The sequence below is a fragment of the Leptodactylus fuscus genome, chromosome 9 (genome assembly GCF_031893055.1).
Source record: "Leptodactylus fuscus isolate aLepFus1 chromosome 9, aLepFus1.hap2, whole genome shotgun sequence".
NCBI lineage: Eukaryota > Metazoa > Chordata > Amphibia > Anura > Leptodactylidae > Leptodactylus > Leptodactylus fuscus.
The window spans coordinates 43,179,109-43,251,197 of record NC_134273.1 but is presented as its reverse complement, the minus strand read 5'-3'; the positions used below and the strand labels follow the sequence as shown (position 1 = coordinate 43,251,197).

General features: G+C 41.5%; 1 protein-coding gene across 1 annotated transcript; it reads right to left on the bottom strand.

Moving 5' to 3' along the window:
* Window positions 1–15,399: 15,399 nt before the first annotated feature.
* On the bottom strand, window positions 15,400–27,551 carry PDGFB (platelet derived growth factor subunit B). The gene is made up of 7 exons (XM_075286456.1): window positions 27,184–27,551; window positions 24,113–24,209; window positions 19,409–19,498; window positions 18,956–19,149; window positions 17,462–17,609; window positions 17,185–17,359; window positions 15,400–16,308 (listed from the first exon to the last, which is right to left on the bottom strand). Exons 1-6 carry the CDS (start codon window positions 27,238–27,240, stop codon window positions 17,223–17,225), a joined length of 723 nt encoding a protein of 240 aa, XP_075142557.1. The 5' UTR covers window positions 27,241–27,551; the 3' UTR covers window positions 15,400–16,308; window positions 17,185–17,222.
* Window positions 27,552–72,089: the final 44,538 nt, after the last annotated feature.

Genomic DNA, 72,089 nt, shown 5'->3' with positions numbered 1-72,089 from the left:
CCAGGACAAGCGGGAAGTGAGCAGTGGATTGGGGCGACCGCCCCTCACGCTTAGTCCTCTCCCTGCCTGCTCTCTGCCTGCTAACAACGCTCGCTCCGTCCCACTCCGCCCCGCCCCGCCCCCTCCTTTGGGGGGAGGGGGCGGCTTTCTGACGTCCGCCTCAGGCAGCACAAATCCTAGGTTCACCCCTGTGGTGTGGTAGCAAGATGGATGGTAGAGGTCAGGACAGGCAGAAGATAAAGGCTGAATAAGGTCAAATACACTAGCTGGGTCAGTAACAGATATTATAGTAACAAACATGACATGTGGCCATCGGTTGGACTTGGCCTACATTCACACGACAGTGAAAATCAACTGAGTGAAAGCCATTACACAACTGCCTTAAATTCAATGTATGTGACTGTGGCTATTCACATGTCTGGTTTTCTGGCAGTCTGTTTTAATAGACCGTTAAAAATAGGTTATGTTCTGTCTTAACCCATTTTCAAACATCGCTCAATAGAGTCAAATCTATGAGGGATCCATGAAAACAAGTGTCCCTCAGGTGCGAAATGTCCATAAAAACTGTCCCTTTCTCAAGGCCATTTTGTATCATAGTCATGTGAATGTAGGCTAAGAGAGCATGTCTGAAAACTCATTAATGTAGTAGAAAACCTTGGCATCTTTCTTGTATCATAGATCATAGAGGATCACACAGTTATATGACCATAAGACAATCCATCCATAGCAGAATAACAAAGAAAACACAATCCTTAGCTCAGATCTGTATGTAAATGAGGTTTTGGTCAGTGGCAACCTTTATCAAATCCGATCTGTAACTGCAAATTGTAGGCCAGACTGCAGGATCTTCCCTTTAAAACAAATGACAACCTATACATGGCACTTCAGCTAAAACAGCTATACACAAGGCGTACACAAGAGCCTCTGCTTTCTGGTTAGGAGTGGGGCTGGAGCCTTTGCAACTGCTTGCCTTTAGACCTCTGCTCCTTGAATCTGCTATTGTACTGCTCTGCTCTCCTGTTACTGACCCGGCCTGTTGACCTTCTCTCTGGATTACCCTATGTACTGCGCTGACCTCACATTGACAACCCAGATTGAACGACGACTCTTTGGTTCTCTGCTGCCATCTACTGACTACCGCCAACTGCTGCCTTCTGGTTCTTCAGAGCTTCATCTCTACTCTGAAAACCTGCTGGTAAGAGATTCCAGTTTCTGGTTCTGCTGTGACTAGTGCTTTCCCTGACCCGTGCCTCTCTTCCTGACTGTCCATCCCCACCATCAGGGGCTCTGGTGAACTCCATATGGGCTCTGCAGGGTGGGAAATGGTGTGGGCCGGAGAGTGCGGTGTGTGCCATTGTGATCAGTGTGTATGGTACTAGTACTCACTATTTGCTCAGTGCTGCATCTGCATTCCTAACAATACTTAGCCTATGCTGCATTATATAGGCAAAAATAAATTGTTTTTTTTCGCTAAAGTGTAACTTTTTTCTTACAAAATAAGTTTGTGGATAAAAAAAAAACATGGAAAGATGTTCCTAATTAACACCTTCTTCTACAACTAATGGAAGGTGGTGAAGGCTTAGCAGCGAATGTGAGCACAGAAACTAAAGGGAATGGGGTATGTGTCAGGTTAATTCATTTGCATGTTTTCACCATACATCAATTTATTCAGCATATATTTTCAGCTGTAATAGAACAGGATAAAAATGTAGAATTGCTCTCTATACTATGCATAATTTCTGCAACAGAACTTACCATACATGTATTAAATATGCATGTGATATTTGCTGCATGAAAAAACTCATACCTAAATATTGGGAAAAAAATTCAACTTTCATAACTACATGAGACCATTATGTAGTAATGTCTATTTTTGTCAGCCCCTTTTTTTTGTAAAAAAGGGTTCCCCAAAATAGGCTTGAATAGCCTAACCAGTGAACAGCTGTAACGTATCAGTGTTCAGTTTCCTTGCAGTGCCACTAGAGGGGAAATATACACAATTCCCATTGAAATCAATAGGTCGTGTATAATCCAGGAACATGTTGTGTCATCCACTGAAGGATATATTCTTTGTAGCCATCCTCTGTTTCAGTGAATATCAGTAGAATACCCTAATATGGTATTAGAAAAATGTACATTAAAGGGGTTGTTCAGGTTCAGATCAATATTAAGAGACAAATGTTATTCTTTGTATAATAAGAAGTTACACAGTTTTCCAAAATACTTTCTTTACGAATTCCTCATGGTTTTTTATATCTCTGTTTGCTGTCATTCATTCTGCTTACTTTCAGTAGATAAAAATCAGTCCATGGTCATTTGATATACAGTCCATGGTAATGTAATATACAGTCCATTGGACAGTGGCATAACTGAAGTCTTGTGGGCCCCATTTCAGACTTGGATCCTACCCTCTCTCTACAACATATTTTTGATAGTGATGGTTATGGGTACTGCAACAGTAGCTCAGATTCTTGAAAGGGATACAGCTTTAGTACCCACAACTGATCTTATCAAGACTATGATGAAAGAGCAGCACAGCACCCACCATGTAAACAATGCTTGGAGCTGTGTGCTCAGGGAAACAGCTGATCTCCGGGGTCTCAACAGTCTAAGACAGGGGTCCTCAAACTACAGCCCACGGGCCACATGCGGCCCGCCGAGGACATTTATCCGGCCCACCGCATGTGTCCCACGCGTAATCGCCTGGATCGCTCATTAACGGGGAATCCGATTCCCCGATAGTGAGCGGATCACTGCACATGCAATTGAAAGCTTGTCAGTGTAAGCCGCGGTTGCGCGGCCTACACTGACTGCAGAGAGTGACCTCTGCCCCAACGCAAGCGCGATGACGTCATCGCGCTTGCAGTCTGAAGGAGAAGGACGCTCTTCATGGGTAAGTATAATAGAGTGATTGTGTGATTGCATGTCTGTGTTAGTTGTACTGAGGAGCATATAATACAGTGGGGTGGGGGGGCGTAATGAGGAGCATATAATACAGTGGGGTGGGAGGGTAATGGGGAGCATATAATACAGTGGGGTGGGAGGGTAATGCGGAGCATATAATGCAGTGGGGTGGGGGGGGGGGGTTGTACTGAGGAGCATATAATACAGTGGGGGGTAATGAGGAACAAATAATACAGTGGGGTTGGGGGGGCGTAATGAGGAGCATATAACAGTGGGGGATCGTACTGAGGAGCATATAATACAGTGGGGTGGGGGGTGTAATGAGGAGCATATAATACTAAGGGGGGGGGGCGCTACTCTGGAGTATATCATCTTAATTTTTTTTTTTTTTTTTTAACTACATTTTGGCCCTCCGCTGGTTTGAGGGACAGTGAACTGGCCCCCTGTTTGAAAAGTTTGACGACCCCTGGTCTAAGAGATCTGTGGGGGTCCAACACTCAGGACCCCTACAAATCAGCTGCTTGACAAGTCTATGGTGCTTTTGCAAGCACTGTAACTCTATTTATGTTGCACAGGATCTGATTTATAGTGACAATACAATGTAATTACAGCCTGTAATAATATCATGGCTGCTATAAAACAGAAAGGATGTGATGTAAATAATGAAGGACCCCCACAAAGTATAATATGCTCCCGAGAACTCCCCCACAGTATAATGCTTCACTGTGGCTTCACACAATATAATATTCTACCCACACTGGCCCCACATAGTATAATATGCTCCCCAGAACCCTCTTCAGTATAATACTGCACGGTGGCCCCACAAAGTATAATATGCTCCCCAGAACCCCCCTCCCATAGTGTAATGCTCCACAGTGGTCCCACATCATATAATGTTCTACCCACAGTGGCTCCACACAGTATAATATGCTCCCCAGAACCCATCACAGTATAATGCTCCACAGTGGCCGCACAAAGTATAATATGGCACTCAGAGTGGCCCCACACAGTATAATATGATACCCAAAGCCCCCCCTCCCCGGAATAATGTTCGACAGCAGCCCTAAATAGTATAATATGCTCCTCAGAGCCCCTACAGTATAATGCTCTAAAGTTGTTTCACACAGTATAAAGTGGCCCCCTCCTCCCTGTACAATATGCTCTGGAAGCCTCAACCAGCTTCAGGTGAACCCCATGAAATTCATTTCAACAAATATTGTGGTTTCAACAAGGTTGAGGTTTGGCCTTCTGGTTCGTTTCAGTGACGTCATTCACCTCATGGGTCACCGCCTCAGTTGTGACACTCGTGACACATGACATTAGTTGCAGGCCAGAAGAGCCCCATAGAGGACACCGGGGAGTTTTGGAAGCCAAGGAGAGGTGAGAATAAGTGTTTATTATATTTATTTACTTCTCTTGGGCAGGCTTCAATTGAAAAGAGGCCAGTGGCATGTAGATACATTACATAACACCAGGCCCCATTCGATTAATGGCTCAGTCCACAGGCTACAGAAAAGAGTGCTGAATTATGCTGCCTGAGATGTGTAGCAGAGATATTGGTTCATTCCTTGACCACTGCCATGGTGTTGTAGGGCCCTGGCCGTCTCCAGCTGACCACAGGACCTCTAGCACTCTGGGCCTGGCCATGGTCACACTTCCCGCGACTGCAGTCTTTACACCACTGCATGGTGATGCACACACAATTACACAGCTCATTACCAGGCAGATGTCTGAGTACTCTGCTGTGAGTGTAACAAGCTGTGTGTCCATCACCTGACCAGGAACTGTACATCACATGACCATGGACAGATTTTTATCCACAAGAAGTAAGCAGAATGAATAAAGGCAAGCAAGAATCTACAAAACTGTAAGGAATTGATACAGAAAGTTTATTGGAAAATTTTAGAACTTTTCATTATACAACAAATAACAGTTGTCTATCAATTTTGGTCTGAAATTGAACAACCCCTTTAAAGTGGAATTCTGTTGCTCCATTCGTCAGATATGCACAGTGCTATCCGCTGCTCTATTTATAGGAGGCCACAGGATCCCTGTTCTTGTGATTTGTAGGGATCTCAGGAGGCTAACCTTCCATATTTCGGACACTTTTGCCGTATTGTGTGAATAGAAAAACATTTTTTGCAATGTGACAGAGATAACCCTAAAAGAGTTGTCCAGTATTTTAATATTGACGACTCTCCACATCAGAGTACACTGATACTGGTGGCTAAAATTAATGGTACTAATTAGAGATGAGCGAACAGTGTTCTATTGAACACATGTTCGATCGGATATCAGGCTGTTCGATGTGTTCGATTCGAATCGAACATCACGTGGCAAACTCCAAAAAAATTCGATTCCCCTCCCACCTTCCCTGGCGCCTTTTTTGCACCAATAACAGCGCAGGGGAGGTGGGACAGGAACTACGACACCGGAGGCATCGAAAAAAATCGGAAAAAGTCATTGGCTGCCGAAATCAGGTGACCTCCATTTTAGACGAATAGTGGATTTCAAATCCGGGTCATATGAGAATGTGAACTTTGTGACTAAGAGACAGGGATAGCTGTACAGGCAGGGATAGCTAGGGATAACCTTTATTTAGGGGGGAATGTTATTAAAAATAACTTTTTGGGGCTCTATCGGGTGTGTAATTGTGATTTTTGTGACATAAACTTTTTCCAATAGGAATGCATTGGTCAGTGCTGATTGGCCAGAGTACGGAACTCGACCAATCAGTGCTGGCTCTGCTGGAGGAGGCGGAGTCTAAGATCGCTCCACACCAGTCTCCATTCAGGTCCGACCTTAGACTCCGCCTCCTCCGGCACAGCCAGCGCTGATTGGCCGAAGGCTGGCCAATGCATTCCTATGCGAATGCAGAGACTTAGCAGTGCTGAGCCAGTTCTGCTCAACTACACATCTGATGCACACTCAGCTCTGCTACATCAGATGATGTACATCTGATGTAGCAGAGCCGAGGGTGCACTAGAACCCCTGTGCAAACTCAGCTCACGCTAATAGAATGCATTGGCCAGCGCTGATTGGCCAATGCATTCTATTAGCCCGATGAAGTAGAGCTGAATGTGTGTGCTAAGCACACACATTCAGCTCTACTTCATCGGGCTAATAGAATGCATTGGCCAGCGCTGATTGGCCAGAGTACGGAATTCGACCAATCAGCGCTGGCTCTGCTGGAGGAGGCGGAGTCTAAGATCGCTCCACACCAGTCTCCATTCAGGTCCGACCTTAGACTCCGCCTCCTCCGGCAGAGCCAGCGCTGATTGGTCGAATTCCGTACTCTGGCCAATCAGCGCTGGCCAATGCATTTCTATGGGGAAAAGTTAGCTTGCGAAAATCGCAAACTGACAGGGATTTCCATGAAATAAAGTGACTTTTATGCCCCCAGACATGCTTCCCCTGCTGTCCCAGTGTCATTCCAGGGTGTTGGTATCATTTCCTGGGGTGTCATAGTGGACTTGGTGACCCTCCAGACACGGATTTGGGTTTCCCCCTTAACGAGTATATGTTCCCCATAGACTATAATGGGGTTCGAAACCCATTCGAACACTCGAACAGTGAGCGGCTGTTCGAATCGAATTTCGAACCTCGAACATTTTAGTGTTCGCTCATCTCTAGTACTAATATGTGTGCAATAGGGGTAGTTACTAGAGATGAGCGAACCCCTGGTTCTTTTAGTGGTGTCATCCAAAGATTTGTTTTAGGCCAAACTTGTTCCTCGCGATCTGAAGTGCTTTTATATTCATTGTGCCTTAATGGTCGCATGGGCGCCCTGATGTCATGACAATTTAATGCAAGCATCATTATATTAGTGCACTAACCGGGTACATGACTGTACCCAGGAGGCTAGAAGAGGGCTGTGAGGGGAAGCTGGACACAGAAGAAATAACAGAAGGAAAATATAGCTATTCATTATGTTTCTGAACCTACACTTATTATTGTCTGGTGTCCAAAGAGACCCTAGAGCAAGGGTCAGCAACTTTCAGCACTCCAATTGCTGTGAAACTACAACTCCAAACATGCTCCATTCACTTCCATGGGAGTTCCAAGAACAGCAGTGCAAGTATGCATGCTGGGAGTTGTAGTTTGACAGAAGCTGGAGTGCCGGAGGTTGCCTACCCCTGCCCCAGAGCATAATAGTGATTTATGAGTGATGAACCCCCAAAGATTTGGGTTTGGGTCGAGCACAAAACTTTTGAGAAAATTCAGCTTGAATCTGGTATGAGCCAAACCAGTTCTTTCATTTCTAGTAGATACTAAGTAAAATAAATAGTTGAGCAAATTAACATGTAATAGTTGGTTTCAACTGTAGTCTGGCATGGCACAAGATTCATTTGACCTCTATAGCAGACTTTCTCTGCATAAGGTTTTTGCTGTTTAGCAGAAAGCTTGAACAAACAGGTCAGTGGACTTTGGCCTCTCATGTATGCTGCCAAGTTTAGCACTTGATTAGTTTATAGTTATATACTGTTTATGTGCCTTTTTAACCATGAATATTGATCTTTGTCTTTACTTTTACCAAAGCTATGGGATCAATGGGAGCTGAGCTGCATTAATTGTGCCTAGCCACTGTACAATGTACATAGCTATCTGCTTCAAGCTCTGTACACTGTATAGCATGGGTATTCAATGCAGCCGAAATAAATTTAAAAAAACAAAACAAGGTGTGATGAAGAGACAATCAGTTTTGTATTTCCAATCCAGTATATTTCTTTTGTGTATTATATCTTGTTCATATTAACCATTTTGGGCAGGAATGTGGTATTTCTGCTCTGTATGAAAGCCTCGTATCAAAGCCCTTTTGTTGTTCCATTCCTAGCTTCATTTGCATGATTAAACAGATTATCACAGCAGGGGGGGCCTCCTGGAGTTGTGTAATGAAAGACCTCTGAGTACACAAACACCAGCCTTGGTGTCTGTAACCACAACTACAAAGGGAATATGGTTTGATGATAATATTTCCCTAGGAGGATCGGCTACAGTTGCCCCAATAAATTTCTCAGGTGCGCAAAACAAAGGTGCATGCTCCAAGCCCACACATGGTATTGTGGGAAGCAGGGAAAAGGTCCAGACACTAAACTCATTATCTAAAGGCAATTGGGGTGTCATTTTTGATTTTGACCCGATGAGGACCTCGCAACGAACCCCATCATACCCCTGGCCTGACACTACAGTCATCTGGTAGGGAATTATGACTGTTCTTAGTTATTTGGTTTCCTGCACAGCATGCAAGACACACTCTCTTTGACTGACTTAAGCATGCGCCCTGAGGCCTAGGAGTCAGGCCTTAGTGAACCAGTTATGGTATTGTTTCTTTTCTATCTTTTATTCCTATTTTATTTTCTGTATTGTATTGTACTTTTATCTGTATTGCTTGTCATCCACTGATATGTATTTCGGTATATGTTAGTGGCTAGTACTCAGGTTAATTAATATAGAAAAAGTATAAAGCTCATTTCATATTATCCTATGAAGTCAGCACACTCATGGGGGTGAGTGGAAAGTAAGAAGGGTGATCGGTAGCGTGCCAAATGGCTTGGTAAGGCGATATTCTTCACACCTGGACAACTCCTATAAAGGAAATTTATCATCAGAAAGTGATTTAAAAAATGTATTACTTGTTTATGACAAGCTTTATTTTGATATTTTTGTTTTGATTGATTTATTTATTTTTAAATGACTGGGACAGTGTAAGTAGAGGGCAGGGGATTTGATGATGGCTCTATTGTACTGCTGGATGCCTTGAAAAGGTAGGATAGTAAAACTGTACACACAGATAAGACTGTATACAGTTCAACTGACACTTCTTGTTCTCAGGAAGGACCTGTACTGCACCTTCTGAAGAGTGTAATGATTTATGACATTTCTCTGTCAATGAACTTTGGTCGCAACCAGAAGATCAATGAGTCCCCTTTTGACTCTTTCACTCAAGTTAGTAAATGGAATCATTTTGTGAACCTGGGGCTACTGTGAATGGTGCAAAATAAAAAGCAAACCTTCACTTTTTTGCAAATAGACGTTGCAGTAGTAGCACACTCAGGGGTTACAACTCTAACTAACATGAGTGAAATCATCACTAGGTGACCTGGGAGTTGTGGTCAAAGTTGGCGTGTAGTCCTAGACTGAAGCTCACAGCCTTCATCACTGTCTATACAGACAACAGGTAGGACATTTTTTTTCTTTGTGCAGGAAGTGATTTCAAAAAGAACAATTTTTTTTCACCACGAATATGGAAGTAAACTAGACTGCAAACTATGAACACTAAGTACTAGAGATGAGCGAGTACTATTCGAAACTCCCGATTCTAATAGCACGCTCCCATAGGAATGAATGGACCCATTCATTACTATGGGAGCGTGCTATTTGAAATGGGAGTTTGAATAGTACTCGCTCATCTCTACTAAGTATGCTTAATGCATGTATCCTCCCTCATATACCATTTAATAATATAGTAATATTTGACTTGGGGCATTTTAACTGTTAAAAATAAACCTATAAAATTGCTTCATGAGATGACAATTACCTTCTGGAATGTGGAGCATTAACCTTCTAATACAAAGATTACAGTGTAAAAGCGGAGTGTTATGTTTATATGGTGCAGACAATGTCTTCTTACTACACCATGAGCATGGTATATATGCTTTGTGGTAAACAATGGCAAAAATGAATTTAGAGTTATTTTTCTAAATTTCAATAGACAACAAACAACAGATTTGTAGCAGGAATTTCTGTAACTCACTTATGTGTCTAAGAGGTTTGCTGAATGAAAATCCATGCACGTTCTGCAGAAACAACCATATTCAGATACATGAAACTGTTTTTCACTCACAGCAATTTCTCAAGTGGGGTTCACAATCTAAATTCCCCATTAGTACATTTTGGAAAGTGAGAGGAAGCCAAAGGAAACTCACGCAAACTCCTTGCAGATGTTTTGTGGGCTAGATTCAAGCTTAGGACTCCAGCACTTCAAGGCACTAGTGCTAACCACTAAGCCACCGTTCTGCCCAAACCTAGTGAAACATAGTATGAGAAGGTGACAGGCAGAATGCTACAATCTCGCTATATCTCCTCAAGGTTTTTAACTTATGTGTGGTCCAGTTCGGGTCTTGTGTTGGCCTCAGCTCCAGGTTTGAGTCCTTGGTTCATTACTGGGCCAGAAAAGTCAGCAGATCCTGCATTCTATTGCAGATCCATCGAGTGAGAGGAGGCGAATGGGTCTGTCCTGTTACCCTGTCTCTGGTGAGACAAAGTTGTGCTGAAGCCCCCCCACTGTCCCTTCCTTCCTATCCTATGTAATAGGCGGCAACTTGGAGACGGTCCCTTCCTATATATGTGACACACAAACGCAGACCAGACAAACAACAACAAAGGGAGGTCAGCTAGCCAGGGTTCGGTTACAGTCGAGCAATGCAGTGTCAAATCGAAGTCCAAAAGAATAGTCAATAGGAAAAGCCAAGGTCAGGATTAAGAACACAAGTAAAATAACAGCAAGAGAAAGCCAGAAAGCACGAGGCAATAACAGGCACCAGTGTGAATGTGAGCCAAGACTAAATAGGGGAGGATGAACCCGCCCTGGACCTGACAGGAAGACAGGTTGTCAATCACAGGGCAAGACCAAATTTAACTACTTCATGGTAGCTTTTTGCTTTTCAGACCATGTAACATCACATTTATTGGTCAAATGGCCAAATGTGCTGATCAGCCAGGGGCCCATAAGTTTTGTGAGAAGTCTTACAACACTTATGTAGATCAGACAATATACAGATGTTTATAGAGAACAGGCTCAGTGTTATCTGTGTGTTTACATAGAGAGATAACAGGCTTTATCAGCGAAACTACAATTAACTGAACGATTGTCCTGTCGGCAAGAGCAGTGAGTGAGTGATGTCACTTGTCCTATAGGTCCATGGTTATCGCAACACGGTGTAAACAACGGAAGGAATAAGTTCACATATCAGGCAAACAAAACTGCATTTCTAAAGCAATATATTTAGGAAAAGTCTTCAATCTACATAAGCTACCAGTATAGATAGGATCCTTGAGATGAACACCCCTTTAAGGCTGAGGACAAATAGGAAGTATCCACTATTCCTATGCAGAGAATCAGCAGTGGGTTTATATAAATTGGGGTGGCCTTTCTTCCTGCTACTGTACATGGCATTGGAATTAGGCATCTGCAAATCTGGCAAGTGTGTCTGGTGAGAACCGAGTATGGGCTGATGATCAGACAAACAAGAATCCTCATGAGCCTGTGTAAACATGGCCTCTTTTATGCAAGCCTAAAAGTCATCATTGTCTGCAGCACACATTCCCTTTCAATGGTTATATAATTGTTTAAGTGATGTATTTTACTAAATGCCTTTAATAAACACATTTATTAATATATAGTGGAACATTCTTTTTAAGTTAAACAGCAATTGACATTTCCTTTGGATGGCACAGAGATGTGACTTGGACACCCACACTAACCACCTGATCTAGGAGAACTTACTTGTTTACATACATTCACCCAGCTCGTAGAACACAATACTGATCACAATGAACTGTATACATTTGCTAATACTATGAAGGATATGCCAGTGCCCCTACATGCACATTAAGGTCATTCTGCCTTAATAATAATATCTACCACAACTATTTATCAATCTGAATGTAAGCTATATGGGGCACGTTTCCCGATACTGGCATTTCTCTAAGGGATATTCCAGCATGTCATTACAAATCCAAGGTCATTGCTGGCAGAGTTCATGGCAAGCGGGAAAACAGATACAGGTCTAGACAGGCAGCAATTAAAAATGGAGCTAGAAAACAGTTCAGGCCCATCCAAGAATAACAAATGAAATACAGGAACCAACGAACTTTGCTATCCGAGCACTGTTAGAGTGTTAAAGGGCAGGTTTAGATACTAGAAGATACTCAGCCATATGCTAAGCAGAACTTACTTGGCATGCCTAGTCTTTAAGAGGGTGGGGGTAATACATGTGCATCATGATAGTGACCAGGTCACAGCAGCAAAAAGGCACAGAGCATAGGATGTTGATAGATGTTATTTTTGATGCTATCTTTGTACTGAAGTCCTTAGCCTACTTCTTGCTTTCTTTGAACTTCTTACATTAGCAGGGATTGGGTATAGCCACAGCCCTTTTCCTTGAGGGTATTTCAAGTCACCAGCACATGAATTGGTCACATTCCTCTAACATCTAGCTTGCCACCATTACAACAAATCCATTGCCAGCCACAGAACACTGGTGGTGCTATCCGCGCATATAGTTGGAGAGGCAATTGATAAAAAGGACTATTTTTTCTTTTTCTCAGCAGTCAAGCATATCTACCCCTATCCATTGGCCTACCTATTGTACAACTGTCCTTGAAAAGAAAAAAACTTAATGAAAATATGCTATCTTGGTCCACCACATGATGAAAAGTGTTAAGCATGCCTTTTAATGTGATCTAATGGTAGAAATCAAATCCATGGCATGAGTGTTGGCCATAATCATATTTATGTACTCTGGTATAGGATATATTTGTAGTGCTTTATGCCAATTATTGAAAGGTGAAAGGCTTAGGATAGGTCATCAACATCTGATCAATGGTGGCAGATCATGTGCTTGAAGTAGCAGCAGCACTTGGGTTAGGCTCTGCATCCGCTTCACAGGCCAGTGATGTCACGTTCATTTGTCACGTAAATGGGGTTGAGCTTCAATACCAAGTACAGTCTCTATGCAATTCATGGTATTTGGTGAAGAGCAGAGATGAGCGAGTAGTGTTCGATCGAGTGGGTATCCTACAGTATTTGAAATACTCGTACTCGATCGAATACCATGCGGTAAACACAGTAAAAATTCAGTTCCCCTCCCACCTTCCCTGGCACTTTTTTACACCAATAACTATGCAGGGGAGGTGGGGCAGGAACTAGGAAAACATAGGCATTGGGAAAAAAACATTATACAGTCAATGGCTGGCTAAATCAGTAGCAGCAGCAGCAATAATAATAATAATAATAATAATAATAATAGTAATAGTAATACTGGGACTTGGGTGTGTTAGATGCCCCCAGACATGCTTTCCCTGCTGTCCCTGTTGCATTCCAGAGGTGTTGGCATCATTTCCTGGGGCGTCAATGTGGACTTGGTGACTCCAATTAGTCGAATTTTGGTTTCCCTGAAACAAACATGTTTTTCCCATACACTATAATGGGATTCGATATTTGAACGAATAGTCAAATATTGAGGTGCACTCGAATCGAATTTCGAATTTTCGAATATTTCACTACTCGCTCATCAGTGAAGAGGCCTCAGTTCTCATCCAAATGATGTGATCTATTGAAACAGCTGATCTGTGGGGTGCCAGGTGTAGGGCTCCCACTGATCACATATGGATGACCTATCCGAAGGACAGGAGATCCCATGTAAACATTAGTTAGTCAGTGGATCACATCAGATTGTTTTAGTTATGTAAAGTCAGCTTTAAGAGAGACTGTGACTACAATGCGTTCAAAATATTTTTAGCAATTAAAATTTCTTCTCATGGCATACTTTTGTTGGATTTAATACATTACTGAATTCCTGACCAAATCAATAATTTGATGGTCAACAAAGATGTTCTAGAGTGTAAATATTTAGTTGCTTAAAAATGTAGAACCATTGGCAGTCTGTGTATGGGTTAAACTTAACTTCTTGCTGTCTGCTCACCTCAATCCTGACCCCACAGTCTCAGGAGGAGGAGTAGGTGATGTTCTCCCACCCTATTTCTTGGCAAAGCTTCTGTGTTACAGGAGCAGCTGCTCTCAGCCTGCCCAGCTTCTCTGCCATCTATAAAATCCCTTCTCAATTTCCTATGGATATGGCCGCCTCCGGCAGCTACTCGATCCTTCCTCCTGGAGTGGAGTTACCTTTGCAGCTGTTGTCTTCTATCAGTGGTCACCAGAGGGTGGAACTCCTTCTTAGGATATAAAGTATTTCATTACTTACTCCAGAAAATAAATGAGCACTGTGAACAAGATTCTGGATCTTGTAATATATGTAATATGTTAGAAAACTGACATATGATCTGCAGAAGAAAAACTATTGTTTAGATACATTTTTTTTTAGATAAAATATTCCAATTCTGCCTTTTATAGTTACATGATTGACAAAGGTGGGAGCTCTTCTAAAATCACTTCCTCACTCCTTGTCATTGCTAGAAAAACACCATCCACAACTAGTTGTTCAGTAGTTATTCAACCCAACAATCCCATTCATATGTACACTTGGCTTGACCAAGCATGGATGTATTCTGAATGGGGAGAAGGTAAGAAGCCACCTAGACTCCCCTGACAGAGGCTTATATCCACGACAAGAAACAGATTGAAAATGATGAAGTCCAAGAGCTTGAGCCTTACATCCTGTAATATTTGTTGTCAGGGAGATCCACAATACACAACACAATATATGGTCATCTGGTCCTGACACAATTGGTGGGTTCAGCCATGATTCATCTACATCATGTGATCTTTAGAGATGACTAAAACAAGGCTATATTATTGTAAACAAGCCCATCTGGGGTTTTACCAGCCATTTCGGTAAGGCCTGTTGGTTGTCATCTGTTGTCACTTTTTCTGTATGTGTGCCTTGAGAATTCAGGGTGAAGAAGTAGGTTGAGAATTCCTCAAAGGTGAAGAAGTGTGTTGGTAGGACATCACTGGAAACCTTGCACAATCTATTACTCTATGTTAGGTAGAACATAAGAAATTAATGTAACACACAGTATAAATCACAAATATACCCCAGGAAAACATCATTTTATATTATTGTATAGGTTTCCAAAAAGTTCTATGCAGCTCTCACAAGGACGTCCTTTGCGAAAACCATCAAATTAGCACAGACATTTCCAGACACCGATATGTGAAATGCTCCATCCAATGATGTGGAACACAAAAGATGTGTTAAGTTCCAGAGGTTAAAGGTCACTAATGTCACACCTAGGTCACAGAATGCTTTTCTGTTCAATTGCCCTGCAGAACTAGATCCCATTAAATCTTAAGCCTTGACATGAGCACAAAATACCATAACAGCACACCTATTCAATGTCACAGCAAGGAACATTAAATGGGAATGAATTGAAAGAAAACAAAAAAAAAATGGTCACATTGTTCTCACAAAAATGTCATGGCCTTGGCTTCTGTTTTTTTTATCTCTACAGACGACATATGTCTTAGGACATTACTATAGTACCATACATATTCTGCTATTCCCTTAGGCAAGTTTCGGAAGGATTAGGTATGACCTTGGTTGCCATCAAACTCTTCCATGAGTTATCTAAATGATGGCCAGCTCCAAATTTGTATCTTCATTATATCAATAAATCAAATTTGCATTTGATGTCTTACCTGTAGAATAAAGCGATGGCTGGCTAAGTGTGAACATGGCTTGAACCTTGCCATAACGCAATTTTCATTTCAATACACAAAACAAACAACCGATTCAAAAACTTTTGTCTTTTTTAATACAAATGTTATCCCTTTTAATACAAATTGAAATTTGGTTGGGGTTTTCTTTGTACAATTTAAATATTGAATATAAATTACTTTACATAATAGATCAATATTTTTTTCATTTTTATTGACAGGCAGAGCTGTGTGCAAAGAGAAAGGAATTCAGAGTCATGGGAAGGCGATGGATAAGTCGTATCAGAGACAATACAGTAAGTAGAAGGCCAGAATGAAGGAGCCACATGTTAACAGTTTTCTGCCACTATTATGGAAAAACAGCAAGCCAACCTGCAGATTTCTATGGGATGTGACACTACAACATCCGTTACATTGTATGTTGTGATTGCTTAACAGGTTGTCTGTAGATGGTTTACTCCATTAGCTTAAAGCAGAAATCCACCTGTAATATATCCAAGATGTGGCCTCTCAGTGGTTGTAACATCGTAGAAATACATAAATACTGGACTATGGTGATGAAGGTCACTAAGAATTCAGTCCCATTCCCATTTTTCAGTCTCTGTCCTGCCTCGTGCAATCTGAGCAAAGGAAACCACTTTTTACAAAAATATGCATATATTTATATATATATTTATAAAAATACAACATAAAGTACATTAAATAAGGTGACAAAATACATCCAGTGAGTTCAAGAGTGGTTTTGTGTTCCCCATTCTTTTCCCACCACCCCTGGAAATCAGAGGTTTTAGCATAGAATTTGGCAGTAAGTTCTTCGCTGCTGTTAACGGAACACATTCCTTGATCTGTTGTTAGGAGACATTTGCAGTGGGAGCGGTGGGTACAGATGAAAAACAGTCTTTTTTGTGTCTGTAAAGCACCAGCGGCACCAAGTCCGACATTTGAAGCATCCAGTCAGAAGTCCATGGACCCCATAGGGGCCAAATTTCATCTTGTTGTGTATCCTGGAAAAAAAAAATATAAGTACTTTTAGGCTATATATTAGTTTGGGCAAAGGGTTAAAGTTTGGACTGACTGTTTTCTGTAATACACTGAGATTATGTAACAAGTATTGGAGGGATTGGTCGACTTTTGAAAGATGTTCAAACACATAACAGAAAACCATTCACCTCTGCAATGTGCACGAGAAACTCCTAACTATACCCCGACAGACGATGAAACAACGATCGGACATGAATTTATTTTATCATGCTCAATTCTTTATGTTTCAAAACAACTGCTGCCGCCAGAGGATATACAACGAAACAAGGTATATAGGCATCTTATCATACAAACCTCATATTAAAGAAGTTTCCTAGACCCAAATGATGCCGCAGCCCCATCCACTCATTAGTGGCAGTTCCAGAGGTCATCAGTATGAAAACTCAATTTGGGGTCAGAAAACCCCCTATAAATACCAGGATTCAACATTGACTCTAGAATATTTAATATCGGTGAAGTAACAGGATCATAACCTGTTGAAACCAGCAAGTTCCAGGTAATATTGGTCATTGTTATCGGTTTCTGAATTTGCATCCCATGGCAGCATTAACAGCCATTATATGAAATAATATAATAGGATTACAGATGCTTCAGGCTACGTATATTATACTTAAACAGTTATGGGATTACCTCTAAATATCTGTAACTGTGGATGAAGCTGTCAATGGTTGTTCCGCCATTCTTATAGCAAGTCCTTCAAGGACGGAAGATTTAAAGGATTTCTAAGCTATTACAGGGTATTTAATCCTACAAGTAATTGTTGTAGTCCCCTCCTTCCCCCAACACTTTTAGGATTAATTTAATGAGTTAATAATTTGGAGGGGAGTATGACATCTCACCTGCTCAATAGCAGATACAAAGAACCTTTCCCAAATCACTACGTGGACAGAAGATGTCTCTGCTCCTTCTTGCTGGGTAGATGCTTGAATTTTCTATTTTTTCGTTTCAGCGGTCGCAGTTGAGATTCCTCTTTACGGGTTATAGTGGTTGGAGGTGGAGTAGTCGCAGGTACCCCTATGATAGACAATCGGAGGAATAAATGGGCATTCAAGGAGGATTAGAGTCTGAAGATGAAGGTACCAATGAAGTAAGAGGCACAAAAGGGATAATAATTACCCGCAACTATCCTGTGTTCATTGACAGTGTGGTGACTTCTCATGGATACAGAATTGACAGGTTCACACTTGCACTCCACATGGTCTACTAATGGAATTGGGACTTTGATGATCTCTTTCTGGTTTCGATGAATCACAATCTTCTTCACCTGGATCAACATGGCAGCCATTAACACAAGTTCAGGGTTCAGAACACTAGTGACAGTCAACAACCTATAAAATGTTCAGCCGTTTACTACTTATACAGAAGGTGCCTTAAGCCATTAGTCTGTGTAAGTAATAGAAGCCTCAGTTTTACTCTACAACAGGCTGAAACAGTCCATGCTATAGAAGGCTCACATTACACTGGATGATCACACTGTGTATGTAGTAGATCTTTCCACTGCCCAGTTACATATTCCATCACACAACTATCCAGCCAGGAATGTTCCATAAAAATACTCAACTTTTCCAAAGAACAATAATTTCCTGGAAAGTACCCCCAACAGTGGTAGTCCATTAGCGGCACAATAGGAGAGATACTCTGTTACTACACAGCGTGGATATGGACAATTCACTGCTTTCCTTGTAAACATCCTTCTATAAATGTGAATACCTTTCTATTATTATTGTCTTTTTCATGGACAAGCGTAAAAATTAAAAAAAATTACATCTATAATGTCCATTAAGTTAACAGCTCGGCTTAGCACCCCACGCTGGCAGGAAGGTTGGCAGCGTGTCAAACATAACATAACTGTAATCTTATGGAAATTGGGGAGGAGAGATATTGCAATTGAAATAGGTTATTTTGTTTGTTTCATTCATTTTTAATGAATTTACAAAGTCGTTTACAGGTATTGTAATGGTTCAGTAATACAATCATACAAAGCAACTGTGTAAAATTAATAGAATTATCAACTGTTTTATAGCAATTTTATGTTGTGGCACAATTTTCTATAAAGAAGGTTGTCCCCAGTATTGATCACATTGAAATAGTATTAGAATGTTCCAGGCATAGCTGAGCAATCCATAGACGCTGATGTTTGGACAACTGGTGACTCTTAGGTCAATGCAGCCATATACATTATAGTACATATTGGCCAATAACAGTCATTCAAACTAGCCATACATTTTCAATAACAATGGCCAAAGGACAGACCATTGTCTTGGGAGAATTTTTTCAATAAAAGATGAAAGAACGTTTGTAATTTCAAAAATTTTAGTTTTTTTTCCAGATGATGATTGTTGTTCATCATTCAAGTAAATTAGATAAATTTGACCTGACAAGTGGTAGGTATGATTGAAATCGACCATTTTCACCAACTTTAGCATCAGGCTCTCTGTTGGTTGTGTCCATCAGGGAATCCGAACAATAAAGAGTCAGACCGCTACAATGGCGGTTATGTATAAAGCCTGGCAGACCCCATTGACTATAATGAGGTAACACAATAGGCAACAAAGGTGATCCTGCTTTAATATAAATGAAAACAATAGGCAAAAGCTACCACAAAATTACCTGGACATGCCGGATGTGTACACGATGGGGAGAACATTTCATGTTCCTGGAGTTGCAACATCCAGAGCACCTCTGCACCTCCACACATGATGGCTGAACTAAAAAGTTAGCATTGGTTGGATCAACCAGATTCCGGGAGATTTCAAAAACTTCTGTTCTTGTTTTGCACTGTGCAAGCTGAGCTTGTTCTGCATCTGAAATAAAGATGAAATTCAGTTACGCAAAATCCCGAGAAGTAATGTCAATAGCCTAAGCCACAGATGAGGTGACAAAAATGTTTGGTACACAGTTGTGAAATATCAGTGTAACATGCCGTTGCTAAAACCTGTAAAACATCAGAGCTGTGAACCAATACATAGCTTTAATATCACTATGAAATGAGTAGATATCCAAAAAATCGGAATGTATATTGTCACTCCTTGTGAATGGTTTAGCCCAGGGAATCTTTCTTACCTAAGCTGCGAATGACCCGGGAGTGGCTGGAATTGCCCCTAGGGAAGCTTCTTGTCTCTTCTTCTTGTGTATTCAGCTTATCCTCATCATCTATTGAAAGACAAAAATTTTATACAAATTGTTATTAAAAAATGATTTTTACTACGCAATGGCATCAAGGTTGGTTTGCAAAAGACACTAAATCGGATGAAAAAAAGCAATTCTAGGGGATATAGTTTTATCAGACTTTTTTTAAGGTCATTTTTACTGTTCACGCTGTGAATATCATGTATACACCTACATAATCGGGGTCTTATGTATGATCACAACAGTTAGATCGACTTTGGTTAACTTATGACTCAAGAAATCACATGAAAACTTCAATGTGTGACTCAAGCAATCGCCCTCTAGATATAAGAATCCCATGACACTACTAATCCTGGGGTCTAGAGCAAATTGTTGTGGTTCGGCCTTGTCAGATGTTATGACCCCAAATATAACAGTAAGAGTTTGTTAGCAGCTTGTAAAGTGTTTCTGGGTTTACAATCAATACATTTTATTTGATAGCAAAGCTTGATATTTTCTTGCTAAATAACTAACTCAAATCTCGTTCTTCACAATTATCACTGATATGGATGGGATCTGACTTGGCGTTAACTAGAAAACAAATAAATGGCCATTGTCCATGAGCTTCGATATCTGAGCATTATGAAAATCCGTGTAAACTACAGCTGCAGAATTAGGGTCACGCACCTCTGGCAGACAGTCATGAAAACCCTTTCATGCTATTTTTGGCACACTGTCCAAATATGTAGGTGAAAGTGATTGAAAGCATTTCCAAGGGAATGGACTCTAAATGGAATGATATCACTGTTTTCCCCAAAGAACCTGGCTCTAGTGAAAACACAGCCTGCTGCGAGATTCCATGGAACAACCAGCATGCAAATATAAGCCACCGGTTATGTAGGGTTAAATAAGGAGAGCGTGGGGAGGGGGCTTCTAATGGCCGATAGTAGGATTTCTCCAGCTAGCCATTATATTGATGTGGAGCCTCTTACTATACTCCAGTATGAAAGTAAATGTAGCAGATGTCATAGAAATAATTTTGGAAACATCATTATGTCTATAGTAGCAGTTATTGGTTTTTTTAAATTCTTTTTGGTCTAGGTGAAGTAACATCACTTTTTTCATAAAAAAATACACTATACTAAGTTCCTAACCTTTTGGATTTATGAAACAATGGCGCACTGACATTTAAGGTCCCAGGACAATGACATGCTGTGACATTTACGGTCATATAAGAATGGCATACTGACATTTAGGGCCTAAGTTCAATGATACCCTGGCACTTGGGGTCCGAGAATAATGACAAAATGAGTGAGAGTGTTGGCCCAAGAACAAAGACACGCTGACACTTGGAGCCCCATTATAGTGACACTTTGACTTGCACCAATTGACCAAGAACAATGACCCACTGACAATTGGAATCCTGGAATAAAGACACACCAAGGACAATGGCAGTCTGACACTTGGGGTCACAACGTTATTAGAAGGAACCCCAGTGAGTGTAACAACAGAGTATACACTCTTATGGGCACTGTTGCCTCCATTCTTAAGGTAATTTCCTATTTGGCCTTTACATGACATTTTTATACATAATTTATTATATACATGAGGTTGGTGGCAGGTTTATGTAAATATGTTACGCTTGGGTTACCGTCATTATTAGAATACTTTGCATTGAACATTTTACAAGCAACATTGTCATAAAAGAGATAACAACAGCATACATGTCATCACTACAGATGACTACATTGAGCTGCCCTGCAGCGTATATCTAGTCAGTTTGCTAATAAATGTCATTCAGGTATACATTACATGAATGGAGGTAGAGCAGAATATGGAGAGTAAGGGGGTGGCAAAAGCTACTTAATAACAAGAGATGAAGAAGTAATAACTTCTATTTATCTAACATAGTTAGTATTATGTATGATCTGTTTAATAAGAAAAGCCCCTTTGTGGGAAAGGAATAGGACAAGACAATGGCTATTATTTCAATTTTAGGTAATACTTAGAAAGCTATGTTTCCAAAACAGCTGCTTACCACACCCTGTCTGTATGAGAACACACCAAGGACAAACAGTGAATAGGCCGGAGACGCTGGGGTCCGGCCATCCACAGTCACTACTTACACCCTGTATGACACATTGTATGACCCTTTCTAAGTGCAAAAATATCTATGGCTAATAAAAGGACTCGTTCGCTGCTTCCAGGTCCCCCAAAAGGAAATGAATGCCTGCCCCATAGCTTTATAGAGGACAAGTATGTCCACTTTGGACTCAGCTTTTGTTATCACAGAAGCAGGTAAGGACTCATAGGCTATTCCCAGACTTTACCAGCCATGTACGAGACATTAGGGGACTGCTGTGCTAAAGAAAGTGGCCCTGCTATTGTGCCAGAACCTGAGCCTACCAAAAGAACCTGTGACACATCTGCGTTGGAGTCTACATAAGAGACTCCAGGAGAGAAAAGTGTAGCAAGGAGGCCTTTTCTATCTGCTGGTTTTATACTAAAACCGGACCCTGGCAGACGCCATTATAGTCTTTAAGAGGACGGGGTCTCCATATTTTGGGTCCACATGCGGCCCCAAATGACGAAGACCTGAATGCTAGTGTGAACTTAGCATAAGGAGCAATGGACACACCATGACTAGGTAGGGAACAAACACATATCATTTGTTTGATAATATTCATCTAAATGTTAGTGTTTATCCAGGATAGGAATGTTAGGATTTATCATGAGCCTAACCCATGGGATAAGTTGACTGTGTTATTTGTATTGGGGGCTCCCAGCGACCCCATGATAGAGGATGTTGGAGTTGGGAATGTTCGCACATGTTAAATTTTAATGCTGATCCTTTAGTTGGTTCTTACAGGTGACTTTTGGCTGGTGAAGGTGTGAGGGCACTTTGAGGGAAGACGATGAAATGATAAAATGATCTTGTTAATGATTCACAGTCCGAACTCTGTGGCAAAAAGGCTTGTTGGCTTTCACCTATTACCCAGGGCACATGCGCCACCAGCATCCAGGGCTTATGCTCCGCCAGCTGCATCCTCGCTGCACCACTGACTGAAGCATTGCCATTGTAACCATTTCCCTTTCTCAAGAAATGGTCTGTTACACAATATGGAAAAACAAAAGGTCCCCACACCTAATTTCTCTGTCCTCCTATGCTACTGTACGCCAGATCGCATAATTTCATGCCAGATTCTCACTGGCACAGCCAGGTTGAAGGTTGATGTGCTTGGTGGGTATTAATAGCACATACAGCTGCAGCAGCTGGACACGTCTGGAAGTGAAGGGGCGGCCAGTGTGGAGGGGGAGGGGGTGCAAGGAATTCTTTTCAAGCACAAGCCAGAGTTTGAGACTGGCACATCAGACAAAGAGGGGAAGTTGTGTCCAGACACAGATAGCGGAGTGCAGGGGTCTGACGTGCGCAAGGAGACAATAGCAAGGAGGGAGGTCGCAGTACAGCATAGCAAACTCTGATGTACTGCAAACACTGTTCTCCTGGCATGACTTCATGCACACTCAGGCCAGCTCTATGTGTTATGGTCATTATCCCCTACAATAACGTGAAAACTATCCCCCAAACATTTAGATTATAACTGAGGCCGCTACATTCCTGTATGTTTAACACTGCATATTTGTAACCTGCAAATAATTGTAGGCACCTGGTGTCTAGAAAGGTTCATGCACTGACATGCTGATAACAAGCGAATAGCACACAGTATGTACCCAACGCGACTGAATAATAGCGAAAGTCAACCGTTATGTACAACTCATAGAATAATGCCAACACTGAGCTCCCATACAAATCAATGCTAACTTTGTTATGTAATATGTTTATGAAGATGGACAATAAATGTAACGCAACAAATCAATTCTATTATAATATTGATGGAAAGTGGACTAGAACAGGCAGTTGTGGAGCTAATCTGCTCACGTAAATTATGTACAGACATGGCTGACTTATCTTGGCTTTTGCACCAGAAAACTGGCATGCAATACATTAAAAAACTTGTGATTTTTCTGCAACTTAGAATTTTTGTGCATAAATAGCAAACTCTGTCAAAGCAGGATTATCAAAATCACTGTGGAAAACGCTGGTCTTGATAAATCAGCTCTGACATGTAAATTGGCATTTATCATTGGTAAACTCCACGTTGCAGAAACCAAGTGATTTTTGTTGCAGATTTTGCTGCAGTTTTTTGAGCCAAGGTCAGGAGTGGATTAACTGGGAAATATATAGGAAGTTCTTATACTTCTCCCTTTTGTTAAATACACAAAAAAAATGCAGCAAATTTTCCACAACGTGGGGCCTTAGCCTTAGACGCTTTTTGTGCCTCACTTGACATGGCTTACAATGAAAGGCGTGTGATGTACTATGAAAAGTAGTGGCTTAAATGTACTAACGTGAGTTGGGCCCAAAATTTGGTGCAGAGTAAACCAGCCTATAAGTATAGAGAGACAAAGGTGCGTAAAGATGCACCAAATTATTACACAGCATCAGCCTGTTTGATAAATTTGGCACTGTCACGCTGGTCAATGTTGTATATTGTCAAACTATTAGACAGGATTAGTAAATCTGCCTTACGGTACATGAGAACAGTCAGACTTAACAATGTCAAGGACAATATCAGAGACAATTCTGTATAGATTTACCTACGGATTCTATCTGCAGCAACCTTCTTATATCTGCTATAGACTTGACAGATCCTCCTGTGATCTTCTCGTACATCTCACTTGGAATGGGGTCCCCCTATTAAAAATATTAGACAATTATTACACAGTCACATAGATAGCCACTGGGTGAACACGCTGAACATATATTCTAGAATTACATTATCAAATCTTACATATGGGTTTCTGATCTTGAAATATATCAGTGATCATCATCTACAGACCATCCCAGCAAGGTATGGTGGTAATTCAAGGTGGTTGTCCCCAAAATACAAAATATTTGGCAATATTAATGATTCTTACTGGGTGGTCTGGAATATGTGCCCTGCTACTAATTTGCTTCCATACTATATTTGATGGATAAAGAGGGACCAAGCATGAAAGAATTTGCTATATATCCTGTGTAAATACATGTTCCAGCTATTTAGTCTTTTGTGCTGGATATACATTCCTTGTCTTCCTGCCATCGCTCTCTATTACATTAAACCAATTTCTGAATACATCCACATAGCAGCTGTCATCATTTCACATGATGCTTGCCAGGTGCATGTAAGTGTATAAAGGTGGTGCACCCTGACAAGGCATTGAACATCGTATCATAGAAGACAATGTAACAATTGGCAGGGATATCGCTGACAACTAGCAGAAACGCATCCAATCTACAAATTAAAAGCCAACACCAACATTGTCAATAAACATTGACTTTACATACAGACATGCCATTCTTTACCTTTCCTCTTGGTTGGACATGTTTAGATCTTTGTGCCACAAGAATGGCAGCTTTTAAAAACAACGCTATTTTGCAATACTTTGTCTCAAGATGTTTATCTCATGTGGCCATGTGTGCCGCCTCATATGATGTGTTGTGAATTGCATGCCATCAAGGCAGAGGCATAGTTTGAAGTTCCTGGGTCTCAATGCAAAATCTATAATGGGGCCCATTTTGAGTAGTGGTATATTTTACATGTTATGGGGCTGCAAACGCTGCACCCCTTTATAGCTACGCCCCTGTAAGGGTTACGTTAGCATGTTGAAATATTGTATTAAATTAATTCCATGAGACCCATACTCAAGCAAGGCTAATGGTGGACACGTCTGTATATATCATAGCAGATATGTATTATTATGATGTATTGTAAGATCTGTGAAATTTGGGAATGATCGCTGCATACCAGATTTTCTTCAGCTAAATATACCATATGTCATGAGGATTTGGTGATTTGTGAAGCATTACACACTTCTAACTCCATGGAAACCAAAATATTCCAAGTCAATTGAAACTTTTTTCCCCAATCTCAGCAGAAAGCTCTGGGCCGCGGTGCATGACCAAGACAACATTTACTGTACTAAACAGCACATTTCTCAAGACCAGTCTTCATTTTAATAAGGTGCTGAGATACTCGGTTCTCACAGAGAGAAAATCCCAACCCAGAGGCTAAACAAGCCAGGACAAAGAAAATTTTGGCAAGCAACCTTTCTAGGAAAGAAATACTAGGACTGTAGGGAGAGATGCCAGCTATTGTTCTTCAAAGCAACTTAGTGCCCTGGTGGAGAGAGGTGAGAGGGCTGAACAGGGAAAGTGAGAAGCTTTGGGAACCCCAGCAAATAGGAGTGGACTGAGACTGAAACAGCGCAAGAGCGCAGAGCGCTAGACAAAAGTCACCTGTTTGTTCTAGATAAAGTACCAAGATATTCCCTATGGCAAGGGGAACCTGGAATGAATGACTGGATTGATGGCGTATAAATATTTATCCATTACATGTATATATGGCTGTGACATGGATATAAAAATGACATCATTTATTAATCTGAATCAAATGTATCTTAAAGGTAAAATAAACACTGAATGAACAAAGAAACAAAGAGGAAGGCTTGTGTAGCCAGGAGGTCCAGACAGCCTGACATAATGCACCTGTACTGGAAGGCGTCCAAAGAACATGTATCACTACGGCCCCATGTGTAGATATGGGGGAGTCTACTCATATCTACTGGTAAAGTATATACTGTATATAGTGCCTAAAATCAAAATGACACATTTCTTTTTATTAGGACAAAGGATTTAATGATTTCCTTGACAGATTTCACCATTACTAGTTATACCTATGGCAACAGATGAATCCATATGGAGCATTAGAAAACTTAATTGGACTCATTTTAAGACTCTGAAGGATTGTTACTGTGAGTCATACGCTTGTGACATGAATCTCAGTGACAGAAAATAGCTCAGTACATTTACCTGCACTCCTGTGAAAAAACACAGAAAATTGGGACATGAGCGGTGACAAATGACAAACTCAGCTATGCTGCATTGAAAAAGTCAGCACTGCTCCATCTGCACAGTTAACAGATGGCATTCCCACACCTTATGCAGATATTTTCTTCTCTCTATCCTATTTTGCAACCTCTCGGCTTGTACTTGTGTATTCCTTGCTCCATGCTGCTCTCTCCCTGCCTGGCAGGCATGTGTGCGTGTTGTAATGTAATCTGCCTGAGGCTGCACATACAGTGTGTTCCAGGCAGCTGGCCATACACCCACTTCCGCATACACACACAGGCACTGCTGGCAGGTGCTGTGGGACTGTGCAGGTCACCTCTACAAGTGGCACCCAGGACTCACCATGGTAGTGCCCAGGTGGAAGAGCAAGTCTAGTAAAAGGGAACCGCACAATCTCTATAGGGATGAAAATTGTGGCTGCATGAACTGCCCTGGTACATTGTGACAAACCCTATGAACATCTCTTACATTTAATGACTCTTCTCCGCAACAACTAGAAATCCGTGCATAAACCCGAAACATGACCATTGCTCATTTCTAATAAACTTCATCCTGAGAATTAGGATTTGCAGCGATTGCAACTGTTTTGCATCTTTAAGATTCTATGATAAGAATTTCAGATATTCAGATATTGCCAGGTACAAGATTCACAGAAAATTAGGCTAAACTTCCTACTAGAGGACCATTGAAGAAAGAACTGAATATTCCCAGGTCCCCATCTTATGATAGTATGAAGATAGGCACCTACACCCAATCCTAAATATTCTAAGATTCTTACCTCAGCACGAACCACATGCAGAAGCCAAATAGACATTAACAGACCCCCAAGATTCATCCTGTAGTCCAAGGGAGAATATGTGGAACATGTATATAGCAGCTGTCAGATCTTCTTAGATAGTGAATAGCAGGGGGACTGGCACCCTTCCAGTAGGGGATACCCCTCCCCAAAAAAAAGCGCTCCTTATTCCAAAGCTTGCTGGGTGGATGTTGTCGTTGAAGGTAGAATATTCTAAGGTCATATGTAGAAAGGGAGAAACAAGATGTGAAAGGTGATAGGTGGCATCAGTATTCCAGCAGGGTGACACCGACTGACATGTAGGAGCCTGAGGTCTAGGGTTTCCTTCCAGAGCAGATGCTAAGAGCTGACCCAGAGCCACTGACTCAAATTCTAAGTGTGCAGTTTTCTTTAGCTGTCCCAGCTAAGAGGCGGGTGCTGAGAGGGGAAGGGCCTGGTGTTTGAGGGAGGGTGCCTGCTATAGTCATGACTGTATGGAAAGGTGTGCAGGGAGGGAGTGATGCCTCTACCAGTAGGAGGGAGAAGTGCACACCCTGTAACGGTGCAGACACAACATGCACTGGAGTGATAAAGGGAATCATTGACAGATCCTTCTTCATCAGTAGCTCACACACTTTACATGCTTGCTGTGGTACATTGCTTAGCATTATCCTCTTCATAGCTCGCTCCCCACAGCAACCTCAGGGCATCTACACGAATGTCTTATGCAAGCAATGCATCCTATATACATCTTTATTAATGTACCCTAGAAGTTTAGGACTGCTAAGTAGAGATGAGCGAACACTGTTCGTATCAGCCGATCCGAACAGCACGCACCCATAGAAATGAATGGAAGCACCTGGCACGGCGACTGGCTATGTGCTTCCATTCATTTCTATGGGTGCGTGCTGTTTGGATCGGCTGATCCGAACAGTGTTCACTCATCGAATTGTTATATCTCTGGTACTAAGACAAAGTAACAACTGCCATTAGTAAATATGGTGTATTTCTAATTATATTCATATCATAGGATATATTTATTTGTGATTAGTCCAAAAATGTCTGGGACAGTTGTCAGAATGTCTATTTGGTAAATGTCTTTCAAGTTGTGGAGAATCTAAGTCTCTTGACAGCTTTAGTCTTATCCGGTGTATATCTGGTGTACAAGGAGTGAAACTGCGTATTTTTTGCATAAGTTAGTGCGTTGCACAAAAAATTGTGACTTTACTATTTTGTGTCACCCAAACCAATTTTCCTGTGAAGGGGGGAAAGTCATAGGCAGGGCAGCCCCACCAGGTTTATTATCATTCACATTAGCTAAAATACGCCTGAATTCGACGCCATCTATGAGTTGATACATTCCATATCTGCAGTCCAGGGTTTGAATCTTATCAGGACTATAAGAGTTTGTCTGCCGTCCCAGAGCTTCCCTACGGTATGTCCTAATGCAGATTTTGAGGAAGAACCCCACCATGCAAAATCTAGCTGCCATAAACAGACAGGTTTTCTACTGCCACTCACTTTAATAATTTTTTCAGCTAGTGGAAAATAAAGTGTTGGCTTCCTATTGAAATCAATTTTCTACTAAAAATTTGCGGCAAAAACTCGCAGGGTGCTGGTTGCCAAGGGTTTGAGGCTCCAAGCAGCCGCTCTTTTCTGGTTCTGTTTTTTTTTTTTTTTTTTTTTTTGCACAGACACAAAGTCGGACATGCAGGACTTTGTGTTCGTCCAAAAAAAGAATGTTTTCCCGTGGAGAGGCTGCATACAGACACTGGTGGTTTGCTTTAAAAACCCACTCAATTGAATGGGTTTTAAAACTGACTGCCGGCAAACCGTCCCCTATCCAGTTTCGCTGGGGATTAGGACAGAAACCCCTTGGCGGACAGCACACACTCGTGTGAACACCCCCTTAAATGGGTTGTATGGTTTAGCAAACCCATGTTTATATACACTATTGAGGAATTCAAAGTTAAAGGGTTTTTCCCACTGAAGATATTTATGGCATATCCATGCAGATAAATGTGTTCATATTTCAAACACGATAACTAGGACCTTAGTAAGTTAGCTTAGGTTCACACTTGCACTAGGATTCCCTCCACTAAAACAGTGGTTACCCACAGATACCCGCGGGCACCATAGATAGGATGCGAAACTGAACCTCACCGGATGCAGATCTTACCATAAAGTATATTCTTTGATTCACTCTTGTATGCATGTGTGCTTTTCTTTCTAGTAGAATTGAACTGTATTTTGTATCAGGTGATATTTGGACAAATCTCCAAAGAAACAAACTTAAAGAAGTGCTCCCTCTGAGGCTGCTTTAATGGCAATTCCCTAATGGATCTGTTCCCTATGCAGAATGCATGTGTCATTCATTCTCCAAATGTACGAGCAGACAGCCTGTCACACGACTCCCTGAACATTATACGGGATAATGTTCCATAACATAATGCTTGAAGTGCTACATGTGGGAATACTCACTTTGCAACTTTGTTCACTTTAAAGACTGGAACATAAGAACAAAAGAAAAGGAACAAATGAATCTTTATGTGTAGAAAAATGTGAACTGTAATATAGGACGTGGTGATGACATGACACATAGTCCGTCCTAATAGAGCATAGACGACTGGAATGTATGTCTCTCTGGCTGTATCTCTTACAGCATCTACACATTACTACATGTCTAGATAGCTTGTATCTCTATATAGAGGGTGATATCACTAGGAAACTATATATAGAAGCAGTTGTCGGTACTCATGTCTATCTATTGATAGAAAGCTGAAAAAGTGATCATTCATTTTCAAGAACAAGAGTTTATGATGTTGTAAATGTTGTCATTACATAAGAGTATTGAGCTACAGCCGAAAAGGCCACGGCTCGGTACGCAACAGGCAGGGTTTCAAGGTAAGGACCGGAATATTAGTCCTGTGACGGACTCTATTCTAGTGTATTTTCTTATTATTCAAAGTTGTATATGAAGAAACTTTACAATGAGAATGATGTTTCCTAGAAAAACCTATTACCATACTGGTAAACATCTTGGCTTGTACTGTATGGTGTATTAAGACATGGATGGACAGTCCTACATCTCCGACTTTGTGTCCATACAAAAAAAGCGATTTCGTAGTGGAGAGGCTGCATATGGACACCGGCGGTTTGCTTTAAAAACTCATTGAAATGGATGGGTTTTTAATCTGACCGTATCCAAACTGTTTTTCTTACAATTTCGTCGGAATCACAGTGGGCAGACAGCGGCGCATGTGTGATCGCCCCCTTAGACAGTTGATTGATAACCTTATGCCACCATAGTATATGACCATATCCTCTAGAAATATTGCTCGTAGGTGGAAGTATTAGATCCATAAAATGCATGCACCGAATTCTGCAAGATTAGACTTAACTACACTTGAATTTTAAAAAAAACTTATAGATTTTCATACTTTCTATAAAATATATATACAGTATATTGAATATTACAATAACAAGATATGTATGTGTGTCATTTTAATCTAAACTAGATGCAAGTTTCTAAAAATGGACTGAGTATGCTACAGAAATTCGAAGAAAGACTGATGACTACCAGGAATCACTGTGAGTAATAGTAGACACAGTATGGACAAGATAAGAGTAAGAAATACTTGAGACGATCCTAACCTTTTTATAATATAGAAATGTCAGTGTCATAGTCTATTATCACCCTATATGTAAACTTAGAAGGGAAAATATAGAATTATAAAAATAAGTTTGGCATTTAGATATATTTTAGGATCTGTCTAATAATTTATTTAAAGGGAACCTGTTGTGGCTTTTTGGGGCACTAAAGAAGCTACAGGTCCTTATCAACTGTGGTTGTGCCCCAAATAGCCTACTCCGAAGTGGTAAGTTCACACGGCGATTATTGGACCGGAACCTGAGGAGGAGGCCACCTCAGGTACCGATCCAAAAACCGGGTAGCCACGGCTGAAAGCCGGTGCACTGCACCGGCATCCAGCCTCGCACTCTGCTCCGGATTAGGCCCAATGAATGGGCATAGTCTGGAGGAGGGAGTGTCTTGAGGCCGAATCACGAGCCAACTCTGCCTGAAGAATGAGCACCTCACTTCTTTTTTCCGGGAGCTGGAAGAAACGGCTCCCGGATAAAACTCCTGAGCGGCTCCCATTGATTTTAGTGGGAGCTGTCTTTTTGGTCAGGATTTTGAGGCGGATACAGCCTCAAAATCCTGACCAAAAAACTACGTGTGAACTTACCCTCACTCTGACTGTGGTTGCAACTTTGCAGGGCATCTCACTGCACTCAATAAGGATTGGAGCGTTTGCACTGAAGCCAATGGGGAATACTCTGATTTCAGTGAGGAGCTGTTCAGGTGCCAGCAGTGCGGGAACTGAGTAAGTAGAATGTTTTTTTTTTATCCTGGCCATAGACCGTGTCATATATGGACCATCCTAGCATTTGACGTGGGTGCAGCTGTCAGCCGTTAATTCACTCCACTCACTCAATCTCGTGCTCATCCTTCATTAAAGGGATTCTATCATTAAAGAAAAAACACATTTTACCCGAAAAGCATGTAGGTATAGCCTTTATAAAGGCTATTCATCTTTTACCTTTATCTTGAAGGTCCGCGCCGTCGTTTTTGCATTTTTCTTTTCTTCTTTATGCTCATTGTGCTCACAAAGCACAGGGGTGTTCTCCCTGGGCTCTGAGCACAGCGTTGTCATTCATTCAGCGCCACCTTTCTTCTGCTCCGTCGGCCATTCTCCTCCTATTCTTGCCACTACAAAATGACCAACGGAACTGCCGAATGAGCATGTCCGTCGGCCATTTTCTGGTGGTCTCGTGTATGAGAACATTAGTGATCTAACAGATATTTCTTATTGGTCAAAACTTAAAGCTAAGTCCCATCTGTATCTGAGTCTCTTTAGGAGACTTCATAGCAATGTGTGCTATGCAACTTTTCCATCCTCAAATTTCAGTTTTAAAACAGCAGACCCCATTATAGTCAATGAGGTCCGTCAGACTCTGTGTGTAACCACTTTTCTGGTCCATTTATCTGGTCCATCACAACAGACAGGCCAGCACAGATATGGCTTACCTGGTACCCTCTGTTCCAGCCATTTTATCTCTATTACAGAGATGTCATGTGAAGGATTAGGCCAGTCACAGCCTGGGTAGAGCGTTTCCATGCTCTGTGCTGGCTTTATGTCTGTGACTTACACACAGTGTCCCTGAAGATGCCTGTGGCCATTTTGTGATGGAGGAATGTAGGAGAACTTCTTTGGAATGGAGACGTAGAATCTGGACCAGAGGGCACCAGGTAGGTAGATAGGCACTTCATATAGGTAATAGATAGTTAAATTAGGTGGAGAGTCACATTAAGCAATCTGAAACAGTTCCAAAAACATTGCATCTCATTATCTCCAGCAAGTTACCAGCTCAAATCTTACTAAAGTTTAATGAAAACTTGTACCAAGCAGGACCAACCTAAAGCTGGCCACGCATATTACTGTACATCAAAGTCGGCTGTTGATGCTGACTCTGGCACATAATCAAACACGTATGGCGGACAGATGGCGGTCTGCAGCTGCAGGTGTCACAGGAAAGATGTAAAGTATATGGCCAGCTATGACTCAAGCCGGGGGCCGGAACAATGACTGCTAAAAATTGTTATATGAATTTGCCTTCCTGGTTTTGTCATTCTTATATAGCCTTCATGTGCCACGCACTTGAAATGATACAAAACTAAAAGTTCATTTTCTCAGGCTATTTTGGTCTTTTTAAGTCTGTACGTCATGCTTCTCCTTTTTCATCTCATTATTCCTCTTTTTTTCTTTTTTTTTCACAGGACAGAAGAGGAGATCATCATAAATAACCCAACGCCAGTGGTTGAGCCCTTAAGGGGATTTACACATTAAACAGGCATTACAAAGCCATTCTTCATCACTACGGTGGCTATTTTATGGTTGTCAAGACCAGGTGAAAAGAAAGACTTCCCAAAAATTGTAAAATAGTTCCAACCTTAACAATTAAGAGGTTCCCTTGTAGTGACAAATAGTCTATTGATGTATAGTACATCAGTACTCCTACATTTTGCTATATCTTGCTGGTTGCCACCAGCTTAGAGATAACCTATTTACCTATAGAAGAGATCATAGAGTATATATACAAAAATTATATAGAAAAGGAAAAGACGTTCATTGTGTATGGTAACGTATAGGAATTCAGCACTTCAAAACTTGAAGAGACTAGAAAAAAGGAAGTTGAAAGAGACAAGAACCATGTCTGTTAAATGAGATGAACTCAGGCTTTCCTGTTGGGGCCGCATTAGTAGCTATTTATAGGGTCAGGAAATTCCCTACAAGCTCATACCCCTATTACAGGTATCCTTTCCTACACTGGGCTGGAGCAAACGCCCACTCGTAAAACGTTTCCATAGAAGGCTGGAAAGTCTGTAGGCTTTGCAGCTTCACATTATCCATTATTACAATGATTCTTATAGTATTTGAGGATATATTCCGATAGCCTTATGCTTTAGATAGACACCCTTGGTAGATCTATTTATATACTTTAGGAAACCCTAAAGTATGCTTAATTCATTTCATTATAAATAATGGGATTTGCTAGATACATTGTTTTATAACCCATCAGTAGGGTGATAAGATAGTTGTCTCTAGTTATTGTACCACGGGGGAGTTGTTTTGGCATGTCTCGTGGTAAGACCCCGTGCCAGATCAAGCATGATGCTAAAGTATTTCTGGGGCAAGAATTATATGAGAGAGACTTGGTACCTTTTTAGGGGGAGACAAGAAGGTGCGAAACCCTCTATTTGGTGGTCTAGCCAACATTGTCCAGGAAACCATGTAATACATGATGATAAGCCGGAGGCCCAAGAGTGCAGGTAGGTGCGTCAACATTGTGATGTCATTGATGTCCACTGCCATGTGGAAGCTCTGTGAGACTAAAGTGATACGCTAAGCCGCTAGGAAGTATACATAGCATACTCAAAGATATGCTATATATAGAGGGTGCGGCTAAAATTTAATATTGGTTCATGGGTAACGAGTAATCTAAGGTGCCCAAGGTATTTTCTAGTCTAGTAATCCACCAAAATAAAGTTTAACGTGACCTCTACCCTTGGCTTACAGCTTGTTCTTAAAGGGATTGTACAGCATTTAATAACCTGTTGACAGACCCTGACTACAGCCTCTCTGTGCTATTGCTGCTCTGCCCTATCCAATAACGCTGAGTTGCAATACTGACTACAACCATTTGAGAGGTGTAACAGCGGTTGTTGGAGAAAAATATTCATATTACACTTACTCCAAACTCTATAGGTTATACTATAATATATTATCCTTGACTTTGGGTTTTGGGTTTCCAGTAAGGATCAAATGTAATGAATTAAGGCAAATCTGGATAGTAATCTTCGTTTGGGAATGGAATATAACAGATTGTCTTCTGTTCCAAATGTTATGTCTTTCCAGTTATCTAGTGTGTAAATAATATTACGGGTAGGTATATACTGCAGGGAGTATTACTGCTCTCGTTTTTTCCCACATACTCGGCATGCTTATTTCTAGGGAAAGCACTATGAACTGTCTAGCCAGAGCATTCACTGTGTTACTAGTGCCAGGCAACCACTTGTACTGTATATTCCACCTGGAATCCAGTGTAAGGGTGGCCCAGAGCTATTAACTATATTAGGATTCCCAGCGCTGTGTGCGAGCTGGTAAGAGTATGACCCAATTGATAACAAGAAACTTACATTTTAAGTTGATATCTCTGTGCCATTTATTATTATTATTATTATTATTATTATTATTATTATAATAACTTAGTATTAACCCCTTCCCACCCAGTGCTGTACTATTACATCACACTGAGCTTTTAGTTAACAGGACGGTGCAGATCTGTAGCAGGGACAGGGACTGTGCCTGCTATATGGCTTCAAGGTGCCGACTGTATTATACAGTAGGACTCAGGACTAGCTACCAGAGTCAGAAAATGCCCCAACTCCATCGAATTAACTCTTCAGATGCTGTGAAGATCAATAGCAATCATGGCATGAAGAATGGCGGTGCCCCCTGTTTTTCCTGCTCCCCCTTCCCATGGTGAGATTGTGGGCTTTTAATATTTGCAAAGACAGCCAGGAGGCCAATGAATACCCTCCTAGCAGCCATGAAATGAAACATAATAGTCCTTGGACTAATACACATAGACAGTAATATACCATATACTGCAACACAGAAGAATTGCAGTATATGGTACAGGGCATCATGTGATCGCAGGTTTAAGTTCCTTTGTGGAACAGAAATTTTTTTTTAAAAAAAAAAAAGTATAAAAAGCTTTGAAGAAAGTTTTAAAAAATCCAAAATAATTGATAGAAAGATAAAAATAACTTCCCCATTTCAAAAGTAAATACACAAGAAAATAAATATATTAGGTATTGCCATAAGAGTATAAGTCGGCAATACACTAATTACTATTATTTATATTGGACAGAGAACGCTGACAAAAAAATGAAATACTGTAATGTGCTAGTTAATGTGTTTTGGACACTGCTCCATTCCCCTAATAAAGGAAAGAAAAGTGATCAAAAATTTGTAGATAGAAGACAGTGGTGCTAATAACATTTACAACTTGCCCAGTAAAAACAGAGGCTTCACATACAAAAGTAATAATAAAACCTAATCAAAATTTTATATGTACTCCAAATTGGTACCAACTAAAAGTACAACTTGTCATGTAAAGAATAAGCCTTCATATGGCTAAGTTGGCAAAAAAAAATAAATAAAAAGATATGAATATTGGAAAATGTTGATGGAAAATATGTAAAAAGTCAATGTACCTTAAAGGGGTTGTCCCATCTTAAGGATCCTATCTATACTGAAGCTTATGTAAATTGAAGACATTTCCTAAATATATTGCTTTAGAAATTCTGCTTTGTTTGCCTGCATGTGAATTTATTCCTCCCATTGTTTACACTGCATTGCTATAACAATGGACCTGGGAGATAGGACAAGTGCTGGCAGGGGAATCGTTCAGATAATTGCACTTAGCTGATAAAACCAAGTCTGTTATCTCTCTATGTAAACACACAGATAACACTGAGTCCGTTCTGTACAAGACTCTGCAGATTATCTGACCTGCAGCAGTTTTGTTTGTCCCGTTCAGCAGGAGGGAAGAGGGGAAAGAAATACAGGAAGTGAGAAGCAGACACCGCATGCAGCCTAGCTGAAAGATTGAGATGGGAGAGCCCCTTTAAAGAAGATAAGTGTCACTTCACTAGGGGGTTGACCACCAGGACTTCCCTCCAGCGATGAGGAGTGGGGGAACAAAAGTCCCCCCTTTCACAAGGAGGACCCCCAGCAATCTTACACTTCCTGTGTATAGGGGATACCTTTCCTTAAGGCAGGGGCTCCACGTGGCATCAATGCCACATTTTGTCCATGTCGAAAACGCTCCACCAAAAACCATGGTGCTTTAAAGTCCATACAAAGTGTCAAAATCTCATCCACACATTGCAGAAAAATACTCGCAGTGAAAATGCTGCGATTTCCAAAACCATCACGTTTTTGAAAGTCGTCAGGGCCGACGTTATAAGAAATGGGGCACTAGGCAACATCCAAAATAGAAACTCCCTTCCTTGCTTGCAATTTTAGATAATTGTTCTCAAAATTTCAGCTCACTTAATATAGTTGCAAGATAATCCCCCATATACCACTAAATAATACTGGGTGGTTTTAGTTTGAGAAAGGGGTTCCTAGGTAATGGAGCCCCAAGTAAATGGAAGCCCTAGCCAGTGCACAGTTTGCCCTTTCCTAAAACAAACACTAGGGCGCTAAGTGAGTAATTCATTAAAATGTAGGAGGTTCTCCTATAAAGCTGTATCTCATTGCTGTATCATTGTACCAGCGTATTTGCCTTTAGTCTGATTCTTAAATCTACTGATATGTTATCGTCTCAGATTAAAGGAGTCGGCTGTTTTCACACTCTAAAATTAATCGAGTAGAAAATTGGCAATAATAACTGAAATGTGAATCTGGGAAGGGCACAAAAAATGTTGGCAAGAGTATCAGAAGTTTCTTACGTGAAGATCCCAATATCAGAACACAGCCATATGTTGTAAAGTTAGCTGTAATCTGAAGGGGCTTTCACAGTGAAAGTGTTCATGGACATTACAGCTCCTGGTATTACAGACCCCCCACTGTGTGTATGCTGTCCCCACGCCTAGAGGGATGAGGGGAATTCCTTGTTATTGCTGCATTTTTCAGATACCTGGAGAGGTACCAGACGATGATTAATAGGGAAGAGAAGTCAGACATTAACACAGCACAGCCAGCACTTGAGGGCAGATTCAGTACACAGAAGGTCATAATGTGACATAGAGAGGGAGGTGAGAGAAGATCTGTGGGAGGGTAAGGAAAAAATAGAGCTATGAAAAAATAGGAATGTTCATTGAGATGGAGATGAGAAAAATTATACAGTCTTAGGGGAAAAACATAACTTGGAAAGTAGTGGTGTAGCTGTAGATGAGCCGAGGAAACAATGGCCTTGGGAGACTAAGGGGCTTTCTGTAACATGATAGATATGGAGGTTTTGAAGAGTATAGTTTGTGTTTGTGGAGGTCCAAAGGTGGTCCTGTCTCTTAAAGTGGACCTTTCAACACCTCCACTGATTCAAATTCTCGGTATCTGTGTAAGGGAATTGCTAGAGCAGCAATTACCCAGTAGCTGCTGCTGAACTCTGGGGGGAGGGTACAATAGACAGTGAGCCCTAAGCTGAAACCCCCCTGTTAACCCTTCCTGCTTGCCGATTCTATCCTATAAGCAATAGGCGGCAACTGGTCGACGGAAAAATCGCGGCGTTGTACAGTGCAAGCAAAGGGGATGGGATTCATGCGAATCTCATGCCCACTTTGCGGAAAAAAAACGCAGTGCGGACACACTTCGATTTGCAAAGCCGTTGCAGCTTTGCAAATCGCAGCATGTCAATTATATCTACGGAAACGCCGGCGGCTTTCCCGTAGATATAATGTTAAGAGAAAGTCTGCAGAGGAAAACTCTGTGATTTTTCTCTTAAAAGCGCTGCAGAAAGAACCACAGTGCGTTCATGCCGCGGTTCTTTCTGCAGCACTTTAGCGCTGCAATTACGGCCCGTGTGGCCTTAGCCTTAAAGTACAGCCATACTGTTGAAGTGAATGGGGAGTGCTGGCGTGTACGGCAAGCTCTGCTCATGCCGGAGCGTACACGCCGGCACTTCCCATTCACTTCAATGGGACTGCTCGGAGTGAAAGAAGCAGCCCATTAATTTCTATGGGGAGCGCTCGTATGCCGACTCCCATAGAGATGAATGGAGCTGCTTTAGACGCCGCTTATTCTGAACGTGTTTTACGTTCAGAATAAGCTAGCGTTTACTCAGTGTGAATGCACCCTAAAAGAGGTTTTCCAGGGTTTTTATATTGATGACTTATATGTAGACTCCAATATAAAAGCCCAACAAAGCCTTGCTGAAAAAGTTGTGCAATAGATATAGCAATTTATATCCCAAATGGCTCACCAATACTTTAAGGGTAAGTTCGCAATGCCAAAAATGATGAGGAATTCCTCTTCATTTTTTGCCAGCATTTTCTGGCCTCCAGCTACCCACAATGTGATGCTGATTGAGGGGGTATGCTGGAGCCTAGACGCAGGGTACTGGAGGATGGAAGTAGTAACAGCGATAGCTGTGCCACCAGATTGGCCAAGTGCCTTCAACCAATATCCCCAGCTCAGCTCCTAGTCTGGACAGTGATGAGTGGGGGTCTGCTGTGCTACTGGATGGTGGTAGTAGTTCCCCTAAGGCACTTCCAATTGGAGATGAGTCCTCTATTATCTTGAGCCAATGGGATGATGTTAAAGCAGGAACAACTCAGGAGGCAGTAATGTAGTGAAACAGGTTGAACATTACTTGGCATCTGTAAACCTGTAACCTTGCACTTCCCAATGGGGGTAGAAGTCTCCCACTGTGTAGTATGCCCAGACTTGGTCTTGAGGGATGCCAAGATGTGGTAAGGCTCTAAGTGCTGTTTACTCCACTCCAACAGCTCTATATGAATCTTAGCCACAGCCAGCAGGTACTATTGGGGGCTGTATTAGAAGGTAGTCCTTTCTGTGTCCACTTACCTTTGGAGGTGGTTCCCGGATAACACCTTTTGGCAGGCAGGAGAGGCTTGACAGCTATTATCCCTGTCTTAGGGCTGTCTTGATGTAAGCTTTGGGCTCAGTCTTCTCCCTCATGAGCTGTATGGGAGGCATTAGGTCATAGTGTAACAGTGCCAACTCTCTCTTTCCACAAACTACACAACACTACTAAACAACTGAGGCCCAAACGGTTTACTGGAGACAAAAGTCTCCTCAGTCAGTGGCCTGTGATAGGCCTGGGCTGTATCAAGTATGGGGGAACTAGATAGTGGGGAAACCAAACAGTGAATGCAAAAGGGGAAACCTGCAAAATAATTACATGGAACATATAAACAAGACATACAAAAAACAACCAAAGGCACAAAAACATCAGTATTCAGTTGTGGCTTTTTTGCTGCTGAATAGGTTGCGATGAATGAGAATCTAGAGCTGCAGAATCCATGGCTGAGCATCCACGGAAATAATCAGCAGTTCACTTATTTTTTCAGCGTTGTGCTGCGATCTCTGCCTCCCATTGAAATAATAGGAAACAAAATCTGGGCGGAATTTGCAGCTGAGCAATGTAGAAAACTTTCTTCCATCTATTTTTTTAAGTAACCTGCAGTATTTCTAGCATGAATAAATACCTTTCACATTTCCGCCTGTAATTTCCGTACCTAAAGGGGTACTTAAAGGGGTTTTCCGTTCAAAAAAATGTTGTTTTTTTTTGTTTTTTTTGTAAATAAATGTCTATTGATGTTATTAATGAGTTAATAAATGTACCTATATACTTTTTTGTGTGTTTTGAGTGATTTCTGGGTGTCTCTGGGGCCCCTAGTGTCTCCTACTTTTGTTTACATCCTTCTGCTTCCTGCTATATAGCTTCCTAACCCCTCTCACCTCTCTGCCCCCTCCTTCCTCACTCCCATACACCCCTTCCTGTCTAGCTATCATTCCTATCCTAGCTATCCTGTATGTCTTACCCTACCTACTCAGCTCAACCCCTGGCCTTTATTACATACTCAGGCCGGGTTCACACGATGTATTTTGGCATGTAATGTGGCACATAGACGCCGCGGGAGCTTTTGCGGGCCGTATACGCTCCCATTGATTTCAATAGGAGCCGGGACCGTATACGCGGCGCTATTTTGCCGTATTTTGCATATATGGTCCCCGCTCCCATTGAAATCAATGGGAACGTATATGGCCCGCAAAAGCTCCCGCGGCATCTACGTGCCACATTACATGCCAAAATACATCGTGTGAACCCGGCCTTAGAGTCAATGCACACAGAGTTTTTTTACACTGAATCCGCCTCAAAATCAACCTCCAAAAAAAGCCCCCCAAAACAGTTCTATTGGGAGGTCTTTTTTTGGAGGCTGATTTTTAGGCGGATTCAGCCTAAAACCTCAGTGTGCACTGACCCTTACCCTCCATAGCTTCTTCCTGTGATACGGCTCTTCTCCTCCTGTACAGTGCGTGCACTCCTTCTCCATCGACGAGTCACCTTTACTGCGCATGCGTAGTCACGCAGCAGAGATGATTTACCGACAGCAGTGGATGCACACTGCTAGGAGAAGAGTGCGCACCCTGCCAGTACAAAAGAAGGACCTGTTTTGCTGGAAGAAGCTGTGGATGGGCAAGTATGAGTGAAGTGGATGGGGGGAGTGGTAGTGATGATCCGTTTCCAGAAATGGGGAAATGGATCATCACCGGATTATCAGAAATGTCCCTGGGGACAATGTATATGGACCCCAGGGATAAGGGTAAATATACTTTTTTTTTAATTAATAAAGTTATTTAGAAAGTAAGAGGGGGAGGGTGTTTAGATTAGTGTAGGGATTTCAAAATATCCCGGACAACCCCTTTAAACAGAGCTTTAGGTTACATATATATATATGTTATAGAAAATAGTACTATAAGCAATAGCCAGCATAATCGTACTAGTGACAGAAATTGTCAAAATAATTAGATTACTAATTTTTTTTTTTAATGAAGCGGTGAATAGTCAGCTAAGGCGTACAGTGCAAAGGTGTTTGACACTGTCTCATATAGATGCCTAAAGGGTAAATTAACCTCTTAACATGCCATGGCGCAGCTTGTGTTCTATGACAGATAAGTGCTTCATGGTATTCCATGTAATGAGCAGCAGGTGGCTACCTGTTATATACACTATAGCAATAGATAGAGGATAGGGTTTTTTTCTCTGTTGACCCCATCGAACCCAGAGTTAGAGTCTAACTGTCTGACCGTCCAAGTAAAACAATGTGTTATGAAAAATGTTGTTTTAGTGGAATTTTTTAAAAAATCCGAAGACAGTGTAACACATATGTATAATAACAAAAAGAAAAATGAGAAAACTAACACAAAAAAATAGCCTTTTTCCACTTACACTCTGAATTATTGTATATAATAAATAAACTAATAAAAAATGCTCTAAATAGGTATTTGCGTGTCTGAAATGATCCACAGTATAAAATTATCACAGTATGTATCTCGCAAGGGTTAATGCAACAATAAAACAAAATGTAAAAAAACTGACAGAATTACAGTTTTGTTAGTTATGTCTCAAAAAAATGTAAAGTAAATAAAAAGTCACATCTTCATTACCATAAAAACATCAAATTAACCCATAAAAAGAAGCCCTTACACAGCTCAGTCGAGGGAAAACATAAAATAAAAACATAATTTTTTCAAATAAAAAAAATTATTGCCATAATTAGCACAGCAAGTTGTCAAGTTACCTTGTATTTATGCCTCAGGGTGAATGCTACATAAATAAAAACCTAAAAAATTAAAGAAAATTTTTCAAAGCATACATATACCAAGCCCTTCATTACTGTGGTATTTTTCATCTGTTTGACTAGCATCTGTTAAACGGGCTGTCTCAGTATAGACTTGTTCAGTTGCAAAAACACTATGACCAATGGAGACTTGACTTGTTCGACCACAAACATTAGCTTCTTGTTGGCGATTTCAGCCGCCAATCATTTGTAAAAATACTGTGTGCGGTCAGCTGAAAATATCAGCGTTTGCATGATCCACGAAAAGCGGCCACTCAGTCAATGTGCGCAGACTTTGTATTTTTTTTTAAATTGCCCCCTACTCCCCTTCAATTTACTTGTTAAAAATTGCCAATGGGTCAGTAAGAGATCCCGTCATCAATCAGCCATATTCTGGGTGTCTAAGCTCTAATGCGTATGACCAGCTAAACAATAACAGGTCATCCGTGTGGTCTGAGGCCTCTAAAGAAAGCAGAGCAAGACCAGAGGGAGATGAGACGCTCAGTACTTTTTCTAGTGCCGCCGCCACTCCATTCTAGCAGTTAGCTGCAGACCATACGGTTTTGGACCTTTGCTGATCAGACACTGGTGCTGTATTCTAGAGACAATTTGTCTGACCCTATAGCTGTAGTTTGACATTCACTATATCATACATGTCTCTGTTGTTCAGTACCCTCAGACAGGCATGCGGTAGTGAACAATATCTGTGTGAGAGCGGGACCACTGACTCATTACAGTGTGTTATGTCACATAGTGACTACTGATTCATACTATTGTGCTGTGTCTCTCAGGGACCATTGACTCACTGTGTTGTGTGGGGTCATGAAGATCACTGGCCCAGACAATGTCATGTAATGCTTAATATAAGATTCATTGCTGATCAGGTTTCATAATACAAGAATGACTGTTTTCTTTTCCTGTAGCCTTCAGGAGTTCAGAATGAAGTTACTTAGCTCGTGACTCATCGCTTACACGTCAAAGTCTTCAATCCTTCAAGAAAGCAAAAGTTGTCTCTTTTATCAGTTGTCGCCTACAAATCATACTTTTCATCACTTAAAATTTTTTATGGAAGAAATGATTGTGAAAATATTGCCTCTTGGCTTAGCCTGGAGCTACAGATGTAAAGTATTTAGCTGCTAAGTGTTTTTCCTTTCAGAGACTTCATCCGGCCGGCCTCCTGAATGCGGCGGCTATGATATTAATCTCAGCAACTATTCCTACCATGCTGGATCTCTTACACTTGCTGGCGCGGCCTTTCAGAATGATATATTTTTTCCTTAAGCTAAATAATAGTTTACACTGATGTAAAGACTTTAAATAAAACTGTGGAAAAAAGGAGGTAGAAAACAAAAAAAGCGCCTGGTAGAAAATACAATCTTCAGACATGTATTCCCTTTGCTTTTCAGGGTAAAATTAACCCCTTTAGCGAATCATATGTTACATCCAGATGTACAACCTTCATCCACTTACTATGGAGATAAGTGTTCGCCTATGTTCTCACAGCTTATCCAGGAGAGCAACTATTTTGTATTTTAACCCTGAACACTCCTTAGTCCAGTCTATACTACAATATGGTGAGCATGGTGGCCATTGTTGGTGGCATGTCAGAGGAACCTGCTGAGATTGGCATCACCTAGTAACCAGCTGTTTGAGTGCTGTTTGAGTGCTGGGGCCCACCCCCAGTGCTGTGAGGGAACTCATTTGCATAAAGATGAACGGAATATCTACCAAACGGTGGCGCGGAGAAGACATCTAAAGGTAGGAGAAGACTAGCCTTTCTTAAGGCTATTCCGTCGTGTTAGTTAGAAAAAAAGGGATTCTAATGATAGGATCCCTTTAATCTCTGACATCTATGTAGAAACTGACTATGTGCTTCCCAGGTGAACACATGGGATCCTCCTCTAGCCTGACCTTCCTGCGTCCTAGCACCTGCTTGATCATTGAGACCTATGCGATTGCTACCCTAGTGGATTGGGGCTGAGGTCTTTGCACTACAAGTAAATGGAGAGGGGCCAAACAGGTGTTCGTATAGCTGTAGTATGGTTATTGAGCAGGTAGTGTATTTCCTTTGTTACAGATTTACTGAGAATAATATCATATAAAATTTTGAAGAAATAGCGAGACCTGGATCACTTCACTCCACTGACATTTCCCAAAAAATTCATTGTGCAAATGACCAGTTTCATCTGTCAGCCAAGCACCCCCTCTTAATACCAGTATATGCTCTATTCACCTCTACAAACAATAGTCAAATGCCATATACATTGTCGCCATAGCTATAAATAACCCATTGGTGTCACAATTTCCTGTTTGGTCACTGTCTCCCCGAGTATTACTCTCTGCAGACCTATCAGTAACACTATTGTGGATGGCAGACATGACATAGGAAGGTTAATATATGTCTCTGTCTTCGCCTAGTTCATTTTCTATTATTATGCCTTGAAAGTCTTTTGTTTCCTGAATCCAGCAGGCAAATTATCCAGAGACAATGCCGTTTTCGCGTGTCTTTTCCATTAGTTCTCTTTTATTTAGTCTTCATGGGGGTATATATAGTCATGTATGTTAGCTTCTCGAGTTTAGAAGTGAATGGATGGAAACAGTAAGCAAGTGAACAAATGGACGTAAGGGTGTTCTTTAACTATTAGGAGTGATTATATCAATAGACTATGCCTGATCAGGTGGGGGTCGGCTCCAATCCCCATAATCCTCAGTATAAAGGGGTTACTGCGCTACTTAAGCTCATTCGCAGTTTTACCCTACATCTTGCCTTTCCCATACACCTGCTACAAAGCATATCAGTCTTTTGCTTGATCCCCACATTTGCATCCTTCATTTATGTTATAGAGGATTTATAGGCAAATTTAATTAAATTAAAATAGCTAAACCTGCAGGATGAAACTAAAAAGCAAGGATCCCCCACCTCTCTGTTCCCAACACTGTCCAATCCCCCACAGTTCTGTACTGCCTGGTCCAGCAGTATGATTTCAACTATGATTTCCAAGTATCTACTCAAAATGTCCTCAGGGCCCACTAGAATTATAGATGCAACTTCTAAGACAGTACAGATTTTGACTGTAGTCCATTCTTTCAGCACACAGAAACAAAGATGCTGTCATTACAGGGTTAATTGCCTTGACTTCCTGAGACCTTTATTTGTGTGTTTAGCATCCTCCATACAGGTGCAGTAATGTCGCTTGTTTGGGATATGAATTTCCTCTTACAAAGGAAGTTCTCCTGAGTTTCCCTGGGTGTGTTTGTAATATCCGCGCAGGTTGGTGGTGCAGTGTAGTTGTGCAGATAAGAACCATGTAACAAGTTGTATTCTGGAATTGTACTTGGTACTGGTCCTGAGTTATCATCAGTTTTGACATAGAAAATGTTATAGTACTGCAAAGCAACAACTTCAATTACAGTTTACAAAAGGCGAGAGGAGATACTACTGTTACCATAGACAATGCTCCCACTGGTACTCACAGTCCTTGTCCTCCAGTGATTCCTGACACAGTAGGCGGCTTTCTGGGACAACAAGGACCAGATAGAAACAACACCAGCAAGCTGTGAAAAAGGTTAAAGAATGCCCCTTATATAGAGTCCTCACCCCGGCATAATGGATGTGCTGAAGTTCTGGGTTCGAATCCAGCCAAGGGCAACATCTGCAAAGAATTTGTATGTTCTCCTCATGTTTGCACGGTTTTCCTCCGGTAACTCCAGTTTCCTCCCAGCTCTACTTGGGACAGTGACTGACAATATCTGTAAAGCGGATAATAAAAATAACCTGGCACTCTTGTAGAAAGCCTCAAAGCCTTAGTGAGACAGTTGCTGCTCCTACCCGGGCACCCTCCTAATAGGTGGTGAGAAATGCAACGGAAACGTTACTGGAGATTTATGTCAATTTTATGTATCTATTTGTTTATTTATTTATGTATTTGTTCATTTATCTATCTATTTTTGCATTTAGTTTTTTTTTGCATACTATTACTATTGAATTGTTATTGTTGTTAAGATGTATGTTTGTATTGCTATTATTTCTATAGTGGCCCGAGGAAGATGCCGGTGGATCGGCGTTGAAACGCATAGCCATTTCCTGTCTACTTGGAATCAATATATTTTTTAAACTTCTCCTTCACTACACCTGAGTTTTCCATCAGTGACGCTCCACCACATATCCTGGTTTGTTTTTTTTCTCTGCATATCTGTAAAGCGCTGCAGAATATGATGGTGCCATATAAGTAAGCAAATTAAATAAATAAATAAATAGATAAAAGTCATGCCGCAGCCAGCACAAGGTCATACCATAGGATGCGCCACATAATTCCCCCCAATACGATAGCTAGATGTAACCGCCATTCCACCTCTACACTTGTACCTGTCACGAGGAGACAGCAACCAACAAATTACATTACTGAGCAATGACCCCATACTTTAAGACATCAGTACAACCATCAAAAATCATTCATGACATTAAGTGTAACACAGATTGTACATCACTAAACAGGGGTAGCTAACCTGTCTTGAGCAGGGTCATGGTATATGGCTATCAATGGTTACACGCCTAGATCGCTAACTAGGTAATGGTTATGGTATTAATAATGAAATTTGACATCCTGGTTAGCACAGATACGTTATCTTCGGTCCTTCTGGAAAATTCTGATGTTCTTCACTTTCCTGTGATGGTGATCCAGCAGCAGCCTTGGAGTGGACCTATATAATATATAATACATTCTGCGATTTGAGTCGTTGTGGCCTGGTCACAACCATCTAATATGAACACAAACCTATTCACCTATAGCATTATATATCTCATTTAACATACTACACCAGATATAGCGCGGTGCTGTACTGTTTGTATATCTGCTAGTGCTAGCTAGGTAAGACATCTCTTACTACTCTGCATGTTTTCTTTGTCATATTTTAAAGCAAGATCAATTGAATTAAAGTATTTTTTTTGCATTGTATTTTATTCTCTCACTTCATACATTCTGATATCTTGGACTTTGACTTATGGAGCAAGTTCTGAGCCCTGTTATGCTTTCTGGCTTCCTCAGTTTTACATACCGATAGGTGGATTTAGGCACCAGTCCATTTTATTATTTTTGGTTTATCTGGCCAAACTGTACATCTAAAATAAAGGCAGCTCATGTGGTTGATAAACAATCCTACACAATTTATCTGCCGAAATAATGTTCTACCAGTCTTATCAAGTCAAGGGTATGGATACGTTTAGGGCAAAATTAACTGCTTGTGTGAGCAGGAAGACTGAATTTGTCATCCTGTTACTTCAGCCATTCTGTCATACTTGACGCTTTATCAAGTTACAATTCCAGATCCTTGGATCCATATACACTTCCTGTTTCTCAATTGATATATTGCATACCTGGTGTGTACATCCTTGACCTTTGCCTTGTGTGTGGTTAATCTCATCCTGCAGATTGTTGCCTTCACATTTGCACATTTGTTAAATTTTAGCACGTGCACTCTTCTTTTGGCTATATATATATATATATATATATATATATATATATATATATATGCACATGTACAGGTGTTCCCAAGTTTAATTTGACACTTAACTTTCAATGAGCTTTTTGTCTTCTGTTATAAGACATCACAGCACAGAAAGTTGCCATACTGCACAAAGTCAAGTTACACATTGCTACATCTGTATACATTATACTCAGAACTGTTATTTGAGCGTATTAACTGCACCAAACCAAATAATCAGGATATTCACTACATTGGGGCTTGGAAACGTTTTTCAGTTCCTTCTCGACGTGAATGTCCTTTTAAATTTATGAAAATTACTAGCATGTTATCTTACAAAGTTCTCAGACCTTCAGATATAGACATACTTTATAGAACATGTTCTCAATAATCTATAAAAAACAAAAAAAACTTTGCAAGTCTTCAGTAGGTGATACCTTTTTTAATGGCTAACTCATAATGATGACAGAATATGACGTTTCGAAGCTTCCTCTGAGCTTCTTCTTCAGATATAACTAAAAACACTTTCTAGAGGCTGCATATTTATGTACAACAGGACACATAGGGATAGGATTACAGGAGGGAGGGGGGAAGAGGCTTATTACTATATACTTATAACAACAAACAATCAATTGCCAGATCCCCAGTTCTTATCTTAATGGCTGTCTTAATGATGTGTATAAAAAGACATAAACTCACGTGAGATGTTCATCCCATTGTCCAACGTCTGGAATAATTATTCCAGACGTTGGACAATGGGATGAACATCTCACGTGGTGTTAGGGAATAGCCAGATGATAATTCCCCAGAAGCTGCTGGTGAACCCTGGAGGGAGGGGCACAAGGGACAGTGAGCCCTAAGCTGAAGCCCCCCGCTTGCCCTTCCTATTGCCAGACCCTATCCTAGGTAATAGGCGACAACCACGAAGACAATCCCTCCCTGAATACGTGAAACACAAAACGCAGACAAGACGTACAACAACAAAGGGAGGTCAGGTAGCCAGGGTTCGGTGCCAAATCGGAGTCAAGAGAATAGTCAGTAGGAAAGCCAGAGGTCAAGGATTAGCATACAAGTAAATAACAGCAAGAGATACCAGAAAGCAAGAGGCAATAACCGGCACCAGTGTGACTGTGAGCCAAGACTAAATAGGAAAGGAAGAACCCGCCCAGAACCTGACAGGAAGAAAAGCTGTCAATCACAGGCAAGACAGATTAACCACTTAATGAACAGAGGCAACCTTGGCAGAAGACGGGTGTGGTACAAATCCAATTAAGGACTAGAGCCGTGTTCACACAGTGCAACTAAAAACCTTAAGCAGATTGTCAAACTGCACACGCCTCCGGCGCCGCAGCATGCGAGCAGAGGGTGGCGCAGAGGCCCGAACAGGCAGAGATGTTACACGTGGGTTTATGTCTTTTTATACACATCATTAAGACAGCCATTAAGATAAGAACTGGGGATCTTGCAATTGATTGTTTGTTGTTATAAGTATATAGTAATAAGCCTCTTCCCCCCTCCCTCCTGTAATCCTATCCCTATGTGTCCTGTTGTACATAAATATGCAGCCTCTAGAAAGTGTTTTTAGTTATATCTGAAGAAGAAGCTCAGAGGAAGCTTCGAAACGTCATATTCTGTCATCATTATGAGTTAGCCATTAAAAAAGGTATCACCTACTGAAGACTTGCAAAGTTTTTTTTTGTTTTTTATATTTTATAACCGCTGGCTAACACGGTACTAAAACAAACATTTTCCTTTTACTCAATAATCTACTAATTCTTCAATGAATTGAAGGGACATCCATCTTTGAATACCATTTTACAGTCTTCATACAAAAATAACTAGCAAAAAAAGCAAAGACAACTGAAAATACAAAGTCTACAATATGACATCGATATGGCAAACTGATTTCAAACTTGAAATATTACCCATCCCCCTCTCCATTGGTCTCCTGATGGGGGGGGGGGGAGTTGATACAACATAGCAAAAATTCAATTGTATAACAAACATTAGTTAGCTAGTGATGGGAGGCAAACATATACAGTGGGGCAAAAAAGTATTTAGTCAGTCACTAATAGTGCAAGTTCCACCACTTAAAAAGATGAGAGGCGTCTGTAATTTACATCATAGGTCGACCTCAACTATGAGAGACAAAATGAGAAAACAAATCCAGAAAATCACATTGTCGGATTTTGTAAGAATTTATTTTCAAATTATGGTGGAAAATAAGTATTTGGTCACCTACAACCAATCAAGATTTCTGGCTCTCACAGACCTGTAACTTCTTCTTTAAGAGTCTCCTCTTTCCTCCACTCATTACCTGTAGTAATGGCACCTGTTTAAACTTGTTATCAGTATAAAAAGACACCTGTGCACACCCTCAAACAGTCAGACTCCAAACTCCACTATGGTGAAGACCAAAGAGCTGTCAAAGGACACCAGAAACAAAATTGTAGCCCTGCACCAGGCTGGGAAGACTGAATCTGCAATAGGCAACCAGCTTGGATTGAAGAAATCAACTGTGGGAGCAATAATTAGAAAATGGAAGACATACAAGACCACTGATAATCTCCCTCGATCTGGGGCTCCACGTAAAATCTCACCCCGTGGGGTCAAAATGATCACAAGAACGGTGAGCAAAAATCCCAGAACCACGCGGGGGGACCTAGTGAATGAACTGCAGAGAGCTGGGACCAATGTAACAAAGCCTACCATCAGTAACACACTACGCCGCCAGGGACTCAGATCCTGCAGTGCCAGACGTGTCCCACTGCTTAAGCCAGTACATGTCCGGGCCCGTCTGAAGTTTGCTAGAGAGCATTTGGATGATCCAGAAGAGTATTGGGAGAATGTCCTATGGTCTGATGAAACCAAACTGGAACTGTTTGGTAGAAACACAACCTTTCGTGTTTGGAGGAAAAAGAATACTGGGTTGCATCCATCAAACACCATACCTACTGTAAAGCATGGGGGTGGAAACATCATGCTTTGGGGCTGTTTCTCTGCAAAGGGGCCAGGGCGACTGATCCGGGTACATGAAAGAATGAATGTGTATGAATGGCCATGTATCGTGAGATTTTGAGTGCAAACCTCCTTCCATCAGCAAGGGCATTGAAGATGAAACTTGGCTGGGTCTTTCAACATGACAATGATCCAAAGCACACCGCCAGGGCAACGAAGGAGTGGCTTTGTAAGAAGCATTTCAAGGTCCTGGAGTGGCCTAGCCAGTCTCCAGATCTCAAGCCTATAGAAAACCTTTGGAGGGAGTTGAAAGTCCGTGTTGCCAAGCGACAGCCCCAAAACATCACTGCTCTAGAGGAGATCTGCATGGAGGAATGGGCCAACATACCAACAACAGTGTGTGCCAACCTTGTGAAGACTTACAGAAAACGTTTGACCTCTGTCATTGCCAACAAAGGATATATAAGAAAGTATTGAGATGAAATTTTGTTACTGACCAAATACTTATTTTCCACCATAATTTGCAAATAAATTCTTACAAAATCAGACAATGTGATTTTCTGGATTTGTTTTCTCATTTTGTCTCTCATAGTTGAGGTCTACCTATGATGTAAATTACAGACGCCTCTCATCTTTTTAAGTGGTGGAACTTGCACTATTGGTGACTGACTAAATACTTTTTTGCCCCACTGTAATATAAAGTAAAACAGAATAAAAAGCAAAGGCCATCAAAAATTCAATGTGGAAAAAAAGAGCCCACTAAGTCAGATTCTACCTGAGCTGACGTTCATAGCAACACATGTTTATAAGGCTCCAGTATGGGATAAATTAGATCACGTTGTCCCTTAAGTAATGGAATCTTACAGGAGCTTGCATATTTCACTTGCTGAATCACTATCTCCTCCTGAGCTACAGAATGACATAGTAGTGTTGAAATAAGGCATACTGTATGTATTGTCCATCAAGTTCACCAGGAGATGGGACGGGATGTGACTGAAGGGAAGAAGGATGGAAAAGTAAAATTCTACACATGCTTTATTTGCAGCTATTTGCTGTTGCTGCCGTGACCATTCGTTGACTACTCCTCAGATTTGAAGAAATCTTGTGCTGACAAAGTCTCTGAAGACTGAACCTTTCTCCAGAGAGTGGGAGTCCACTTTGTCTTTTGAGGGGATGTTACATGGAATATGGGGATATTACTTGTACAGACGACTTATATATTTATACATGCCCATCTCTTCTCAAGACTCTCCTCATAACTGAGGCCCTCCATGCCTGTTATCAGTTATGAAGCTACACTTTGCACCTTTAGTAACTGCAGAGCTTCATTTCTATGAACTGGTGCCCAGAACTAAACTGCATATGTGGTAATATTACATTCCTGTCCCACGAGCCCATACTCCTTTCAATACATAACAATATCATGCTGGCCTTAACATTGCATGCTACTATTTATTCTGCAACCTATAAGTACACCCAGGTCCTTCTCCACCAGTGACTCTCTCAGCTTTGATCTCCCTATCTTTACGTTTATCCACATCGAACTTCAGTTGACCACACATTCAATCTGTCTAAGTCTGTGTGTAATCTACATACATCCTCCATAGACTGTACTATACTACATAACTTCTAACCTCCATAGACTGTATGTAATACAGTCACCAGAAAATCGGAAAATATCCTTTGGTGATCTAGCTAAATAAGGATTTTTGGAACACTAAATAATTAAGAAGGTAGGCCGGGGATGGGGGTGTTTAGCTTACATTAGAAAGATCAATTTATCCCAGACAGAATATAATAAGAAATTAGAATATAATAAAGAAATAATGTGTTTTCATTCTGCACGGAGAGGCATACACATATTTAGAAAAAAGTAATATTTTGTAAAAGTAAAAGGAATTACCCTTAAGTACCTCTACATTGCTACATTACTACTTATAGGTCTGGACAGTGCTACATCTTATGTCCATCATTGTCGATAACAATCTAGTAGGAACATCTAGTTTTTCTGCCCAGTTTACATATCGTAAAGATTCTACAACTGTTCCTAATTTTTGGAGCGTCTGGTAGAATCGAGCATGGAATCAGTGCCCAGTTCTTGTATAGAAACTGGTTGCTATCTTCATTGCTATGTTTGGATTAGAATACCTTCCTTCATTTTGGAAGCTTGTCACGCTTGCATCCATGCTATGTTCTACTTCTAAATCCTTGCACACATTGAGAATTGACCGAGTATTTGTTTTCATTAATTGATGTTTATTTCTAATTTCTTTCACAATGACAAAGATCAGGCTGATACAATTATTTGACACTTTTTATACCTCTTCAGTCTGCCAGGATATGTGCTTGTACATTATTCAGCATTGTGCAAATGTAAATTACTGCATTATTCAATTTAATTAATATACAAATAGTTATATAATAGAATTAATGTCTAATTAAAAGAAAAAAAAAACTTTCAGTGTAAAAAACACAATAAACAGGTTGTCCATTATTGACAATCCATTTTCATTAAAAGGGTTCCCCCCCCAAAAAAAAATTGTTCACTGTCTGTCCCACTGATGAGATCCCCAATAATAATCAGCCTACCTGTAGTGAAGCCTAGAAGCAGGGGACTCATTTACCTGCAGCGTCACCACCCTGTCCATTGAAATCAGTGTGTTGTTAAATAACACAATGACAGACAGTGTACTCCAATTCCTTCTAGAACAGGACTGGCATAAGGTCACAGAGTTACGGTATTACATTTCAGCTGGGAGGAGTGAGTAGGAGCTAAAGGAGAGAGCAGCAACACAGACACAGAGACTGCGGCAGATAACGGTAAGTTTTGCATTTCTGCCCACATGCCTTATTCACTTCAATACAGGACAGTATTTCTGTATAATGTTCTATATCATCCTGATAATGCTTCTTAGTATTAAAGGGGTTGTCCCACAAAGTAAACTCAGCAGAACCTTTGTCCTGCTCCACATTCAACCTGAACACAGCCAAACTAAATATGAGTGGGTCAAGTGGCGGTTGATTCTCCCATTTAATTCAATGGGAGTGCTAGAGATAGCTGAAGTACAGAATAATATTAACAATACTCATACTGCACGGTACGTAGTATAAAGGTAACATTGTGGATTTATGTTTTTTTTTCCATTGTCTTACAACAAAGCTAATAAATACTACAACCTATCCTGTAATAAACAAGCTCTCATTATCCTACATTTAGAGAAGAATCTAAAAGTATGGCTTATGGAATGGGATGAATACAATTACTAAGGCCAGCCATAAACATGAGATATCGGACAACCATTGTTTGGCTGTCTGATCGATGATGGTGTCTGATCCCACCATAAACATGAACAATTTTATGTGTATAGCCAGCTTAAGTCAATAAAAAACTATACATAGTTGATATCACCTGATTTGAACCAATCCATAGAAAAATGTTAGCAAATTTTTTTCAGCACACAGTAGGATTAAAGTGCACATAAACATTGAAATTCCTGGTACCTCAAAATGGTGCCATTGAAAAATACAGCCTATCCCATAAAAACAAGCTTACATACTGCTACATTAATTGGTTACTATATTATATGGGCACTATAGGATGGCATTAAGGGGCAGTATATAGTAGACTTCTCATTCAATTCTCCAGCAGACACACATATGTAAAGGAGCAATATTAAGGGTTATCTCCCCAAGAAATTAGGAATAACCTCAGGTTCTTCTGGCAGACTGACATGTTTTTAGACCCTGAACACTGAGTATGGCAATACCACAAATCTGTGTCTTCTGTTTTTAATGCACCAAACTAGTCACCCCCAAACCTCAGTCAGGTTAAATCTCTCCATCAAAGAGCTTTATAAAAAAAAGAGGCAGAAACTTGAATACCAGTGGCAAAAACATCCATCAATGGAGGCCAAAATCTCACCGATCCTACACATCAGAAACTACAGATCAGAGAGAAATACAAAAAGTCCCTCTTTCTATCACATGAATAGAGAATGCAAGCGACAGGCCGGCCCAGCTGTCCCCACAGTAAATAAACCCTGCAATCCACACTACTAAGACCTACTATCCCATCACAACAAAATTGCCCATTACTTCAGGGACAAAGTCTCTGCTATCACGAATGGCATCAAAAATGCTACAAATAACTTTTGCAATCCAAATGCCAACAATATTAAAACCTTAAACCAATGGCTACAATTTGATCTGGTAGATGAAACAGAGATCACAAACATATCTCAGAACCTACACAGAAGAACATGTGAACTAGACCCCAGCCTGACACAACTCATCACGGAACTTCCTCACCTGCTCAATCTGCCAATCTTTCCTGATGGACTGAAGGCAGCCATTAGAAACCCAAAGTATCAAGCCCTTCATGTACAGAGATGTCTTGAGTTGCTAGGACCCGTGTCTAACCGGTCCTTCTTTGGGAGAGGTCTAGAAAGGGCTGTTGCTATCCAACTACAGTGGCTTGCAAAAGTATTCATACCGCTTGAAGTTTTTCACTTTTTGTCAACTTACAATCACAAACTTAAAGGGATTCTACCATTAAAACATGTTTTTTTCTAATGACCACGTTGGAATAGCCTTAAGAAAGGCTATTCGTCTCCTACCTTTTGATGTGGTCTCCGCCGCGCCGGTCATCCGAAATACTGTTTTTTCCCGGTATGCTAATGAGTGTCCGGCAGCAATGAGGGCGGGCCCCAGTGCTCATACGCCGATGGAGGCATCCCCACTGCTGCCAAAACTGGGCAATCCAGCCACGCCTTCTTCCTGATCTGCCTCCTCCCCTTCTGTGTCCTCTTCTTTCGTCGTCATGGGTGACACATGCGCAGTCGCTCCGCGAAGTATTTGCCGAACAGAGTGTACTGCCCATGCTCAGTAAGGTCTGTACAGCCCTCCGACACGCGAGTGACTGTGACTGTACCGTACTGCGCATGCGCGCAATTGCGGCCTCGCAAATATGGCCACCGGCATGCGCAGTCGGGGCTAATAGGGTCTTGCTGCCAGAGCCGACTACCCATGGCGACGAAAGAAGAGGACACAGAAGAGGAGGAGGCAGATCAGGAAGAAGGCGTGGCTGGATTGCCCAGTTCCGGAAGCAGTGGGGATGCCTCCATCGGCGTATGAGCGCTGGGGCCTGCCCTCATTGCTGCCAGACACTCATTAGCATACCGCAAAAAAACGGTATTTCGGATGACCGGCGTGGCGGAGACCACATCAAAAGGTAGGAGACGAATAGCCTTTCTTAAGGCTATTCCGACGTGGTCATTAGAAAAAAACATGTTTTAATTGTTGAATCCGTATAAATGTAATTTATTAGGATTTTAAGTGATAACCAACACAAAGTAGCAGATAATGGTGAAGTGGAAGGAACATGATACATGGTGACAAAATGTGAAAAAGTTCACGGGTTATGAATACTTTTGCAAACCACTGTAGATACAAGACTATGCTGACTTCAGGGAAAAAAATTGCTAAAGTCAGCAAAATTAGTAAAGTACAAAATGACCTCTTCAAGGCCAGAGGCCAAAGAAAGAGAAGCAAATGCACTATCGTAATACTCTTAGACCTCTCAGCAGTATTTGACATGGTTGACCATGTTGCTGAAGGATGATATTGAGGTGCACATTTGGAGCAAACCCCGATCTATGCCTCGCCTGCCATATTGATTTATTATAACTCATAACAGTTTTCTGGCGTCAGTTAATATGGAAATGTACACAAGTTCCTAACCAGGGTAAATTCCCATTCTGATGCTGGGATGACGAACAGATTTATGAAGAGGCCACAACCGATACTGCAGCAGGTATACGAAGTACCACAGGGCTCAGTTCTATTCCCAATATTGTTTGCAGTTTGCAAGCCTCAAGAACAATGATCTCACTCATCTCCAGCCATAAATTCATGATTAATGCCAGCTGGCTAAAGCTGAACACCAATATCTGCTTACTGCACAGGCTGCTTGTAAAATGGAGAATAACTTTTAAAGGTTTGTCTAATAACTGATAAATTCATGAACAACTTGAACTTAACTGCCAAAAAATTTGAAGCCCCATGATCGCCACCACCCTCTTAGGTCAGCAGGCACAAATAAACTGTCCATCCAGATGATCCATCTTAAATGATTTGGAGCCAGCCAGACTGGAGGATCCAACAGTGGGCCCAGGCAGAGCTGGGCCATAGCCGCATTGCTCTTGAAAAGGGGTCCAGCCGCCCAATATCATGTAATGTATGTACAGTCATGGCCAAAAGTTTTGAGAATGACACAAATCTTATATTTTCACATGATCTGCTGCCCTCTGGTTTTTATGTGTGTTTGTCAGATGTTTTTATCACATACAGAAATATAATTGCAATCATATTATGAGTAATAAAAGCTTATATTGACAGTTAGAATGAGTTAATGCAGCAAGTCAATATTTGCAGTGTTGACCCTTCTTCTTCAGGACCTCTGCAATTCTCCCTGACATGCTCTCAATCAACTTCTGGACCAAATCCTGACTGATAGCAGTCCATTCTTGCACAGTCAATGCTTGCATTTTGTCAGAATTTGTAGGTTTTTGTTTGTCCACCCGTCTCTTGATGATTGACCACAAGTTCTCAATGGGATTAAGATGTGGGGAGTTTCCAGGCCATGGACCCAAAATCTCTATGTTTTGTTCCCTGAGCCATTTAGTTATCACCTTTGCTTTATGGCAAGGTGCTCCATCATGCTGGAAAAGGCATTGTTGATCGCCAAACTGCTCTGTTTGGGAGAAGTTGGACTGTTGGGAGAAGTTGATCTTGGAGGACATTCTGGTACCATTCTTTATTCATGGCTGTGTTTTTAGGCAAGACTGTGAGAGAGCCGATTCCCTTGGCTGAGAAGCAACCCCACACATGAATGGTTTCAGGATGCTTTACAGTTGGCATGAGACAAGACTGGTGGTAGTGCTCACCTTGTCTTCTCCGAATAAGCTGTTTTGCAGATGTCCCAAACAATCGAAAAGGGGATTCATAAGAGAAAATGACTTTACCCCAGTACTCAGCAGTCCACTCCCTGCACCTTTTGCAGAATATCAGTCTGTTCCTGATGTTTTTTATGGAGAGAAGTGGCTTCTTTGCTGCCCTCCTTGAGACCAGGCCTTGCTCCAAGAATCTCCGCCTCACAGTGCGTGCAGATGCACTCACACCTGCCTGCTGCCATTCCTCAGCAAGCTCTGCACTGCTGGTAGCCCGATCCCACAGCTGAAACACTTTTAAGAGACGGTCCTGGCGCTTGCTGGTCTTTCTTGGGCGCCCTGGAGCCTTTTTGCCAACAATGGAACCTCTCTCCTTGAAGTTCTTGATGATGTGATAGATTGTTGACTGAGGTGCAATCTTTCTAGCTGCGATACTCTTCCCTGTTAGGCCATTTTTGTGCAGTGCAATGATGACTGCACGTGTTTCTTTAGTGATAACCATAGTTAACAGAAGAGAAACAATGATGCCAAGCACCAGCCTCCTTTTAAAGTGTCCAGTGGTGTCATTCTTACTTAATCATGACAGATTGATCTCCAGCCGTGTCCTCATCAACCCCCCAACTATGTTAATGGAGCAATCACTGAAACGATGTTAGCTGGTCCTTTTAAGGCAGGGCTGCAATGATGGTGAAATGTGTTTTGAGGGATAAAGTTCATTTTCTAGGCAAATATTGACTTTGCAAGTAATTGCTGTTAAGCTGATCACTCTTTATAACATTCTGGAGTATATGCAAATTGCCATTAGAACAACTGAAGCAGTAGACTTTGTAAAAATTAATATTTGTATCATTCTCAAAACTTTTGGCCATGACTGTACATGCTGCCTGGTCTCTTTACAATAGATGTGTACCCAAGGTGAAGTCAGTGAAAATAACTAACACTTACAGTATATTCACCTCTCCTTGGTGTCCGGTAATGCCTGGTGTCCTCTTCAAGCCTCTATCAGTCTGATGCTGGCCTGAAGTGGGCACTGGAGACAGCAATACACCACGAGGGGCATTTTATTGTGGGGTGATCAAGGGAACATTTTATACTGTGGGAGTGATCACTGTGGAACATTATATACCATGTGGAACATAATACATTGGGGGGGGGGGGAGAGCTAGGGAGTTACATACTGTGTAGAGCAGTGGTCCCCAACCTTTTTTTCACCAGGGACCAGATTCAGCAAGACAATTTTTCTATGGCCCGGTGGGGGCGGGAAGGGGTGTGGTTGGGGGCGGGGTTAAGCATGGGGGATGTAGAATCATGTACATATGAAAACTACATAATTTTTATTATATTTAATGTGACTCAAGTCACCATAAGACAGAATCAGTAGGATTATGGGAAGAGGTGTAACTAGGAGTTCAGCACAGGGAGGTGCTAAACGCCTCAGTGGGCCTAAGTGCGCCTAAGATGGCTACTGATGGCGGACACTGCAGGTTATGAAGATGGCTACTGATGACAGACACTGTTATGAAGATGGATACTGATGACGGATTTCACTCCTAATGCTGCTATTAACTTCACTACAGCCTCACTACAGCTACATTACATGTCACAGGGACAAGTGACGTGTAATGTAGTTGCCCAAAGTTTGGTAGGCGAGTGCGGGGTGGAGCCAAGACCCGCTGCATGTCCTGCATAGTACTAGAATCCCGGACATACAGCGGGTCCCGGCTCAACCCTGCACTTTGCTCACCTTATCCCAATGAGCAGCAACCAAGCGCCGGCTCCACAGCAGCAGCTGACTCCTCTCCGCCGATACGCGGACTGGTGCAACATGCCCCGCTGACCGATGGTTGGGGACCCCTGGTGTAGAGGACACTGGGGAACATTACACTTTGGGAGAAGGTTCATGGAAGCATTTTATTTGTAAAGGGCCACTATGGAGCATTGTACAAGTGCATCTCAATAAATTAAAATATCAGGAAAAAGTTATTTATTTTAAATAATTAAAACTGAAAAAGTGAAACACAAATATATTATATCAAGTCATTACAAACAGAGCAAACTTTTTCAAGTGTATACAGTATATGTTAATGTTGATGAAAAAGTCGTTATCTCAGAAAATTAGAGTAGTTAACCCAAAACAGCTGCAAAGGCTTCCTAAGTGTTTAAAAAGTTCCCTTAAGCCTGGTTCAGCAGGCAACACAATCATGGGGAAGACTGCTGACTTGTCAGATGTCCATAAGGCAGTCATTGACACACTCCACAAGGAGGGTAAGCCACAAAAGGTCATTGCTAAAGAAGCTGGCTGATCACAGAGTGCTGTATGTAAGCATATTAATGGAAGTATGAGTGTAAGGAAAAAGTGTGGTAGAAAACGTGCAAAAGAAACCGGGATAACCGCAGCCTTGATAGGATTGTTAAGAAAAGGCCATTCAAACATTTGGGGGAGATTTGCAATGAGTAGACTGCTGCTGGCATCCGCGCTTCGAGAGCCACCATACACAGACCTATCCAGGACATGGATTGTAGAAGTGTCGGATTCCATGTGTCAAGCCACTCATGACCAATAGACAACGCCAGACGCGTCTTACCTGGGCCAAGGAATGAAAGAACTGGACTGTTGCTCTGTGGTCAAAGATGTTTTCAGATGAAAGTAAATTGCATTGATGCAGTCATTCATGCAAAAGGAGCCCCCCACCAAGTATTGAGGGCATTTACTGTACATACTTTTCATTTGGCCAACATTTCTATGTTAAATAATTTATTTTACAGTTGGTCTTACATAATATTCTAATTTTCTGAGAATGACTTTGGGTTTTCCTTGGCTGTAATCCATAATCATCAACATTAACAGAAATAAACACTTGGAAAAGTTCACTCTGTTTGTAATAACTCAATGTAATATATGGGGTTCACTTTTTCAACTGAATTACTAAAAAAATATATATATATATTTTTTTTAATGATATTGTAATTTATTGAGATGCACTTGTATATCCTGTGAAACATTATACTGTGTAGGACTGTGGAGCTTTATACTATGTAGAGAAAATTATACATACATCAACATAACAGGAAATTGTAGTATACATGGAGGGGGGGGGCAGACGTTTTCATTTTACAAGTATGGGGCCCTATTCGTGATGGCAGTCCTGTGTGCTATGCACCATAGACCCCTCACTGTAATCTTGTGCGTTTGTGAAGTGCTCCATGGCTATGTTGTTCCCCTAGAGTACTGTGCATGAACAGCCATAGAGCTATTGTGACATGCACAGTAATATAGGGGGTGACGATACAGGGAAAATATTCACTAATGGAAAGCACTACTTGCTGGACAGTCAATACGTATGTAAGATTTCAGTGAAGGAGTCATGATGTAGGCTATTCCCAGGAAATTGTCGCCTGGTGGGCCACTAGAACAAGCTTGCCTGGTGGGCCCTAGGCACTTCAGCCCGACACTTTTTGGAACCAGAGCCTTTGGCCATGCAGCCCCCTCTCTCTGGATCTCACTACCTGGACTTGATCAGAGAGATCTCATCCTTGGACACTTTTAAATAATACCAAATAAACATTTCTTTTTGACAGTGAAGGTAAATAACACCCTCACTATACATAGGATATCACAATATACTGCTGGACTACAAATCAATCAAATCAAATCAAATAGGCTTTATTGGCACGTCCAAATAGATATTTGGCATTGCCAAAGCTAGTAAAGTGGTGGTGGTGGGGAGTTGGAGTCGAGGGGGAGAGTATGGGGGGAAGTTGGAGTCGAGGGGGAGAGTAAGGGGGGGGGGCTGATTTGGGGTATAACAGTCCGTGGAGTCTCGTCTTCCTCTTAGTTGGTGACCGCTATATGGGGAGGTGGGGTGGGGCAGGTGGCTTGGGGTATAACAGTCTGTGGGGTTACATCTTCCTCTTGTTTGGTGACAGATGGACACATATTGGGCAGCGATCTCCACAGTGGCCTCTTCTTCTCCCAGCAGGATGTAGAGTTTCCTCTTCGCGTCTGCAGATATGAAGTCTGGGATGTGGGCAGAGAGTCTTTGGAAGTAGACGGCCCTCACAGCTGAGTATTTGGTGCAGTGTAGCAGGAAGTGGGTCTCTTCTTCTAGGGCCCGTTGGTCACAGTGCTGGCACAGTCTGTTCTCCCATGGCTTGTACGTCTGCCTGTGTCACCCCCGTCTCCATCTCCAGCTTGTGGGCACTCAGTCTGTACCGGCTCAGGGTCTGTCTGTGTTTGGGGTGGCGTATTCTCTCCAGGTAGGTGGCCATGGTGTAGTCTCTTTGCAATGACTGGTACACGGTGAGTTTCATGGAGTTATTTATTGCGCTTCCCCATTCCTCGATGTACCACTCTTTGTCTCTCTCAATGGCTCCTTTTATTTTAGCCTTGTTCAGGGCATGTTGGGGGTTTTGGCTTGGCAGATGGCTGATGCTTGGTTGGGGGGTATCTGTTTTTCTCGGGGCTCTGTGGCTCAGCCAGGCTTGGTGGTGGTAAGAGCCAGGGCTGCTGCCCTGTATGTGAGTCCAAAATGATAGTGCCCTCTTCTGCATGGTGAGCCATAGGGGGAGTCTGCCAAGCTCTGCCCTGCAGGCCATGTTGGAGGTGCTGCGATGGACATGGAGCAGGTACTTGCAGAACTCCAGGTGGAAGGTCTCTATTGGGCTGGAATCCCACTTTGACTGGTCTGGAGAGGTGGCTGGGCCCCAAACCTCACTGCCATAGAGAAGGATCGGAGCGATGACTGCATCAAATATCTTCAGCCACTACACTCTCAGTCCATTATAAGAAAAGTGCATTACAAATGTTTGTCGTTGTTGTAATTGTAGACACTTTAGAAAATGGCAAGCTGGTGCTCTATGTACTTGTTGACCAAGGCCCCGTTTTTAAGGTGATTCTATCATTAAAAACACGTTTTAAACTAAAAGGACGTAGGAAGAGCCTTTATAAAGGCTATTCATCTCTTACATTTATCTTGAAGGCCCACGGCACCGTTTTTGAATTTTTCTTTATTCTTCATTGTGCTCAGAAAGCACGGGGGGCGTTCCCCCTTGTTCTGAGCACAGCATTGACACCAATACCTCCGCTGCCTTTCTTCTGCTTTGTCAGCCATTCTCCTCCTCCACTTCTTACAGGAGACCACAACAAAATGGCTGACTGTGCAGGTCCGTTGACCATTTTCTGGTGGTCTCTTACAGCAGTCAGATGGTCTGTCGGTGCTTTTAGTTTAAAATGTATTTTTTAATGATAGAGTCCCTTTAAATAAAAGTGGCCCTGCCTGCCGTTTTGCACATGCAGACTGGATACTTGGTCTTTACCTTTAACACGTGTTATCTGTTACACAAGTAGACTACGGTTTACTTCTACCTTTTAATTCAAGCCATTATTTCCGCTTCTCTTGTATATTCTTGTTGTGCTACCACTCACTTTTCAGCACCTTTTAATACGTCCATGTTGATATGTGTGAAAGTCATTGCTATTTATTAACATTCTTTGGCTTATAGTAATTTACTCACCACAGCGCTGACACCGAAATGCATTTCTTTGAGTCATACCATAGTTCAGACACCTCTCACCACATGGAAGATGGAAGCTATTTCAGGTGACATCTATCCCTTTCACAAATTCACATTTTTTCCACAACTTTAAAAAATTTTTTTAGCCACATAAATGTTCTGGTGAGATGAAAGTCTTTTGTAAAAACTCTAGAGAACAAAATATTTCAGCTAAATAATTCCTACAGCCCCACACCGCACATTGCTGCCAAAAAACGGACTAGACTGCGGCGGAAATGCATCATGTTTTTTTCCACAGCGTTTTTCACAGAGAGTCAGCACAGTTTTCCTCTGCAGAGTTTTTGTCTCTATTATATCTATATGGGAAACGTCAGCGTTTCTGTAGGTATAATTAACATGCTGCGGTTCACAAAAAGCAAAAACGCTGCGTGTTCGCAATGTTGGGCTCCGGTCTTAAAGGGTTTTAGAGGAGGTAGACCCATTCACAATACCCTTACAAGTCAGCTGTTTGACAATGCCAGGATGCTTGAGCAATCACTACTTGGTCATATGGTTATGGTCAGTTGTATTCAAATGAATTGGAAAATCTCGTTTATGGAGTTCCCTTTTAATGTACTAAACAGGTCTCTATTTTTGTATACTATAGGTCAAAGTGGATGGGATTCTGGCAAGTCTAACTTATAGACTATAGGTTCCCCCAAATAACTTTGATAGCCTGTCTTGCCCATCCCCTCCCCCCAGGTTTCCTTTATACCATCACTCCTCAAAGCTCACCTTGCTCCACCCCTTTAGGTCCTTAACCGATTATATCCGATAGCCCCTAAGGCCATCCCTGTTGCTTCCCCCCCAAGTCAAGCCTCGCTAGGCTATGGCTGCGCGCCACTCCATTGCTCTCCTTCTCAGTATGGGACATGTTTCTAATGATCCCCTTAATCTGCTCGGTTATGCTGTTTGCATGGTGATTTGGAGCAAACACTGGGGCTTTCCATGTGATTCAGGTTTTTGTTATAGCTGCAACTAAAACCGTATAACAGGATGTTAAATGAACCTTTCTTCTTTTCACAAGTGGGTAGAGTACAGGTAGTGGCTATGAAAACAACTCCCTGTATCAGAATAAACTAGAAACCCCTTAAGGAAACAATTCTTCTGCACGGAGATGAAATACATTATCTAAATAGAGGAGGACATTTCCTCACTAATTACAGGCTTTTTATGAGGCCGCAGCTTGCTAAGAAGGGATTTACCCCGTAGACTTTCAAGAGATTTCTGTACATGGACTGAGCTGTACAGTTGGGATCAAACACGCTAAGAGTTTGATCTTGTGTAAATCTCACTTCTAAGGGATTTCTCACTCCTACCTTTCATCAGAGGTAAGGCATTACACATGCACATCAAAGAGTAAAAGTACGGCTCACATGTTGTCTTAAAAACCTCAGTATGTGTCTTGTGGGCTAAAATGAAAACATAGTATAATAAGAGAATAAAACAGAGATTGAAGTGGTGGAAACTCCTGGGGACAGCGGTGAGAAACCGATGATATAATGTTTGGCAATGTAACAACAGTTTTTGGAACTTTCTCAAATGCAGCCGAATGATTCAATTCTGATAGTGGATTGTGCGCTGATTTCTGTACAACTAAGGAAGAATGCAGAGGTCATATTATATGGTCCATATTACAGCCATTAATCCTGAATACAGGTCTAAAGATTCACACGCAGCATCATAGATGGTCCACACGACCATGTGTATTGTCAGTGCTAGCTGTGTTTTTCATCCATTTCTATGGCAATATATTTCCTTGGTTCCGTGTATGGGGCCATGAGACTGGGGCAAAACTCAATATTATTCCCGTCCATTTTGTAACCTGGGCTCACTGTGATCAGTGAATGAGGCCGGAGAGGCACAGGGATGTCATCCATGTGCTATATGTGGCATTCAATCACGGCCCAGCTAAAAGTAGCCTACAGCTTCATACACATGGTATATTATTGCCCCCCCAAAAAGTATGCATTTTTGAAAACCACATATGCCGGTACTATAAAACATTGTGCTTTTTTCTGCTGTGTTTCCACAATGTGTGACAATAGCAAAGGTTAGGCAGTTGGATTTCAACAAGCTTGATCCTTTGGTTCTTAGGGGCCATCCACATGGAGGAAAATGGCGCTTTATTTCGCGCTGAATTTTCAGCGCTAAAAAAAAAAAGACCTTCCACTGACTTCAATGGGTGCCGCTAGCTTTTTTTCCACTAGCCCCTAACGCCGGGGCTCCAAAAGCTGTAAACACTGTGGGGTAGATGCCACAGTGTTTTACAGTCCCTGCAAAGTGGTTGAGAATCTAGCGAATCTCATCCAGACATTGTTGAAAAATACTCGCAAGAGACACGCTGCGATTTCAACAAACTGTTGCAGTTTTTGGAAATCGCACCATATCATTTATACCTACAGAAATGCCAGTGGTTTCCCTATAGGAATAATGGAAGCAGAAAGTCCACAGAGAAAACCTCTACTGACTTTCTGTGAAGTGTACTTGGGGAAAAACTGTGAAGCATCGCCACATCACTTTTTTGCTGTGGCCCACTACATGGGGCCTTAGTCTCAGGGAGCTAAACCACCACCAAAACTGCCTGGCAGCAGCACTTTCCCTTCTCCCTGTTGAGAACACTTAGGGTAAGTTCACACGTTTTTCGGTCCGGAACCTGAGGAGGATTAGGCCCGATGAATGGGCCTAGACAGGAGGAGGGAGTGTCTTCAGGCCGAATCGCGACGCGAAACAGCCTGAAAAATGAGCATCTCGCTTCTTTTTCCGGGAGCCGTCTATTTGGTCAGGATTTTGAGGCAGATACGGCCTCAAAATCCTGAACAAAAAACCCTGTGTGAACTTACCCTTACAGGATTCACCAAATCAAGCATGTATGTGTATGGTAATTTAGGAGGAATAATGTTAGGCCTTATTCACATGTCAGTGTTTTGCATCAGTGATTATTGCCAAAAGCATTCTGATATTTGTCTCATCTGCCAGAAAACTGATCTATGTGTGTAAAAAATGTTCTTGCATTCACAATGATTGTAGCATGTAAAACGCAGCAGAAAGATTATCTGTCAGACTACTCCATTATAGGGAATAGGAAGGGTCTGTTTTCAGGTTGTCCATACACATTAGATTTCAGATGAGCATCTTGTGGTCCTCAAACCAGTGATGGGATAGTTCATATAAATGATGTTTATTAAAAATGCACAGTGAGTCTATGGAAATTGGCTGATGATCAAAAGTGTCCGATCCTGCAAAACATTAATATTAATTAATATTAATAAACCTCATCGGTGAAAATGACAAACTTGCTCCTAGTGCCATCTTTTGGAAGGTAGCTCTCTACAGATTTATAGCAACTAAGGTGGGTATTTTCTTAAAAAAAGAGTAAGCTTTAAATGAAATGCATGTGGCTGTACAATGACTCACAATCTGACTCTCATACCTGTTGTATAAGCACCAGTAGTGTGGAGTGCAATATGGTGCAGTTGTAATATTCAGTATAGAATATGCAATATGGTTCTCCTATATGAGAAACTATAAAGAATACATGTTGTAGCAGAATCCAGGTCCAAAATATTTCAGTTACATGGTGCTCTATAATATAGATAACTGGGAGGTGAGCCAGGATTACCGATTTTGGATTATGCCACCAATATATTCCGTCAGGAAAACGATTACCTCCACCTCAAAATACTGTCAGCAGCAGAGATCCATAACAGTGGCAGCCATAGTGCCCCAAATAGTCACAGACACAATGTCTCCATGAAAGCCATGCCAGGTATACTCCAGCACATAGGTCAACAACCGTCAGCACCTCAGGCATATTTACCCAGCGCAGGACTCTCTCTCATGTTACCTAAACACACTAAAGTGGTGCTTTATTCATTATACCAAGGTTTGGCAGATTTGTATGGGCTTATTCAAGAAAAACACTGTGTTGTCCAAGGAACATCAAGGTTGCCTTACTGTAGATCATTCTGATTCCAGGGTGCAGCCAATAGTCATATCCAAAATTGAGGTGGACATTTAATCCACCAGGTAACTGGTTATTGTTAGGGGTGGTGGGTCGGCATCCTTTCCATTATTGCACGGCACACTGACTTTGTCATCTTTGACTTTTTCAAAAAATTTAAAAATTGTCACGCCATGCAATAGAGGTTGCTGACCCCTGCACTAGCACCTGGCTTAAATGAAATTTAGCCACTGAATACTGTAAGCTACATCTAAGCAGCACCAAGTTAACATATCTCTATGGTCAGTGCAGGAAACAGAAGGGGCTGTCATGGATTGCCGATAGTCCGTTTTTCCATCTTCACAGCTGCATCTTTCTGTGTGATGTGTGGCTGCTACTGTTGAGTGGACAGATGAGCGGACATTGTAATTTGTCCCCAGAGAGATGATTTTGGCTGAACCTCGTTCATGGTACCAATAAAAAAGAATAAGCAAATGTTAATACTGCTCCATGTGGAAGCTGACGGTAGGTTATGTGGTAAAAAGAAGACATGGTGATTTTATTTTTAATAGTTAAGACACCAGACCTAACAAAAACATACTATCACAGTTGCGTGTGAAAGTGAGATGTACATAAGCTAATGCTGGTATATACAAGAGTATATTGGTGCTATTCACAATGGGGGAATTTACTAAACTTTTTATTCCAGTTTTTTGGCAGTAAAGAGGTTGTAGTCACCTAATCATTTTGATGAGGCATGGTCTGAACCACAGATGAACAATTGAATCTGCTGGTGGACCCCTGTATGATCCCTGTACACTCATTGTACATTTTATGGATACTCATCGTACTCATCTCAACCAGACTCTGTGTCAGTATAATCCAATGGGTAGAGTTAAGAAATAACCTTGCTTATTTCATACACTGTAGACACATTGGTCAGCTGAGATGACATCCAAGTGCAGAGTGTGGCCAACCAGTATCTGTCTGCATAACGGCCATGTTCCCAATCACACTTCAGGGGCCCCAGTTGCTCATCATTTTGCAGAGTCTTGTTGCTGCCTTAGTCCACATTTAGTTGTCTTGCGCCCGTGAGGCACCCATCTTCATGGATTCCCCAATATATCGAGTGTATGGGGGGATCGTTGAAAGCTGCCAAAATTAGGACATGACCTAAGTCCGTTAAAAAATGAGCGTCACATGGTCATCAATCACTGTCACGTCAATGTAGCTGTCAGTCTGATGCTGTGTGAGCACATGCTCAAGGCACGAGACTCAGGTCGCAGGCTAGTGACAGGGCTCCCGTTATAGAAACAACCAGAGGCAAGAGCTAGGCAGCAAGACAGTGCTGAAAAACAAATTTATGTTGGTAAAATTTAACAAATTTGCAAATGGGTGTAGGTAATATTTGCATGTAGCTGTATAGTCGGTCCCAAGGATGAATTTTACTGTTGGTCCTAAGCAACCCATTCCAACACAGATTCTATTACATCTGCCACCACACTCACAATATTAAAACGGGCACATGAGTATATGGCATGGGTTATTTTATGCAACTCTACTAGATACAGGCAGTCCGCTGACCTAGCTCCAGCTGAAAAGGTTAATCCATGATGTGTTTGATAACAGAGGTGGAGAGGTGTCTGAGAAAGTCTATATGCCTCTTCTCTCTGCCCTCGGGTATTGTCTGACAAATGCCTCTCTCACTGCATGACTTCATGGGAGACTGTGATATTTTACAGAGGATGAATGCCTGCAATTGTGCACAGAAGGTCATGAGCAAAAAGAATTGTAAGAGACAGTCGTCAGATATGAGGTTGGAAACTCTGAATCTGGGGTCAGCTATTTTTGCCACTTAAGGATAATGTGAAATAAATCAATAGTTTACTGTAGTCTGAATATCCTATGGTTTGCAAGAAAAAACTTCATAATTTAATGTACAAGTCTTATGTTATAAGATCTAAGTATTCCAATAATTTGTATAACGTGTATATGGTTTGTGAAGCTTTGCAGGGGGTCAGATCAATAAGCACTGAATTCATGAAGTTGCAAAAGCAGAACTGGAGAAGACAAATGTATGGTGGGGCCACAAGCATTCATCGGGTGCTCAGAGAGGCCTCATATAAACAGTTCATATCATTTTCAGGTCCAACTAAAAACCTAACCATATTAATATGATGACAAAAAGAAATGTATAAGGCTCCATACTCACAACTGTAGTTTTATCTGCAATTGTGGGTCAGTGGATAAAAGTACAGACACATACATTTCTATGGGTTCATGCACACAGCTGTAGTTTTTCTGCTGGGGTGTCCGGGCCTTAGTGAAGAGCTACAAAATATGGAGCAGGTCCTATAACTGTCCGTATTTGAAGCTCTGTCCATTCATTTCATGTATGGTTCAGTGAAAACCACGGATGACACACATACTGTACCCATCCTCATTTCATCCATGCTGTTTTTACTGACTTGTACACTGCAGACGGTTATGTCAGTAGTGTAACTAGGAATGGCTGGGCCCCAAGGCGAACATTTGACATAGGGGCCGCCCCAGCAGCTGCCGCCGGGCCCCCTAATATCATGGGCCCAGTGGCAGCCGCTGCTGCCGCTTCTACGGTAGTTACGCCCCTGGGTCATGTACATGAGGCCTATGGCTGGGGCCACATGGGAAGTACATGTAGTCAGCTAACTGTCACAAACTCACTGGCACCTTACCTGAGGCAAAGTACAGCTTCGGCAAGATGGATGAGATTTCTACAGATCTCACCCACATGATGTAACAAAAATCCATAGCACAAAGTGACCTGCAATGGAAGTTTTAATCTCACAGAATGTCAATTATTTTTGTAGGTTCTTCCAGTGCTTTCAACCTTTGCAATGGCTCCTTGTCATGGTGACATTAGTTATAAAATTATCAGTAGGATTTCTGTACAGTACATCAATATGTTTTCTTATAGTCATTAAAGGGGTATTCCCACGTCACATACTCACCAGTCTTCACTGGCCTCAAATTAGTGTGTAGCTTCGCCCACCGCATAGCATGATCCTATGGGGCGGCTGAAGGGCCTGTGATGTCATCAAAGGTCCTCAAACAACACTATATGCACTATATGCACAATATACTGCCTGTCTCTGCCATAATGAACACAATTGAATTAGCTAACCTGATAAATGGGAGAACAGAAGACGAGTTCAGAAATGCAAGCAGCTCCTCTCCCCTATCTGAGATCAGGAAGTTAGGTCACGTGGTGTAGACACAGGAATACACAGGCTCGCTCCCGTGCACTTAGCCCCTCCTCCCTCCCCCCTGAGAGAAGGCAGCTACATCACTTGACTCATGAGCAGCTAAGTCAGGGCTGTGTCATCAATGAATTGAATAAAGTAAGATAGTGGACAAACAAAGCAGTTTTGCTGAAGCAGTGTATTTAGGAAAAGTCTTAAATTCACATTAACAAGAGGTATAGATAGGATCCTTGTGATGGGACAACCCCTTTAAATTGTCCCCAAGCTGTCATCTTTACAAACTGAATCACCTAAAGATTGATCATTTTCCTTCAATCCACCTGTTCCCTTAAAGGGAATCTGTCACCAGAACCCACCTTATCAACCCTGACTCCTTATCAATCGCTGCTTCCATTGCCAAGATATTGCTGGTTTTGTTAATATGCAAATTAGCTCTTTGGAGTAATGAGGGCATTGTCATTTCTTCAAATGGGTAAGCAGCAACGCCTTCATTGCGCCAAAGAGTTAATTTACAAACTGACAAAAACAGCGATATCTCTGCAATGGAGGCAGAAATTCTAAAGAGGAAAACACTGTTTAATTTAAGTGACCCTACAGGGCTGAGTTGATATGTTGGGTTCTGGTTCCTAGCTTACCATTTATGGCTAAATTCAAAAGACATGCCTTAAATGCCTGATAGATGATGGTTCCAGCTCTGGGACTCACACCTATCTTAAGAACAGTTTGTGGTCACAAGTAAATGGAGAGGGGCCACACATACACCAGATTCTCAATTTACTTGTACAAGGCTGACTGGTCAGCAATTTTTGGAATTCCTGTACAAGTGAATGTAGAGACTCTTGCATGGGCAGCCACTCTCTATTTACTTGTGTTGTATCTCAACACAGAGGTGGGTCCCAGAGGTGATGCCCACATGCTGAGATAGGAATACCCCATTAATCATTTTCAAACAGGTTCCCAAATTGTGCAAAATATGACTGGCTTCTTGTCATGTCTTGTCGTTCCTGTAGTGACGCACCCCATAATATTAATTGCCTGGGCAGCAGCTGCCTAGCACTAGTCACTAAAGTTTAGTTTGCTGTCCATTATTATCTTTATATCCCATTCAATGTCAGTTTTAGTCATTGTTTTAATGCAAAATTGTGAAAAAAACCTTTGACTTGTGCAGATAAATATGCAAGCAATTTCTTCAGTGATGTAGGTTGTTTCTTTGTGGTCACGATGAGGATGGACGTAGACATTAATTTATTGCGACAGATCTTTGGCCAATCATTGACATCCCTCCATTAACACGCACATTCCGCTCCAGTTTCCCTAAATGTATGCAATTTGCCTTTTTTGGTTACAGTGATTGAGGATTAGTCATCGTGTTGGTATTCAGAGAGCTGGGAATAGGTAAAAAGTCATTTAGGATACATGACTCGTATTAGCTATTTGTCCAGAATAGTAATGGTTCCTGTTTATCACCTTAAGATGGTCAGCTTTTTCTTGGATGCTGACTCAAGCCGGATCCCAGGTGGATCGTCCCTGTTTTGGACACCTGCTCATTGAATAGACAGGAAGAAATGACTTAGTTGAGGAGATCAGTATGTGCTGGACGTAGCGGGGATTCCCAGACTATTGTGTGAGCAGCATGTGGGTAAAACATTAGGATTGTGTAGGATGAAGCTGAGAAGTGATGAAGGGAGTGGTAAAGTGGAGAGTAAGAGCAACAGACAGGGCCGGACAAAGAAAAAGATGAAAAGAACAAAAGATAAAGATAAGAGCAACAATATACAGAGGAAGCCATTTCCCCTTACATTCATCGTTTCCACTCTGGTACTGGCTTCATACAGAACTCAGCAAGG

Bases quoted from the DNA above. Each gene is read 5' to 3' on its own strand.
- PDGFB (XM_075286456.1), bottom strand. From the start codon at position 27,240: ATGAATCTTGGGGGTCTGTTAATGTCTATTTGGCTTCTGCATGTGGTT. The intron at 17,610-18,955 runs GTAATTTTGTGG...ATGTTGATCCAG, and splicing joins TACACATCCGGCATGTCCAG to GTGAAGAAGATTGTGATTCA. The intron at 17,360-17,461 runs GTAATTATTATC...TGTCTATCATAG, and splicing joins TGAACACAGGATAGTTGCGG to GGGTACCTGCGACTACTCCA.